This window comes from Elaeis guineensis, chromosome 1, assembly GCF_000442705.2.
Source record: "Elaeis guineensis isolate ETL-2024a chromosome 1, EG11, whole genome shotgun sequence".
Taxonomy (NCBI): domain Eukaryota; kingdom Viridiplantae; phylum Streptophyta; class Magnoliopsida; order Arecales; family Arecaceae; genus Elaeis; species Elaeis guineensis.
The window spans coordinates 171,465,804-171,537,892 of record NC_025993.2 but is presented as its reverse complement, the minus strand read 5'-3'; the positions used below and the strand labels follow the sequence as shown (position 1 = coordinate 171,537,892).

At 38.8% G+C, this 72,089-nt stretch overlaps 3 protein-coding genes across 3 annotated transcripts; all 3 read right to left on the bottom strand.

Moving 5' to 3' along the window:
• Positions 1-1,445: 1,445 nt before the first annotated feature.
• Positions 1,446-4,186, bottom strand: LOC105039567 (tetraspanin-8). Its single transcript, XM_010915758.4, has 2 exons — positions 3,708-4,186; positions 1,446-1,850 (listed from the first exon to the last, which is right to left on the bottom strand). The coding sequence occupies exons 1-2, from the start codon at positions 4,140-4,142 to the stop codon at positions 1,548-1,550; spliced, it is 738 nt and encodes a 245-aa protein (XP_010914060.1). The 5' UTR covers positions 4,143-4,186; the 3' UTR covers positions 1,446-1,547.
• Positions 4,187-35,363: 31,177 nt separating this feature from the next.
• Positions 35,364-38,462, bottom strand: LOC105039566 (tetraspanin-8). Its single transcript, XM_010915757.4, has 2 exons — positions 37,829-38,462; positions 35,364-35,900 (listed from the first exon to the last, which is right to left on the bottom strand). Exons 1-2 carry the CDS (start codon positions 38,327-38,329, stop codon positions 35,589-35,591), a joined length of 813 nt encoding a protein of 270 aa, XP_010914059.1. The 5' UTR covers positions 38,330-38,462; the 3' UTR covers positions 35,364-35,588.
• A 3,146-nt stretch (positions 38,463-41,608) lies between these two features.
• On the bottom strand, positions 41,609-59,604 carry LOC105039565 (cytochrome c oxidase subunit 6b-3). Its single transcript, XM_010915756.4, has 4 exons — positions 59,486-59,604; positions 57,930-58,018; positions 57,711-57,792; positions 41,609-41,844 (listed from the first exon to the last, which is right to left on the bottom strand). Exons 1-4 carry the CDS (start codon positions 59,492-59,494, stop codon positions 41,791-41,793), a joined length of 234 nt encoding a protein of 77 aa, XP_010914058.1. The 5' UTR covers positions 59,495-59,604; the 3' UTR covers positions 41,609-41,790.
• Positions 59,605-72,089: the final 12,485 nt, after the last annotated feature.

Genomic DNA, 72,089 nt, shown 5'->3' with positions numbered 1-72,089 from the left:
GCCACCTTTTTGGCAGGAGCTGTCAATCATAAAGGTTGAAGCAATGGTAGTAACAAAGTATCTACACCACAAATTTTGTGATTAGAAAATAAGTTTAGCCTCTTAAAGTAGTATTGTGGGTGGAGTCATAACATAAACTTTTATATCAAATTCACAACACAGTCAAATAGATGCACATATAAGTAGCAAAATTAAAAAAGAAGAAGAAGAAGAAGAAAGCATAAAGCATATTCTTTTCAATCTACTTGAATCATTTAAAGCTCCATTTAAATTTAAGATTTGACTCATGATTTAAAAGATTTTTATAAGAACACAATAGACTTGTTGAACTTTCATGAATAAAGAGTCGAATAGGATTTTTCAACAAAGGACATATTGAAAATTCCAATAGGTCCATGGGCACCAGAAAGTTTCTATAGAATGTTTAGATGGTTAAACAGACGTCTAAGAATATCATTCCATCTGATTACGCCTGTAGCATAAAGAGATTCAGATTTTAATTTTGGGTATTTGTCTGTCTTCAATCCATCTTCTAGAGTTGTACTAAGAATCTGAGTCCTTCTCTGTAGCAGCTTCTAATTTTTTAGGGTTTGCTATAACGCTAGTTATGTGTAGAAGCCTAACCATGCATAAAATCTTTTAACTATGTCATGGTGAGAAGGTACCTTGGTAAGGAAAAAATGACCTATTTCACTATCTACCTAATCCCTTCGAAACTACTATGCTCCTATGTGTTCCACAGAGCTGCCTCTCTGTGAGAAAGAAGCTTTATCATGTAGCACACATGATACAAGTTCCTTAGCTAGGCTCTCTTTCAAAATCTTAATCATATTTACATTATCTTGTTGTGCTCATAAATACTAACCTCAAACTTCTCTCAAATATGGATAGGTAGGATGATTTTAGTCTGTATTAGTGATCTGCATATGCAATGCACGTTAAGGTGCACTCAAAGGAGAGGAACTCCTGGGCTAGAGGCACACCACCCAGAGCTCATATTATAGTGGTAGGGATACACTTAGAAGATTACCACTCCAAGTCATTTACCAAGATACAAATACCATTTACCTATGCTGATTCTGAACACCAATCCCCTTCTATGTATGTTAATTGACCATAACATGGATCACTAAACACATCCCGTATGCCCCTTGCTAAAGCACTCACACTGACTGGAGCCTTCAACATCCCCTAGTATTTCTTAGAGGGAAAACGCTCGCTTACTTATGTAGCCAAACCCATAGAGCATTGCTTCTTTTTCTTTTTTTAGAAAAAAAGGAGAGTTGTCAGTAAGATCGTTGGAGTACTGGGCACTAATATCAAGCAAGAGCCTAGTGATGCTAAACAACATTGTAGAAAAGACTCCTTGCAACTGTAATATAAATGAGTAAAATTATAACAAAAAATAGTGCTCCTAGCCAACACAATGCCAAAGGCATGAAAGATCGAGCAACCAGATATAACCTAAATGGACCATCAGTCAGCAAAGGGAATGTACAATTAACGATTCAAAAACTAATATCAAAAGTCAAAAACCTGTCAGCCCTCTAATAAGAGTATTTATCCAATGCAGGGTCATCGCCCGTAAGAAAGATGAAGCCTCCAAAAGCAAATATGACAATGATGTAGATTAAAGAAATGGTGGTGCTCCTCGATGTCTCCTTCCAGTCATTTTTGATACTCGTAACAGTTTCGGCCTTGCAAGACTGGCAGTCATAACAGAGGATGGAAGGATCATTTTTCCATGTACCGCAGTCAGCATTGTTCATAGTGGAGTTGGTTGGGCTAGTCCAGAGAGTGACACTCTGGAAGACAAATCCACATTCCATGGGTGGAAGGCAGCATCCAGACTGAAGAAAGAAAAACAGAGGAGGATGCAAAAATGGAATTAAAATTAGTCTGCCTTGAGAAACTTCAACAATATAGTATGTATGAGAAACATTAAATAGCTCACCCAGAAAAACCAGAGTACTGCAAATCACAGTCAGTATACATAATTATTGATGGATCACTGAGATGATAAATTTTCTTTTTTGATAAACAGGAAAGAACACAGCTAGAGATTCTAAATAAAGAACAGAAATCTTTAAATAGATAAAATAAGGGGAAAAAAAAAGTTGATAGCTAACACGCATTATATTAAAAAAACTAAGAAAATCACCAGTTCAAGTGCTTAAGTACATGTAGGGCATGCCGTATATACTGAACTCAACTAAGCCTTCATCCCAAACTAGTTGGGATCAGCTAATGTAGGGCATATGTTATAAAATACTAAATGAAGAAGGGCATGCCCTATATTTTTAAAAACAAAGAAATGAGTGGGCCTGAGAACATAAATGTGCAGTTAACTCGGATTCTATACGATGATAAAATCATGTTCAACACCTGCTTAAAAGCAGCTGGCACTTCCATGAGCCAATAAGACCGAAGAACTCAATAGCGTGGCCAGAATGCATCGTTTCAACCATTTGGTTTAAGTCTTAAATCCATATCCTTTCCTAAAGGCACATGTCCAAATTTTCTTCCAGTTCCAGTGTTGGAACACATTAAGACACCACCATGCACATGTTTCTAAAGCTAACTCTCTGTATAGTTGTATCACATAGAATTCCAAGTACAGCTTAAAGTGGAGCTTTAGGGGTCTATTACATCAACAAAAGCAGCCAATGCTCTCAAAATAAATGCTTTGTTTATAAAGATAGTTTCATGGAGTCAATGGAAGGCTTTGAAAACCAAAGAATAGCATTCCTATATATAGGTGAAATAAAAGCACATGCTGATTGATTTCAACATACAAAGGAAGTCTAGATGTTCCAAATGCAATTTTTGTAAAACTAGCTTGTACTGCAAAGAAGAAAATAAACTATTTGTAGGACAAAGCCCCTAAGTTCTCGATAACACTTTGAAGCAATGTAGATAAGGATGCATGTTTCCAAAAAAGGACCAAAGAATTGTTAAGTAAAACCGAAAAGTGTATGCTCTATAAAGATTTTGATGACAGCAACAAAAAGACTGATATTAACATCCAGAAAGTAAGTAAGAAAGAAAGATGACTAAAAAATTGATTAAGTGAATGTTGATGAAGTATAGTAGCTACGTGAGTGCACCTCCCAAGAATTTTAGATCGATATCATCAAAAAAAAAAAAGAAAAAAAAGAGAGAAATATAAAAGGACACGAATTGCAAAATGAAAGAAACAATAAAACGATCAATTGAAACACAAAATCCATTACACAAAAGAAATTTGAAACAACCGATGATGATGATGACGACTACGACGACGACGACGATGATGATAATCATGATAATGATGACGATGATGATGATCATGATCATCATGGTGATGATGATGATGATGATAAACAAAACCCAGTCTCCCCGGAGCGGAATAGGTAGGCCCCGGTTAGCCTCCGACGGAAATGCGCCATTTGAAAACCCTAAACTCCAAGTACAAAGAAGAAAACCACTTCTTTTTTAAAAAAAAAAAAAATCTCGACGTATGGCAACCCCCTTGGGGATACCCGAAAACCCTAAACTTGCACCGCAATCCAACCTAAAACAACCTAAAACACAAACTAGACGCAACAGTTAGTTCAGAAAAATAATAAAAATAAAACAGAGGCCGTGGACAGAAAAGATGGATTTTTTCCAGGAGAAAACATCAAGATCGGATTTTTATCAATCAAAAGGAAAAAAAAAAACCGCACCTGAATGTGCGTGATCGGTAAATCGTTGAAATCGTTCAAGCTCTGCGGGTCCTGCTCCTGCAAAATCCGGCACTCGGGGCTCCTCCGGACGCAGCTCAGGGTCCTGGCCCAGTTCTTGTCGCCGGCGAGCCTGTCCTCGCGCCACTTAAAGTAGTCGTCGCCGGCGACGACGAAGCCGAAGACAGCGAGACCGCAGAGGACGAGGATGAGGACGAGCATGGCGAGGAGGGAGAGCCAGAAGAGGCGGGAGGCACGGAAGCACGCAGCGGCGGTGGCGACGAGGGAGGCGGCCATGAGGACGGCGGCGATGGCGATGATGGGACGCTGGACGAGGTTGTCGCAGTCGGAGAGGCCGATGCCGCCGACGAGGATCGAGAGGGAGAAGAGGAAGACCACGAAGTTGACGACACCCAAGAAGCGGTACCCCACAGCCATGCCTTCTGGAGAAAGAACGACGCGGGAAGGAGTGGGGTGAGGGAGGGGATCATTATTATATTATAATAACGGAGAACCTTGGAAAGTTTTGGCTGGAGCCCTATATTTTCAGAATTTTTCTCTATTTTTTTATTAAAATTTTAAATTTTGACAAAAATTATTATATTATTATAAAGAAGTTATTATTATTATAATAAAAAAGAATCTTGAGAAGTTTCGGCCTTTTATCTCTCCTCTTAATATCTTCATTATATTATAATAAATCTTTCTCTCTCCGGAACACTTCCTTCTCTATATTATTTAATTATTAATAGAATAGGCAATTAATTGTAGGGGTCTACTAATATTAGTAGAATAAAAGTTACAGTGGGCAATGAGTCGTTTGTAATTCATTTTTCTCCTTTCTTTGTGCGGAGAAAAAATCCATGTGGTTGTTTGTGCTTCACGAAGCTTCTTCTACCGCTCGATGAATAATAAGAATGAGTTGTTTTTGATTTCTGGATAAATTATGTAGTTGGGATGGTGAATTTTTTAACAAAGAATCTTGAAAAATTTTGGCCTCCTTACGTGGAGTCCTATATTTTCAGAATTTTTTTTTATTTTTTATTAAAATTTTTAAATTTTTTTGATAAAAATCATTATGTTATCATAAAAAAATTATTATTATTATAATAAAAAAATATTGAGAAGTTTTGAGCTCTTTGTCTCTCCTCTTTAATATCTTCATTATATTATAATAAATCTTACTCTCTCTGGAGCACTTCCCTCTCTATGTTATTTAATCATTGGTAGGATAGGCAATTAATTGCAGGGGTTTACTAATATTAGTAGAGTAAAAAGTTATAGTGGGCAATGAGTCATTTGTAATTCGTTTTCCCCCTTCCTTTTTGTGTGGAGGAAAAATCCATATGGTTATTTGTGCTTCACGAAGCTTCTTCCATCGCTCGACGAACGATAAAAATGAGTTGTTCCTGATTTTTGGACAAATTGTGTAGTTGGGATGGTGGATTTTCTTAAAAAAACACATGTTCAATTATATGTTTGTATTTTTTTATTGAAAATCTTTTTTCATGTACGCGGTGTGTTGCAATGTCCAGGGGAAATTAAGGTTTCCAAACTAATTTATGTTGTATTTTATTGCGGTCAATTTTTTCGTCGTCTGTCATCGATAAAGAGCACCTATAAACACAAGTCCTCACAGACTGGATTTGTATCCGACGAAGACTCTCTGACGCCTAAATCAGAGAGAGAATTGATGAACAATAGATTTAAATATTTAGAGTAGCAGAGCTTTGGTCCAAAATTGTCTTACCGATGCTACTCACTTACCCTCTTTTTATAGATAATTCTGATGTAACCGTCGAGCACGTGATTCCATTTTTTATGACACTAAATTATCGGACCATTATTATGAAGTTAGTAGGTTGTTAATTCTCACTAATTGTCGTAACACGTAGTTGATAATCATTTACAACGGTTAGGATGTGTTGGATAGATAAGCCGATTGTATGTCGGTCAGTAGCAGTAAGTCAGTAGAAGATCTGAATGATCATCAGCTGGTAACTCTGATATGTCGATGGTTTTCGATCGGAGATTGATCAAGTTGTTTGTTGTTGGTCAGTGATAGCCGACTGTCGGTCGGTTTACCGACTATGAGTCGGCGTAGTGTGCTTGTGCGGCCGATGTAGAGTCAGAGTCGGGAGTCGGCTGACTTACCCCAATAGTTGCCCCCCACTCTCAAGTTCAAGGTGGCTTGACGTGTATTTCATCACATGGCTTGTCATATTGGACGAAGGAAGTTGTCATATATCACCTCGAGCCCCGACTTGATCGTAAGTCACTTGAGTACGAGGATTCTTCGACGGTTTTGTTGTTTCTATGGCTGCAGAATCATCATTAAACTATTATATTGATATGACAGTCGTATTGGATATCCATATCGGACGTCGTTTCAGGAATATGATTTCTCATCGATTGGTACGATTCTGACAAGTAGATTTCGTCCATATGTCAGAACGACATTGGATTGGAGCTATTCATGTGGATGATGGTGAGGTAACACGATCAAGAGCAGATGCATCGAACCGTCCGACCAATGATCGGTCAGGATGCTGCCACATGTCATTATCTGATGAGACCCCGATTTGATCGCTTTCATCCTGGTCATTGAGGGATCCTATATATATAGGGTCACTTTCGGCCAGCCTTTACTTTTTATTTTATCTTCTCTGCTGCAAAAACTCTATCGGAGGATCATCCCAGCACTCGAAGACTTCTTTCCTTGTCTTCTTCTTTGAGTTTCAGGTTAAGTCTTTTTGTCTTTCTTTCTTGGATCTTTTTTGTTCTCTTTAATCTTCTTCTCTCATGGCTAGGGCTTTTTCCTCTTGGGATGGTCGGTCGGAGAATCCGACTGATGACTCTCCATCAAGTTCGAAAGTGGAGGCTTCTTCACTTTTGGAACCGAACGTTGAGCGGCTTCGGGAGCAATATCGTATCCCAGAGCAGTATCAACTCTTTGCACCTGGTGCCAACGGTCGAATGAACTCTCCTCCTTCGGACCAGATGGCCTTTTATGTTGAAGACCTTTGGACGGATCTTCAATTTTCGATTCCGAAGTTCGTCTGGAATATTTTGGATTACTATGGTCTTTGTTCTGTCCAACTGGCATCAAATTTAGTTTAGCTAATAATCAGCTTTGCTTTGTTGTGTCGGCTACTATCGACAGAACCTCGTCCTTCCTTCTTCCATGCCTTTTTTATTCTCCAACCTCATCCAAAAGTCAAGGGTTGATGGTTCTTCAACCCACAAAAAGGCTTTTGTTTCATTATCGATTTTCTATCATCCATCCATGGATGGAAGAATCAATTTTTTTTTGCTTCTTCCTCGCTTCCTTAGGACTTTCTTTCACGCTTGGGCAATCTAAGAACCGACCCCAACGATAACAGTTGGGTGGTGGTCAGCAATCGGGAGGACTTCCATTGATTGAAGGATATGGCGGTCCTATCGCATAAGGAGCATATGATCGAACAGACTCTCTACGATGCCGGCCTAAGTTCGATCACCAACTTAAGTATAGTATAGTCTGTCCCTTTCATTTTTTATTTTTCTTTTGTTTGTTTCTGAATTGTACTGATTTGTTCTGATTGCAACCATGCAGTCGAGGGTACGAGTATCGAGCACTAACATCCATCAACATACTACCAAAAAGAGGGCAGCGTCCAAGGCTGGACCTTCCCGACCATCGAAGAAAGGTCGGGCTTCTGTTTCTGCATTGGTTGGAGAATCCAATGTACCACCTGCATCGGTTCTTGAGCCGATTCTGGTGCTGTCAACCCTGACAGTGCTCCTCAACATGCCGTCAGCTGAAGAAGGGGTGACAGGTGAAGACGGAGCTGCCACAGTACCATCGACAGCTCCATCGACTGAGGTTTGGGCCGAGGTGGAGGCCGCGGTCGAACCCGAACAGTCAACGACTGTGCCAGTTACTCCTCGAGTGGGGCCTTCTCAGGTGCAGTCAAGCTCCAATTTTTTTGCATTCTCTAATGCGGGACTGTCGACAGAAGATCGGAGGAAGGCACCGACGGTTTTGGTAGAAGATGCAATGTCGGAAGGTCACACGGTCCACTTCGACATCAGGGTGCCTGGAGATGAGTCAGCTTTGGCCAATCTGACATTGGCCAGGCGGCTCATCCAAGCCGCTCTTCTCCCGACTGATTGGGAGAATAGAAGAAACTGGATAGTGGCCGAGATGTTCTCATTCTTTTACCCAACGATACTTGGGGTAAGTTTCTTTTTCATACTTCTTTTTTTTTTAGCTAACCCGACTTATCTTCTGTTGCAGTTGGTCCATGACATGTTCGATCTGGAGATTGGTTGCGGGAAGATTGCTGACTTCCATCGAGTATGGATAAATAAGGTGGTGGCCGTCAATGCCGAGAAGGTGGCTGCTCTTGAGCAGCTTCGATCGGCAGCCGAATGGGAGGTGAAGCTTCAGGAGGAAGTCTCTCACTTGTCTGATGAGCTTCAGTCTTCTAGAGCTGAGCTTGAGTCGGCTCGTCAAAATATCTTGACTCTTGAGTCAAAGATCAAAAGCAAGAATTATTTTATCCACCGACTTCGACGAAAAAGAAATGAATGTATCCTTGAGCTCGAAGCCGAATGTGGGCGACATCGGGCCAGCCTGAAAAGGTTGGCACTGGCTAATGAGGAGTCATCTTCTGTGCGAGCCAATGCAGAGTTGGCAAGTGCGGAAGCAAAGTCGGCAAGGGAGGTCTTGGATCGAGCAATCGAAGATTTCAAGAATTCGAAAGAATTCAAAAAAGAGATCCTTGAAGGCGGGTTTACCTCCTACTACGTCGGATATGAAGACGATTGAGATGCGATCAAAAAATTATATCCGGACCTCGACTTGAGCAGCATCGTCTCTCCAGTACTGGAAGATAGAGCTATTGAAGAAGAAGCCGCACCGACCGAAGCTAGAACATCGATCGTGCCAGAAGTTGTCCAAGTCTCCGATGCTATATCGGGGCAAAGAGATAAGGATGACGATGAATCATGAGCGGTGTAATCTTTTTGTTTTTCTTTTTGTAATCAGACATTTGTAATCAGACTTCAATCCAATTTTGTAATCTCTTTTTGACAATGAATAAATTTTTTTTTCTAAGTATAAACTCTTTCTTTTGTATGTCTACAATGTAGAGTAATTATTTAGCTATCGAACATCAATCGATGAACTGAACATTCGATAGTACTTGTAGGATCATCTGTTAGTCGCATATTCATTTGACGTACTTATAAGAACGATAATAAGTCGAATACCCTGCGTTCGACTTTTAGTCAGATTTGTACATCAAGTCATCTGATAATCGATGGCAAGCCAAATATCCTTCGACTGGTCGTAGCTAAATCGGTATGATTTCAATCCGACCTTGGTTGCATTGGCATAGCATTCTACTTAGTTAGAACTAAGTTGGTATAATAGTGTTTTGACTATGATCGACTTTTATTGTGGAAAGCCGAAATATGTTTGATACTGAGACATAGTCGGTATTGCAGCTTTTACAGTGAAAGCCAGTATAATTGGTGGAAAATCGAAGTAGATTTTGTACTAAGATATAGTCGGTAGTTTGGCTTTTACAGTGAAAGTTGAAATATGATCAATGGTTGATAGAAATTGACCGTTCGCTTATCAGTTCAAAATCATTTCGTAGTTGACCGAAACTCGTGATTCTAAAATTCAATATTTCATTCTGAATAATGTATATATGGATAATTTTATTGATGATATATTTTTAAATTGTCAGTATTTCATATTCAGAAAATAGCCGACCCTTTAAGAGTTTCTAATCAAAATGCGCCCGATCTGAGTATTTCAGTTATCCCATAAGATCTTTCTCAGTTCAGAGACAACTTTCTTTGGTCGAGAGGTCTTAAGACTTCTGCTTTCTTTAGGACCAAATCTTCAGGATGGAAGACCTTCGGTTTAACCTTTGCATTATAATATCGGGCCACTCTTGCCGATAGGCTGCTATCCAAATTTGAGCTTACTGTCGGACTTTTGAAAGTAGATCTAAATCGGCTCTCCGACATTCTGAATTACTCGGCTCACTATATTATTTCACCCTTACTGATGGTAATCCGATCTCGAGTGGAATCATCGCTTCTGTTCCATAAGCTAAATTAAATGGCGATTCTCCCGTTGGTATGCGAAGAGTCGTTTGGTATGCCTATAAGACCGGCTATAGCTTTTCCACCCAAAGGCTTTTAGCTTCATTCAATCTGATCTTGAGCCATATAAAATCGATCGGTTTGTTACCTCCACCTCTCCATTAGATTGTGGATGGCCGACTGATATGAGTTTGTATGTGATATGAAATTTCGTACAAAATTTTTTAAAATTCTGATTGTCGAACTACCGACCATTGTCTATGATGATGGAGTGTGGCAAACTGAATCTATATATGATTGATTTCTGAATGAAGTCTTCCATCTTACTCTCAGTAATTTGTGTCAGAGATTCAGCTTCTATCCACTTGATGAAGTAATCGATGGCGACCACTATGAACTTTCTCTGACCAGATGTCGGGGGAAAAAGACAGAGTATGTCGATTCCTCATTGTGCGAAGGGCCATAGCACAATAATTGATGTCAGCTAACTTGCCGATTGGTGTTGTATATTTGTATATCTTTGACATGGTTCACACCTTCGGATAAATTATGCTGCATCTTTCTTCATGGTGGGTCAATAGTATCCTTGTCGTAGGATCTTGTAGGCTAAAGATTTACCCCCCAAGTGATTTTTATAAATTTTTTTGTGAATTTCTCTGAGTGTATAGTCGACATCGTTGGTCTCAAATATTTCAGTAAGAAAAGAGAGAACGACCTTTTGTATTGAGAGGCCATCCATCGGAGTCGTTTGGCTTCTGAGGGATCCATAGTAAGAGTCTCATTAGTCAAGTACTGGACGATTAGATATATCCAGCTTGGTTCAACAGTGAATTGTAACACTTTCTCGATTTTGTCAACGCTCGACTGTTCGAGGCATTCGACGAATGTCCAACCCATCTAGTTGAAGGAAGTAGTTGCGAGTCATAAAAGTATGTCGGCTCGAGTATTTTCAATTCTTGGGATGTGAAAGATCTCAAAGTATTTTAGGATTGATGTAAGATCCTTCACCTTCTGAAGATACTTCATCATGATGGGGTCTCGGGCTTCAAATTCACTCATAACCTATCCAGTAATCAATTATGAGTCGGTGAAGACTTTCAGGCTATCGATGTCAAGTTCTTTGGCAATTTTTAAGCCGGCTAAGAGCACTTCATATTCGGCTTGATTATTTGATGCTTTGAAGTTGAACCGAAGGACATATTCAGTAATCACCCCTTCGAAATTTGTAAGAATGAGACCAGCTCCACTTCCTTGTGCATTAGATACTTCATCAATATGCAGCACCCAAGAAGATGTTAAGTCGGGTTCAAGAGTCGTAGCTTGCTTTATTGTGTCACCAGTTTCATCCTCAGGTTTATTATCGGATATTGTACATTCGGTGACGAAGTCGGCCAAAACTTGCACCTTCATTAATGGATGTGGGCGGTATTGTATATCAAATTTACTGAGCTTTATTGTCCACTTTGCCATTCGACCCAATATATCAGGTCGATGCAAGATCGCCTTCAGCGGCTGGTTTGTCAAGATGATAATAGGATGTACTTGAAAGAACGGATGAAGCTCTTGCGATGATATGATCAGAGCGTAGATTATTTTCTCCGCTCTTGAATATCTCACTTCGGTATTATAAAGCATCTTGCTAGTGTAGTAGATCGATCGTTGAATTCAATTTTCATCCTTTTGGACGAGTACTGAACTGACCACTTCTGTTGAAGTCGCTAAATAGAGATACAGTATTTCTTCCACCTTCGATTTTGTCAGCAGTGGTGGGGATGCAAGGTATTTCTTCAGGTCCTTAAAAGATTGTTGGCATTCATTCGATCATGAGAAATCCTTTATCTACCACAGGATCTTGAAAAAAGACAAACATCTTTTAGCTGACCTAAAAATGAATGGTTAAGTACGGCAATTTTTTTATTAAGTTACTGTATCTCTTTCATTGAGCTTAGGTGCTTCATGTTGATAATAGCCTTTATCTTCTCGAGATTGGCCTCGATTCCTCATTGTGATACAAAAAATCTAAAGAATTTCTCGAAAGTCACTCCAAACGCACACTTAGTTGGGTTCAACTTCATCTGATGTCATCAAAGTGTGCTAAAGGCTTCTTCTAGGTCTCGAACATGCTTTGAAGTTTGGGAGCTCTTCACCAGTATGTCGTCCACATATACTTTCATGTTTCACCCGATCTGTGCCTTGAAGATTTTGTTGACAAGCCATTGATAAGTGGCTCCAGCATTTTTCAAACCGAAAAGTATTACTTTATAGCAATAAATATCTTTGTCGATTACGAAGGTCGTGTGCTCCTCATCTTCGGGTGCCATCTGAATTTGATTGTATCCGACGAAGGCATCCATGAAGCTCAAGAGTCGGTAATCCGAAGTCGCATCAATCAGTTGATCAATCTTCGACAAAAAAAAACTGTCCTTCGGACAAGCTTCGTTTAAATTTGTGTAGTTGATACAGATTCTTCATTTTTTTATTGATTTTTTTCACCATTACGATATTGACGAGCCAATCGAGATAAGTAGCTTCCCTAATGAAGTCAGCTGCGAAGAGCTTGTCGACTTCTTCGTCGATGACCTTCTACCTTTCAGAAGTAAAAAGTTTTTTCTTCTGTCTCACCGATTTAATCTTTGGGCCGATGTTGAGCCGATGAGTTATTACTTCCAAAAAAATATCCGGCATGTCGGTAGCCGACCAAGCAAAAATATTGACGTTTGCTCTCTGTAGATTTATTAATTGCGGTCGTTCTGGATCAGATAACTGTGATCCAATTTGAACCATCTTCTCGGGATCTTCTTCTTTTAATGGGATGGAAACTAATTATTCAGTTGGTTCACCCCTCTCCTGATGTTCTCTTTGATCCAATTTATCGATGGACAGAAAATCTTTAGATTTATTACTTTTTGTGGAGATTAGAAGGTAGCATCGAACGAGCTATTGATCTGCACGCATCTCTCTGACTCTATTTTTTGTCAGAAATTGAACTAGTAGATGGTATGTCGAGATCACTGCTCTCAAAGCATTAAGACTAGGTCATCTGAGTATGACATTATAGGCCGAAGGAACTCGGACAATCGTGAATGTCATAAGAACAGTGCTTTGTTGTGGTTCATTTTCCATGGTTAAGGAGAGTGAGATTTCTCCTTCCACAGTAACAGTATCTCCAGTGAAATCGACTAATGGCATCGAGACTTTTCTGAGTCGATTAGTCGGTAGTCGCATTTGAAAGAAAGTCGAGTAAAATAAAATATCAATCAAACTTTCATTATCTATAAGAATTCTTTTTATATCATAATTAGCTATTGTTGTTGAAACAATAACAGCATCATCATAGAGAGTTTGAATTCTCCGAACATCTTCTTTCGAAAAAATTATTATATTGTCGAGTCGTCATCTCTTTGTCGACTCTCCTTCGAAAGTTGTCCTCTAGTTTGGTTGTTCGGAGATCATGTTGATCACCCCTGTAGTCGGCTGATTATTGATAGTCTCCTCAGTTTGTGGCTGAGGTCATCGGTCGGCAGGAGGTTGAGTCGGTTGATCCCTTCGATATTTTTCGAGATAGCCTCATCGGATCAAGACCTCTATCTCGTCTTTGAGCTAGATGCACTGTTCGGTATTGTGACCATGATCACGATGAAACTGACAGTACTTCTTTCTGTCTCAACTTCTCGATAGTGCTTTCATCGGTGGGGGTTGCAATAAATATTCTGCTCCTTCGATCTCCATCAGAATCTACGCATGAGGAGCAGAAAGAGGAGTATAGGAGTCATACCTATCATAACTCAGCTTCGAACTTCATTGTCGGGGTGAAGCTCGCTTATTGAAAGGTGGCCAACTTGATTCGGTTGGAGCTTCATTTTTTTTTTGTTTCTTCTTCTGACCTTTTTCACTTGTTTGGCGTCGGTCAAAAGCAGATTCATTTGCACGAATGTATTTGTACGTGCGCTTTAGAAGTTCAGTATAGGTTCGAAGGAGAGTTTTGTCAAGAGAATAAATAAATCTGGATCCTCTAAGATCCCTCTTTATGGTCGATATAGCCATATCTTCATTGAGGTCCCTGACTTCAAGCGTGGCCGCATTGAAACGAGCCACAAAATCTCTTAATATCTCAGTCTCTCCTTATTTGATCGAGAAGAGACTGTAAATATTCGTGACGACCTTCGGCTAGTGCTGAAGTAGACCACGAAAGAATGCTCGAGTTGCTCGAAGGAGTTGATGCTTCCTGACTGAAGTCCGAAATATCGGGCTTGAGCAGTCTTCCGAAGAGTCGCCAGGAAGTCAATGCATAAGAGAGTGTCGGTTGCCCCCAGATCATTATGAGAGCTTTATAGCTCTCCAAGTGGTCGATGGGGTTGGTAGAGCCATCATATGACTCCACCTGCGGTATCTTAAATCGAGAAAGAATCGATTCATCGAGGATGCACCGAGAGAGAGGCTGGGCAGTGTGGAGTCATAGTCGTTGGAAGATTTTTGACCTCCCATCTGAAATCAGGCTAGCTGACGATCAATTTTCTGAAACTTACATTCATAGTCGTCCAACCGTAGCTATTGAGAAACTCTGAGGGTGAAACCCCCAGAAGAGTTCGAAGAAAGAGAAATAGAAGGTGTCCGCAGTCGTTTCTCCTTCCTGATACTGTGTGTACGAGAAGGAGAGCGAGAACACTGTGAATGGTGAGTGGCATGGTGAGAGTGCCGAGAGCGTGGCTGTTCGTCTCGATGGGATCATCAAGATGGTCGCTTTGGGGAGAAGGAAGGTGATCACCATGGAGGACGAAGGCTATGCCTGGATGGCACTGACTGTGCCACTAATTGCTCCAGTAGCGACTATTGCTGCTGCTAAGTTTATTGCTGTTGGAGGCTTTTGACTACCTCCATCAAAACGTTCATCTACTGCACGAGTGCAGCGACCTGAGCATCTGTGGTGACCACAGGATGCGAGGAATTGAGCTCTACTACCGAAGGTGGAGGAGCATCTTCCTAGCAAGAAGAGTGCCTCACCGATTCGGTTGAATGTTGGGCTCTAATTTTTAGCATGGTTGACTGTAGTTTTTTCCTACCTGGCATGCCAATATGTTGCGACCAACTCCCTCATCATCTGTCGTCGATAAAGAGCACCTGTAAACACAAGTCCTCACAGACCGAATTTGTATTCGATGGGGATCCTCCGATGTCTAAGTCAGAGAAAAAATTAATGAACAGTAGATTTGAATGTTTAGAGTAACAGAGCTTTGGTCCAGAATTGTCTTATCGGTACTGCTCATTTATCCTCCTTTTATAAATAATTCTGATGTAACCATCGAGCACATGATCTCACTTTTTATGGTACTAAATTATCGTGTCATTATTGTGGAGTTAGTGGATTGTTAATTCTCACTAATTACCGTGACACGTAGTTGATAACTATTTACAACGGTTAGAATGTGTTGGACAGATAAGCCGACTGTATGTCGGTCGGTAGCAGTAAGTCGGTAGAAGATTCGAATGACCATCGGCTGGTAACTCTGATATGCCGATAGTCTTTGATCGAAGGTTGATCAAGTCGTTTGTTGTTGGTCGGTGATAGCCGACTGTCGGTTGGTTTACCGACTATGAGTCGGCATACTGTGCTTGTGTGGCTGGTGTAGAGTCAGAGTTGGAGGTTGGTTGACTTATCCCAGCATGTTTAATACTGACTCATTTGTCATTTAATGTGAGGGATAGTTGTCTGATTAAATGAGCGACTTACCTCGGATGGCTCTTGGGGTTTTTGTTTTCTGCTACATGATCTTTCATTATTTCTTGTAGTGTTTTAATCTTTTATTGAATGCCATTTAATGTGAGGGATAATTGTCTGATTAAATGAGCGATTTATTTTGGATGGCTCTTGGGCTTTTCTGCTACATAATCTTTCATTATTTGTTGTAGTGTTTTAATTTTTTATTGAAGGGAATCGTTTGCTTTGCCTTCTCATTGATTGTGAATGTTTTTTGGGATTCCTTTGCCTTCTCAGTGGTATGAATCTGTCGATTTAATTTTCAATGTATGCAATTTATTTTGGTTGTTTTATGGGCTGCAATGAGAGTCACTATATATATAGTTGATAATTGTGGTGAATGTTAAATCATGAAACTGCGTGACAGTTTCATGACAAACATGCTGACGAGTGAAGTGGCAATCAATGTCAATGTGCTTTTGTGCGTTCATGAAAAACTTCATTATGAGCAATTTGAATAGCATTTTTTGTTATCACAAAATAATAGAGTTGAGCTATCTTGAGGAACCTCCATTTTAGATACTAGCCAATGAAGCCAAACGATTTCAGAGATAATATCAGCAAGAGCTCGATATTCTGCTTTGGTGCTTGAGCAAGAGACGGTTGCTTGTTTCTTACTTCTCGATGAGATTAGAAAATCACCAAGAAGGATGCAATAGTCGGTTATAGATAGTTGATCATAAATGTTGTCGGCCCCATCTGCATCACTATAAGCATGCAACTAAAAATTAAAGGTGTGTGGTAAAAGAATGCCCTGAAAAAGATGGTCCTTTAAGTAGCAAATGATATGAAGAACTGCTGCATAGTGATCGGTGTGAGATTTGCCCATGAATTAGCTAACAACATGAACTGCATGAGTTATATCAGGACGAGTTGTGGTCAGATATACTAACCCACCGACAAGTTTTCTGTAAAGTGTAGGATTGTTAAGATGTTTTCTATCATTTGCATCAAGTTTGACATTAACTTTTAGGGTGTTGTAGTTATTTTATCATCAGTTAATCTTACACGAGTTATGAGATCAGAACCATATTTAATTTGAGAAAGAATTAGGCCGAAGGATTGAGTAGTGACTTCAAGGCCTAAAAAATAGCCAAGAGAGCCCAGATCTTTCATTTCAAATTTGCTATGTAGTGAAGCCTTCAGTCTCAAAATACCCTCAGAGTCATCTTCTATTATGACCATGTCATCAAAATAAAGAAGTAATAAGATGATACCTTTATCAGTTTTTCGAATAAACAATGCAGGATCATATGAGCTTTGAGCAAAGCCAAAAGATGAAATGGTAGAGCTAAACTTGGAAAATCATGCTCTTGGTGCTTGTTTAAGCCCATATAGTGCTCGACGAAGATGACATACTTCATTAGGTTGGTGAGATACTCCAGGTGATGGGGTCATATATACCTCTTCCTCAAGATAGCCATAAAAAAATATATTTTTAACATCCATCTGATGAAGTTTCCATTATCGTACAGAAGCTACTGCAAGAAGGGCTTGAACAGACGTCAGCCGGGCAATTGAAGCAAAAATTTCTTTATAGTCAGTGCCATATCCTTGATTGTAGCTTTTCACTACTAGACGAGCTTTGTAGTGCTCAATAGATTCATCTAAATAAATTTTGATCTTAAAGATCTACTTACATCCAATAGCTATTTTATGTGAAGATAATTCTGTAAGATCTCATATATGGTTTTGAGCAAGGGCATTCAATTCTTCCTTAATAGATTTCTGCCAAAGAGGATTAATGGATGCTTCTAGATAGGATTTAGGCTCACGATAAGAGAGTAAAGTGGAAATAAAAGAGGTGTCATACCGAGTAAGACGTACATTAGATATACGTTGTTGTTGACGATATTATCGTTCAATTATTGAAATTGGAGGTACTAGTGCCATAGTCATGAGGGTCTCAGTAGGATCAGCCGGTAATGGATCATCATCTATAAAAATATTGTTATCTACTTCAAGTATTGCAAGCTGAGATGATTGTTGAGAGTTGAAATCAAAGAACTTTATAAAAGGAATGTGTTCCCAAAATACCATATTTCATGAGATGCGCAAGCGATTGGCTTTGGGATCGAAACATCGATAATCTTTTTGTTCTATTCCATAACCTAAGAAGAGACATAAGTTGGAATGAGCAGAAAGTCTGTCTTTTTCATTTGGAGGAAGTAGAACAAAATAAGCACACCCAAAGGATCTAAGATGATTGTATGTTGGATGTTTGCTAAATAACTTAAAAAAAGGAGGATCATTCTTATACTAGCACTAGGGAGCCGATTTATAATATAAACAGCAGTTAGCATAGTTTCTCCCCAAAAATATTTAGGAAGTTTTGAAGATAAAAGAAGGGTGCAAGTGATTTCAATAATGTGTCTATGTTTTCTTTCTACTGGATCATTCTGTTGGGGGGTGTGAGGGCAAGACAATTGAGAGAGTATTCCCTTAGAAGATAGAAAGTTACGAAGCTTATTTGACAGGTATTCTCCCCAAGAATCTGAACGAAAGACTTTGATCCTTTTTGAAAATTAAGTATAGGCCATCTTTGCAAAATGTTTATATTTGAAAACTATTTTTGAATGAAATTTGAGCAAGTAGATCCATGTATAGCGAGAAAAATCATCAATAAAAATAACATAATATCTAGATCCATTCATAGTGAGATCACAAGATAGTCCTCAAATATCTGAGTGTACGAGATCAAAAAGAGCAGTGGAACTATGAATGCTATTAGTAAAAAGTAATGTAGATAATTTTTCAAGTTTACAATGGATACAATCAATATTTTTGTTCGCAATGCTACCTAACAATCTATCAGAAATGAGTTTATTCAAATAAGAGGTAGATACATGACCTAGTCTGAGATGCCAAAGATGAGAAGTCGTTACTGATGAAGTGACTATTGAAAGTTGAGGAGTGTATAGCCACACAATCTCGAAGAGTCGATCCACTTTACGGCCAATCCCAACGATCTTCTCCAACTACTGCTCCCGTATCTGACAACCATGGTTAGAAAAAATGTATTCAAAATCATTCTCAACAAGTTGACTGACAGGTAGCAAGTTCATAGATAGATTGGGAATATAATAAACATTGGGTACAAATAAGCGTGAAGGTATGTTAGCATGTCCTATATGACTAGGAGTAAGATTATTTTCACATACAGTAAGTATATTGGTGAAATGAGGAATGGGTGTTTTGGTTGAAAAACAAGTAGCATCAAATGTCATATGATTAAAAGCTCCGCTATCTAGAATCCAAGTAAAAGAGTTACCTGTGTTGGCAGATAAGACAGAAGCAGAGGAAGAATTAATATTTTCCTGACATGCAAGGGCTTTCACAAGAATATCCTCCACTTCAGTAGTCATGAATGTAGAAATGGATCCCTTATGATCAGACTCATTGTTCAATGTATCCAATGTAGTCGCTGCTGCTGCAGTTGGTCGTGGTGGAGTAAGTGGGTCTCTATTTCTCCTGGGACACTTGGTTGCAATATGTCCTAACTCATGGCAGAAGTGGCATTCAACTTTGCTCCAATTGATGGGGAAAGGAGCCAGTGCCTTTTGATGAAGGGGCATTGGTCCTATTCCTAGTAAACATCACTGCTTCTTGATGATGTTGGTTTGATGATAGAAGGATCTTACGTGTTTCTTCAGAAAGGAGTTCATTCAATGCATTAGAGAGAGACGGTAGAGAATCTTTGTGAAGTATTGAGGCATGGACAGATTCAAACTCAGGAGAAAGCACCATCAAGAGTTCAAGAAGTCTATCAGTGTCTCGATGTTTTTCATACTCTATTATGTCTTTCTTATTTTTGAGTTTTGGATCCATCTGATCCAATTGCTACCATAGTGTAGATATGCAGAAATAGAAGTCCGCTACTGATTGGCTTGTAGTTTGATGAAGAGAAAGCAAGTCTTGTTTCAATTTATATTTTTGAGCTGGGTCAGGAGCAATATACCTTGCATGAAGATGATTCCAAACTTCTTTTGCTGTTTCATATTTGCTAAATTTTATGGCAATATTGATGCTTGACGTGTTTGAGATCCACGTGATAATCTTGTGATTGTTGCTGTCCCAGTCGTCAAGTCTAGTAGCAAGGGCTTCGTCAGTTTCATCAGCTTTTCTTGTTGGTTGGGGAACGTCACTTGTGATATATCTCCATGGCTTCTTTCTCTTCAAAAGCAAGTCATTTGTTGAGATCAAAATGAATAATTGGTCCCATCAAGAACGACCTTCACAGGTTGAGAAGATTCTCTCAAATCTTCAATGGCCATTGTTGGATTGCAATAGGTGAGAAGTTGCAAGAACTCTCACAAACAAGTGATGCAAGCGCATGAAGAGAAAGTCGTGCAGACGAATCATGCCTGGATGCCGGGCTCGCGGGGTCAGCTGAGTAGCAGCTGGTGCGGGAGTCACCAAGAAGCAGCATGCACAGGGCTCGCTGGGTCGCCGATCGCAAAAAAGAGGGGTTGCGACTTGGGAAATCGCAAAAGAGGAAGATAAGAAATGATCCACGGTCAGGATAAAAAAGAGATGGATGAGAAAAAAATCCCATAACTGGGATTGAAGAAAAAAAAAGGGGTGGATGACCCAGATACCATTACAAAATATATAAGGAAAAAATAGAATTTAATTGTATTGATTGAATTGAGTTTTCTGTACATGACTAATATTGTATAAATAGATTATAGAAAAAAATAAAAAAAATAAAAAAAATAAAAAAATATTCATTGGGTCATTCCAGAAAGATTTTAATTGTGATTTGATTCCCATCAAATTAGAGATTTAGTATATGTGACAGAAAAGACATTTGACAGGATTAATTGGGATTTTCTTTTCTTTCTCTTTGAGGCCCCTGGTTTTCCTCCTAGTCCTATATGGACACTCTGGATTCATAAGCTACTTGCATCTTCTTTCATTGCTATCTTAGCAAATGGTGCACCAGAGAATTGGATTAAGTGCAGGCAAGACCTTAGACAAAGAGACCCATCGTCATCCGCTCTGTTCATTCTTATGACCGATGTGTTGAGCAAACTTCTTAAGCAGGTAGATCTTTGAGAGTTATCAAAGGGATTGGTTTAAATGAAGTTTTTGAAGGCATTAGAGGCGTTCAATTTGTGGATGATACGCTTTTATTCCGCACTTGGGAGGAGGAAAGTCTTGTTGTTGCTCAAGCTATCTTGCTTGTCTTTGAGGGAGCAACTGGCCTAAAAATCAATCTTCACAAAAGCTCAATTGTTTGTCTTAACATGAAGAAACAAGAAGCTGAAACCTCTGCTGGATCCTCCCGATTACTTATCTTGGGCTACTGCTTCATGTGAAGAATCTCCCAAAACAATGTTGGATGCCACTCATCAAGAGGGTTGAAGCGAGATTGACCTCATGGAAAGGTAATTTTCTGTCATGGGGAGGTAGATTGACACTAATCAACTCGATACTTTCCGCTCTGCCAAGTTATTACATGTCTTTGTTCGAATTACCCAAATCGGTCCTCAAGAGAACCGATCAATTGAGGGGGCTTTCCTTTGGAAAGGTAAGGCTAAGGCAAGTGGCTTTCAGTATCACTGTCTTGCTAATTGGGACCTTTTGAGCAAGGTGGAACCTTGAACAGATGAACATAGTGTTGTTTGCTAAATGGGCTTGGAAGTTTACATCCAGATCTGCTAACCCATGGTAGAACCAAATAAGACAGAATACCTACTCTCGGAGACACCTTGGTGTGAGACCTTCAAGGAACACATCTAGATTCTCCCCGGTTTAGAAAGATGTGAGTAGACATTTGAGCGCATCTTGGACTTGTCTCTCCTTCAAACTTGGTGACGGCAATGTGATCAAATTCTGGGATTATACATGGATTGGTACTTTACCACTGGCTGACTCATTCCACGACCTATACTCCGCTGCTGCCACAAGAAACTTCACAGTACACTGTCAAAGGTCATGGAACCAGTTGGAAGCTCTTTATGGCTTGCTTAGCAACATCAGGCCCTCTAGGCTCGAAGACACCCCTACGTGGAAGCTCATAGGGTCAGGGACTTACACCGTTGAATCCTTCTATAATTTCATCAATAATGGAGGTTTAGTCTGCACCTTCTATGAAGTCATTTGGAAAGCTGCAATCCCTACCAAAATTAACGTGTTTTTGTGGTTGGCTTGTTTGAAACAAAATCCATACGGGTGCCAATCCGAGGAGGAAGGGCTGGGATATAAGTTCTGGGTGTGCACTCTGTGGTGCAAGAGAGGAAACAGTCCTCCTCCTTTTCGTCAAATGCCCATTTATGAGAAGCATGTTGAATGCCATTAAAAAATCCAACTTAACATCCGAGGTTGGCCTACCTGTTTCAATGACAGCGGAGAAGAAAATTCAGAGCCTCAACGAGAAGATCTGGTGATCAACTGACAGCGGCTTTGGGACTTTGTTCATGGACACGATGCCCTGTGGAACACTTTGAAGGGGCTGCTGCCGATCAGCTCCTCTGGATCGCCTGTAAACCCCTGAAGCAGATCATTAGAGTAGAGGGACGCTGCGAAGTATGCATCGCTGAAACTCCAACATCATGTCTCCCAACTTGCAACGGGCAGCAAGAGAACATTGTCTTGCGCTCAGTAGCTTCCATTGTATGCTCTCTCTCATCTGAAAATCCTGTTGCTTCCCACTTCTCTATCTTGATTTCCTTTTGCTTGGGCCCTGCCGTCTTTCAGGAGCCCGCTTGTTCTGTTCCTTCCCCTCATCTTGTAATTATTCATCATAATAAAAGCCGGGTGGCAGCCTCTTTGCTTCCCTTATATTCCACCAAATTTTTAAAATTTATATTGTTATCCCAATCAATGGTTTTCATTCCGTTATACCATCTTACACGAGTTCTTTAGTAAAAGAATACTAATAAGAATGACAAAATCGATTCGATTCGATGGGTATACATCTTACTCAAATCGGATCAAACTCAAAAAATAGGGTTTTATCGGATTTGGATAAAACCTGAAAACTGTAGTACGGATATGGATAGGATATGGATAGTACTATTTTCTATCCGAATCCAAATCCGACCCAAACCTGCAGATATGGGTAATATCCGAACACATATCCGAATATATATATTTATAATTCTATTTTGATAATTCTATTTTGGTTGATAATATATATATAATTATTTTAATTATTTATATATTCTATGTTGAATTGTAATTCTATTTCTATGTTTGATTTTTATAAATCTAAATTTATAAATTATGTTCTACGTTGAATTGATAATTTTATTTTGATTGATAATATGCATAAAATTATTTTAATTATTTATTATTTTTTGGTATGGAATAGGCATAGGGCGGGTATAGGTTGAGTATGAAAAAATGGGTTACCCATTGGTATCCCTGAACCCATTGGGTATAGGAATGGATATCTCTTTTCTTATCCGATCGGGTATTGGGTAGGATTTGGATACAGGATATTAAGTTTGGGTTTAAGGATGGATAGTACAATACCCGACCCAAATCCTATCTATTATCATTCCTAAATATTAATTAAATTTTAAAAAAAATATTTTATTTTTTTTTAAAAGAAGACCATAAAAATCTAAAGTGCATACAAAAGAGCAGCATGAAAAATGAATTGAAAGATATTTTTTTCAAAAAAATAAATTATAAAAATTCTTCTAAAATTTGAGATAAATTATGCATCCAATAGTTTAAAAAATCTACATGTTCCTTCTAGTATTTATTTTTATCTAATATTTTAATCCATAACTTCACAAAATATTAATCAAACCATCAGAAATAATTTAAAAAATAATCAAAATAATTTTAAGTGGTACAACAGCAAACCAAGAAGATACATATTATCGGCCATTCGATTTAACTTAAATTACTCCTCTACACTCAAAGATAATTTTAACTTTTTATATAAGATAAACAATTTGATTAACACTGTTAATTTAATTAAGTATAGATTTTACAAACTATTGAAGAGGAACTCATGGGTTTAATATAGCAACAAAAGGTGAATGCTCTTCCAAGGTTATCCTGCAAAACCAATTTACCATCACAACATGGATCACCGGACAAGCCTTCCACGTTTCCAATGCTAATTCACTCGCTACATCCGACCCTCTCATCACCTTTTGCTCGTCAGTCTTCATCGATAACAGTCTTTCCACATTTGAATCGTTAAGCAAACTTAAAGAATGCATCTAAAAGGTCTCGTCATCAAGTATGCCAAAGTAAAACATTCCAAAAGGCAAGATATAGCAGTAAAGTTATTTCCAGCTATATTATATAAAACCCAAAACAAGATATAGCATACGACCAATATAATTAACGATACCAGCTAACAGAAAATGAAAAATATGAACGATGGCAGAAACCAGAAAATGTCCAAAGATAACCCCAGTGGACAAGTGGCTGACACCCAACATATACAAAGAGATGAATTGAAAACTAGTGGCAGCTGGAGGAGGGAAACCTCATCAAAACCAGCAGCCCTCAAATGGAATACTTGTGCCTCCAAGTATTTTTCCAGCTTGTTGTTACTGAAGGCATGACAAGAAAGGTGAGGGCAATGATGTTGATGATGGCAATCCTCTTCCAGTTATTCTTGATGTTGTCCAGGATGCGCCTTGCTAGAAGACTGACATGAACTCAATTCATTTTAAGATTTTACTAGATAAAAAGCCAGGTGCAAGCACTACCACTTAGATACAAATTTATAGTCAAATTCAGTGATTACAATGAAAAAGTTGGTGCCTACATTATAAAGATGGACAGATTTACTTAGGTTAGTGACCATAGTGCTTTATTTTTGTGAGTAGAGACCCTTTACTGCTTGTGTTACCACGAGCCCATGGATCCACCAAGGCATGGTCATTAACAGCAACTCGAAAAAGATACTTCCTAGGTAAGTTAATTTCGATATGTATATTGAACAATGATCAAAGTGGACTATTATAGAAGGAATTAAGTTACCAGACATATTCAGACCTGAAACACGAGTATATCCAACTAGAGAAATGCTAATTTGCTAAACATGAATCCAAAATAAAACTGAAATCTATACTGATAAAACTTAAGGATGAAATTTCATGGAAAGTTTGCACAAGCACTGCAACAAAAGCACACAAAACTAGATTTCATGCAAAACTTTACAAAGATGCCAAGTATCACATATCATCAAACCAGCCAGTGAACTAAGAAACATAGAGAATAGAAATTATCTAAACAAAAACCATAAAATCACAATTACGACCTGGTGGACGAGAATCATTCATATGATCACCAAAACTTGCAAGCTATTTTTTCTCAAAAGACATAAAAGACACTGAAATACCAAAGACCCCTAGAAAAGAATCTGGAAAAAAAAAATAATAATAAACAAATTAGCATGTATACATTCTCAAGAAAGCCTCCAAGACCAACAAAAACCTATGAAAACGTAGTCAATATATCAACAATCCATCATACACTAAATATGATTGGAAACAAAAAACTCTATTAGGATTTGACGCTCGAGATTCAGCCCACATTGAGCCCATAGCGAGGTTCGCGGTGAAAAACGAAGTCCAACGAGACCAAGATCACCCGAAACGGAGCTCGGATAGAGGAGAAATGAGCTTTTAAAGTCGGTACGAGATTCGAGGCGGCGGAGGACCGCCGGCGGGCGGCAGCGATGCGGCCGCAAACGGCGGCGTGCGGGACGCGCGACCCAGGCCTGCGCGGGACGCACGACCCAGGCGGGTGCGCGGCCCAGTCCGCGTGCAGGCCCGCGTGGGCGGGTCGGCCCCGGCCCAGCGGCCTGTTGGCCCTTTGCCCCGGTCCACCGTGGATCGGGCGGTCCACGGCTGGACTTGTAGACCGCGCGGGCGTTCCCACGTGTTTCGCACGGTCCATGGCACTATTTTGTGGACCGGTCACGATCGGAGGGCGTGGGTTGATCTATTTTTTGATCCGACGGTTCAGAATCTGATTTGGGTTGATTAAGGACTCTTAAACCTAATCTAATTGGGTTTTAACCCTTTAAAAGGACCTGTGCGTGAAACAGAGAGGAGAGGGTTCGGTTTTTACGCCGTACGAAAGCCCGTACGGAACCCAAGAGAAGAGAGAGGCGGAAGCGCTGCGAGAGAAAGAGCAGGAGGCTCCTGGACAGCGGTCGTCAGGCACTTCAGGGGTTCAGAGGGTCTTCCAAGAGAGAGAGCTTTTGTGAGGGAAACTTCAGATGAGAGAGAATTGGATGTACAAGGATTGAGGGTGAGGTCTCCCCTTGTAAATTTTTTTTTTCATAGTGAAGTTTGCATGCTCTGTGGAGGCGAGCCCTTTTGTGGCTGATCCACGTATTTTGATTGTTTTTCCTTTTGTTTTGTTTCTTCTTTCTTCCTGCTGCATCGTGTGGTATTGAAAAGGTCTTGGAAGGTGGTGTCCAGGCCAGACATCCACCCAACAAGTGGTATCAGAGCAAGGCGGTACAAGGATGCAGATTGCAGCGGTGGTGAGCAAGACTGAAGATGGAGAAGATAGGAACAATCAAGATGAAGATCAACAAGTTCGATGGTAAGAGCAATTTCTCTTTGTGGCAGGCAAGGGTGAAGGATGTGCTCATCCAACAGGGGTTGATCGATGCTCTCTTGTGCGATGAGAAGCCGACCACCATGGAGGTGCGGGATTGGAAACGGCTACAGATGCAGGCGGTGAGTACCACCGCATGTACCTGACGGATAAGGTGGTGATCCATGTGCTGAGCGAGACTTCTCCAATGGTACTGTGGTCGAAGCTCGAGGAGTTGTACATGGCGAAGTCTCTCACCAACACTCTTTTCCTCTGGAGGCAGTTCTACCAACTGCGGATGACTGAGGGACAGAGCGTGCAGGAGCATCTAAGCCACTTCTAGAAGATCCTCACCGACCTCCTCAGCGTTGGTGAGAATGTTGAGGAGAAGACCAGGGCGCTGGTTTTGCTGGCGTCGCTTCTCCCTTCGTACGAGTCCTTGGTGACTGCTCTTCTAGTGGGGAAGAGCACCATCAAGATGGATGAGGTCACCGCGGCGATACTCCAGAATGAGGTTCTCAGGAGGGAGAACCCAGCTTCGAGCTCAGGTGGCAGTAGCTCAGCTTTGGTGGCTTCTGGAAGAGCAGGAGGCGGTACACAGAGCGACAGGAGATCGCAATGAGGGTGGTCCAAGTCCAGGAGGGACTTGAGCAAAATCAGGTGTTACCGGTGTGAGGAGTTAGGGCATCTAGCCAGAGATTGCCCTCAACTCAAAAATCGGACGGTGGCTGATGTAGCGACGGCCGGCAGCGATTCAGATGGAGATGTCCTAGAGATATCTGACGAGGTATCTACTTCTTCCCAGTAGTGGATATTAGATTTTGCATGCCCCTATCATGTATGTTGCAGAGAGGAGCAGCTTGACTCCCTGGAGAACAGTGAGGGTACTGTATATCTATCGGATGGATCGAGCTGTGCGATCAGAGGCATTGGGACGGTCAGCTGGAGGACACATGACGGTGCAGTGAGGAGATTGGAAAATGTCCGATACATACCCGATTTCAGACAGAATCTTATCTCACTTAGCAGACTGGATTCGAGAGGCTACAGGATGGTAGCTGGTGGAAGAATTCTGAGGGTGCTATGCGGCGATAGGATTGTGTTGGAGGGGAAGAAGGGAAGCAGAGGATATTATTATCTGGCAGGGAGCCCAGTGCGAGGTGGAGCTTCGGGAGCCAGGCGGAGCCCAGAGTGAGGTGGAGCTCCAGGAGGCGGATCGGGCACGAGACAGGAGACTCGGGAGGACGAGAGGCGACGTCGCAAGGTAAGATTCCTATTGCCGCAGGATGATGCCCCGAGCAGGTCCCAGATCAGGAGGAGCACAGCATACGACGGAGATGGGATCGAGCAGCCTGGCTCGACTTCCATGTTTGTCCATCCATGATCAGCAGGCGATTGCCCCAAGGCATGGGGGTGAAGAGATCCCGAAGCTCTCGGAGTTTGGAGGAGACCGAATATCGAGTCGAGGTGAAGATTATTAGGATTTGATGCCTTGAGATTCAGCCCACATTAAGCCCATAGCGAGGTTCGCGGTGAAAAATGGAGTCCAACGAGACCAAGATCATCCGAAACGGAGCTCGAATGGAGGGATACGAGCTTTTGAAGTCGGCACGAGATTCAAGGCAGTGGAGGACCGCCGGCGGCCGGCGGCGGGCGGCAGCGGTGTGGCTGCAGGCGGCAGCGTGCGGGACGCGCGACCCAGGCCTGTGTGGGACACCCGACCCACGCGGGCGGGTGGCCCAGGCGGGCGCGCGGGCCGGCCCAGGCCCAGCGGCCTGCTGGCCCTTTGCCCCGGTCCACCGTGGATCAGGTGGTCCACGATTGGGCCTGTAGACCACGCGGGCGTTTCCCACGCGTTTCGTGCGGTCCACGGCACTATTCCGTGGACCGGTCGCGATCGGAGGGCGTGGGTTGATCTGTTTTTTGATCCGACGGTTCAGAATCTGATTTGGGTTGATTAAGGACTCTTAAACCTAATCTAATTGGGTTTTAACCCTTTAAAAGGGCCTGTGTGTGAAACAGAGAGGAGAGGGTTCAGTTTTTACGCCGTACGAAAGCCCGTACGGAACCCAAGAGAAGAGAGAGGCAGAAGCGCTGAGAGAGAAGGAGCAGGAGGCTTCTGGAAAGCGGTCGCCAGGCATTTCAGGGGTTCAGAGGGTCTTCCAAGAGAGAGAGCTTTTGTGAGGGAAACTTCAGGTGAGAGAGAATTGGATGTACAAGGGTTGAGGGTGAGGTCTCCTCTTATAAAATTTCTTTTTCATAGTGAAGTTTGCATGCTTCGTGGAGGCGAGTCTTTTTGTGGCTGATCCACGTATTTTGATTGTTTTTCTTTTTATTTTATTTCTTCTTTCTTCCTGCTGCATCGCGTGGTATTAAAAAGGTCTTGGAAGGTGGTGTCCAGGCCAGATATCCATCCAACAAACTCAAAATTAAGGGCAAAAACAAACAAGAAATGGTTTCCGAGGAGAAAAATTTCAACCACTATCTAAAATTCCATCACAACAAAAACACAGTGCAAAATTCCAAATCCACTAGGTAAAACACATTAATATAAATTGATGTTGTAGCCAGCAAGTCCCATGGGCATCTCCTGACCTAGATTAGATATGAGCTTAGTGCACCATTAAGGTTAAAGGAATATATGAGGTCTGAAACAGTTTTGTAAGCATCTCCATTACAATGTCCAGTGAATTTTGGGATTTGTGTTTCATCTATCATGTTTCTTAGTACATTGTAAAGAGATAATAAAGCCATACAGAAATATCAAAGTCTACCATGTAATAGACTCATGAACACAAAAATATATATTCAGTTTCCAGTTGACAAGCATTTACATCATACCTACAACAGTGCACATCATGTACTGCAATCTGACATATATTATTCTCCCTCCGACAGGCAATAATTGGGCACACTCTCATTCATACATGTGAAACTTGCTCCTCTTCAATATATGCATAGATGTAGCAAGTCTAGCTTTCATACGCATGAAGATTTACTAAGAAGAAGACAATGTCATTCCCCAGTCACAAGACAACTCTTCTGATGTCATATGCCAACAATTAATCCTCTTCTACAAACGCCAATTAAACATCACAATTCAGAATACGGATCTGCCCAAAATTAGTTCACTCACGTTATCTGGAGCAGTGCAAATTATCATTATTCACGATCACATAATGAATAACTGAAGCAATGTATTGTTTTCTTGGACATCAGATAAGAGAATACCTTTGGATACCGAATAAAGAATAACATGCTCCGATTAGATAAGGAAAGGAACAGCAGGAATGATAAAAATATCAGCATGGGAGAACCCAGGCACATGAAGAGCAGATGTTGCGGAATACTAATTTACTAACAAAAAAGCCGTCTATTCAATATACAAAAGAGGAAAAAAAAAAAAAAGGCACATAAGCACCACCACTATGATTTAAAAGACATTTATAGAATCAGACGAAGTCGATGCACTAAAGAAGTTGGTGCTTATATGATAGAGCCGGAAAAAAACTAGACATGTCTCCCTTGTGCCCAATGCAAACAGTAACCTGACTTTCCAACACCGGGTGATTGGAGTAGTGGAGATCAAAAGCAATTAACCAAGTGACAGCAAGCAAAATCAGTAGAAGAAAGGTTATTTAAAACTGCATTATATATATATATATATATATATATATATATATATATATATATATATATATATATATATATATATATATATATATATATCTCCAAAGCAGCTTAAACTACAACCAACATAGCTAATATAACATTTTAGACACAAAAGATGCCAGTAACCAGGTATGTCCTCTAAGGCTTGCTAAAATGAATGAGAAATCAGCATCTAGACTGTACAGTTAATTATGAGAAATAGTACAGATGAGGAAGAGGGATCTGTCAGAAGTCAAAAGCTGTCAGTGCACTAAGGATGAGCATTCTCCCGCAAGGCATCAAGTAAAAAAGAGTAGATGACAGTGAGGTGGACGAGGAACATGGTGGTGTCGTTGCCGACCTCCTCCCAGTCATTCCTGATGCTGGCAACGGTGCTGTCCTTGCAAGACGGGCGGCTGTAGCAGAGGACGTAAGGGTCGTTTTGCCCAGTATTACAGGCAGTATTTTTTGAAGCCAAGGTGGTGGGCTAGTCCAGACGGTGGCACTCTGGAAGGAGAAACCACATTCTGCAGGTGGAACGCACCATCCTGACTGAATACAAATTCCGAGGATGACACAATTTTTTAAGTTGAAAAGGAAATAAAAAATTGTCTGGCATGGGAGTTGCTGGAGAAAATTTTTAATCACATACGGATACGACTGAAATATATCACAGATCATCGAAATGTTATTCCAACAAAATAAATTTCGATCGAAGTTGATTCCCACGAGGATCCTTCAAAGATCAAATCAAAAATCTGACACAATAAAGAAGAAAGAGAGAAAGAAATTGTAAAAGAGCATAAGATGTATTGAGCATACGTGGGAGCATACCTAGGAGTCTCTTTTTTCGTTCTATTTATGAAGAGATTAATAATGATGAGCCGTATAGATTATGTCAGTTGGTAAGTCAAAAGGCGTCTGACGTACAGCCGGTAAAGAAGACAATATGACATGGGCTTAGTAGGCACATAGGTGGCAACTGGAATGGCGATGATATATCCTAACTTGACATATTTAGACAAAAGTCATTATTAACTATTGGGCCTGATCGTGGGGTGGTTGTCTGCTGTCCAGTGCCCGATCTCTCTTTGGACGTCGAAGTTGGGGGACCAATAGAAGTTTCCACTATTAAATGGGGGGCATCGGCCAAAGAGAGGGATTAGTCGATTGGCTTAAGTTCGTCCATCCGCTGATTGGTAAGGATCGGGATCGGCAATGGGGATACGGACACCAAGAGGCTTCCCGCAGGGTCCTGTTCAGAGGGTCAAAATTATTGAGGCTAATCTCCTAGAAATGATTAGTTGTAATAGTAAAAGACCCTTGGTCTGATCAGAAGTAAGGATTGGCCAAGAATCTCAAAGAACAGTTACGTCTTTTCTGGTTTAATACTTGGTGTCCGGAGGTTACTCTGGAGGAGGGTCGGTCACCTTGTGGTTTGATGAGGCATGGAAATATGTGGCTGGATTGGGAGATCGGTGCCGCCACTTTAGCCAAAGTCTCTCCAAAAGAGGATTGAGGTCAAAGGTGAAAAGATAAAGGATCATCGTGACTATACTTTCTCACATAGAGTCGTGTGAGGTATTTAAATATCTCTTATAGCAGTCATAAATTGGCTCGGCATACGATTAGTTGTGAAAGAGGCGGTGATAAGACATTGTGTGCGACAGATGAGCAGAGTGACACAATTGGATGACAGAGCCTTTCAGGTTAATAGGAGGGATTGTCAAGCATTCTTCTGCTTGAATTCTGGATAGAGATCGGAGAGGATATGGTGGTGCCGAACCCCTATAAAGGGGATTGATTTTATCTAGCGATCGACGAAGATGGGTCCCGTTGCCGAATTCCTTTGGGAAGATCGGTTCTACCCCTTCCAACAATGTGTGGTGTCATTTTCTTGTGGGCGCTCCTCAAGGATACTTAGTCGGCGGTTCTTTCAGGCCAACCGCTAACGAAATCTCGAGACGCATCTTATGAAGCAGAGTTGAGGGCCTTAACCGTCTCTATTAATCTGTAGCGGTTAACATATTATCTCTCCCAACAGGAGTAATAAACAATGCATATGTTTAACACTTTAACTAAATATAGAATTGTACAAATTACAAATGGATCATCTGGACAATACGTTGTTATATTTGATATATAAAATGAACGTAACTCTAAAAAAATAAACCGCATACATTGTGAAGGACTACATTAAAAATAATATGCCTCTATTCAATAAACTAAGAAACTGCATAAGAGAGAGCGAGCACACGAAGGTGCAGAAACACATTGATACAATATTGCAACAAAATCAAGCTCAATAGCTACCTGAAGCTCAATAAGAAAAAAAATTTGAAAGACTACATTAAAACTAATATGCCTCTGTTCGATAAACTAAGAAACAGCATAAGAGAAACTGCGCACGTGAAGGTGCAGAAACACTTGGATACAATATTATAACAAAATCAAGCTCAACAACTACCTAAGACTCTGTTTGGTTGCCAAGAAAATTAAATAAGGAAAAAAAAATCAACCAAGGGAAGAAAAGGAAAATTTGATTTATTTCTCATGTTCAGATGAAAACAGAAAATTGCGAAGAAAGTAATTAAGATGGTTTAGCTTGTCTCAAACTTTTTCTTTTTTGCTCTCTCTCCCCAAAATCACTACTTTTCATGGAAGCAAAATTTCGGATTTATTGAAGAAAATTTTGGTCCATTATTTTCTCTGTCTTTTTCTGCCTAGATTTTCTTTTTCAGGTATCAAACAATGAAAAAGAAATTTTTGTCTAATCAACTTTTAATTTCACTTTCTTAGCAACCAAGTAGTGTCTAAATAATACAGCCACAATGCATCTTTTTTCACTCATTTGTCACACTTTTACATCCATATTTTGATGTAGAAGTATCTACAAAAACTTATAATACCAAAACTTAATTTGCACAATTTGCACAAAGCTAACTAGCATAATTTGCACAAAGCATAAATTGGGTCTATAACGTTTACGTGCAAATATTAGTCATTAAACAAAATTCTTCATTTATAAAGATAATTTCTTATGGAGGCCGATGAAAGGCTTTGAAAATCATGAATAACACAAATATATTTAAGACAAACAAATTACACATTGCTTTTAAAATGAAAGAAAAAAATAAAATTATTACTATGACTCTTAGAAAATTAGGTTGGATTAGGGGGAAAAACATGAGAAGAGCATTTTTCTTAGGGCAAAAGGCCCCCAGTCCTATGTAAAATTTTATTGAAGCAAGATAAACAAGCATGCATGTTTTCAGCAAAAAGTGTCTATACGAAGGAATAAAAACTTGTTAAGACCTAAACATATGTCTCAACCATAAAGATCTTCAGGATGACAATAAAAGACTCGCATTAAGTTGGACCGATCAGGCCAGGCAAAAGGGAAGAGAAGAAAGAAAAACAAGGAAATATTAGTCCAGGAAAATTAAATTCCAGACTTTTGTTTTGATGCATTAGTTGGTGGTCAACTAAGAATGGCCTCAATTACATCTTCTGTGGGTTGTACCCCCCAAGAGGTCAAGATACAAAAATACAGAACTTGGAATCATGTTGATGAAGCATAGAAGGCACGTGAAGCTTCCTCTATTTTTTCTTCTTTTTTGAAAATTTCAATATTCATATTAGGCCTTTTTTTTAATGTAAAAGATGGTTATTCCATTGGGAAGACAACAAAAGAAGTTCCATCAAAATGAGAACTACCATGATTCATGCAGTTTGACAAACCAATACTGGAACCAATAAATAAAGTAAAGAACCCAACATGAACGCTAAAAACCAGCAAATTAAATCAAGTTGACAGTAGAAAGAAACAACCATAGTCTCTCATCTCTATCCTCAATTTTTTGTCATATATAATAGGTTTCACTTTTGCCTGAATGAAATCCACACCTATCATTATAAGGGAATGAAGAGCCAATACACATTAAACAGCCAAGACACTATTTCACCAGTTGGGATGGGTGAACCAGTCAAACTTTCACATTGACAAACCCTAAGCATGCGTAAGCAGCATAAAAAGCAAACTATCAAGAATCTCTTTTTTTTTTTTCTTGACAAAACTATCAAGAGTCTCACCGAGAAGAAAACTAGTTTCTCTAACAAATACCGACCAGTTGAAACCACCAAGCAAAATGCTCTAAAACAACTGAATTTGCCCTAGGTAGCACCAAATGGTCCTAATAAGATGCGAAACCAGCTGCCCTGGACTTATAAAAATAAAGGCATAAACCCAAATCAAAAATCATGAGGCATAAAAAAAGATGAACTGGGAGAAATACATGAAACTGGGATTTCTATCAATCAATGGAACACATGATTATGAACCTGAATGGGCGTCAGCGTTGAAGTCGTTCAAGGTCGACGGGTCCTCGCGCAGAACGCAAGTCAGAATCTTGGCCCAGTTCTCAGAGCCGGTGATCCTGAGAGCCATCTCTGTCTCGAGGGCCCCCGGCAGGCATCCACAACCACGAGAAATTCTTGGTACACACAACCACACATGAACCAACCATAAACTAGTGATCGTAAGGTGGAGTGAGTCTGTCCTCTTTCGCCCCCTTGTTGGGCAGGATTGGATCATTGGACGGAGATTTGTGTCAGGATTTCTTCTCTTCTGCAATCCTTTTTAAACTCCCTTCATGCCCATTTCCGTTTCAGATATCCTTTATTATTATGATGTTACAGAAGCACGCAAAGAGAACCATCCTCTGAAGTGGAATTTTTCTCCCTTCCATGCCTGGAAAAGCGAAAGAAAAGGAACTCATTCCCGATGCTCCGCGACCCACCCACTGTCCCTCACCCTCTCCCGCCCTCCAGCTGCATCATCATATTGGGGATCTCGGTAGATCTAGCAAAAGCTTCCCGCACAGGCCATCGATGTGTCAAATTTTTCTCGAGATATATTTTCTCAACAAACGAAGGCTAGAAAAATTCTTTCCCCAACCAAAAAAAAAAAACTAGAAAGAATTCAAATATTTTAACATGTCATACAAAAATATCACCATTGAGATGGGAAAATATCAACCAGAAAATAAAGTATAGATCAATTACCATGTCGCAACAGTTGTAAAGGAAAGAAACATTTCGACCGACACATTGATATTGTCAATATACCATGTAGGCTGATATCTTGCGACATGTCAATCCATACTTACTGAAATAATTAGAATTGAAATTTTAAAAAAAAAATAGCAATGGATAACGAATATCAGAACAAATCAATAAATTTTGATAAAATCAAAGCCCTTGATGGTAAGGCAGTATCATAATCTCACCAATTACTACATTTTGTTCCACATCTTGCTTGAAACTTCTTCAATATATGGTGTAGAGGTAGGAGGCCTAGCCTTTGCACAGATTCAATATCAAGCAAATAACGTCGTTCCTCGGTCACACGATAACCTTTACCAAAGTCATAAGCTGATCCCCTTCTCCGAACAACAATTTAGCAATCACCATGCGGATGCACCAAATACTATTTCAATCGCAACAGCCAGACTCTCAATTCTTCCGGTCACACTTCATTGATAATATCAATATTTCCCTTTCTTGCAAGAACCAAATTATTTAAGAGTGTATGAAAGAAAGCATCAAGAATAATAGAGTTTTGTGCACCAAAAGCAGCTGGTCCTAACTGCTTATTTATTAGATAACCAACAACCCAACATGACCTAAAAAAGATGAAAGATCATAGGAACTGAAGATGTCCTAAGCAAATCCCACTGGAGAAGTAGCCAACATCCAGAATGTACAGCGGAAAAAAGAAAAAAAAAATAATGGAAAACTAGTAGCAGCTGGGGGAAGAGGTGTCATCGAATCCTGCTGGCCCTCTATGGGTGTCCTTTCCATCCGCCATAAGCATCGTCCCGTCTGTTGTTTCTGAAGGCACAGCATCCGATGGAGTAGACAACGATAAGGAAGACAAGGACTATGATGTTGATGATCGCAACCTTCTTCCAGTCATTCTTGATGTTGGCCAGCACACCAGCCTTGCAAGATTGGCAGTTGTAGCAAAGGATGGAAGGATTATTATCCCAGGCATTGCAGTCTGGGTTGCTTGAGTTTGAGATGGTGGATTTAGCCCAGGAAGTTTCACTCTGATAGGTGAAGTTACATTCCGTGGGCGGCTTGCAGCATCCAGACTGAATAAAGAAACGCATATAGAGGTCATAAGGTTAATTAAGTAGACCAAGAATCAAGAATTATCAAAAAAAAAAAAAAAAAAATGTAGAACAAGATCGTCAGGAGATTCATCAGAAAAACATGAAGCAGTGCAAAATTCAATCGTGATTCATGATGGTAATGGATCACTAAAACGATACATTGTTTTATCAGGCATTGAGAAAAAGCACCTTTGGAATATTAAAATGAAGACCATGGTGCTCTTATAAGATACATGCTTTCTGTTACGTAAAGCAGCAAAAAGACTATCATGAGAGGGCCCAGGCACATGAAGAGCAAATGTTCTAGAGTCGTAAATTACTAATTAAAAGATTAACATGTTTTCTATTCAATATACAAAACAAAAACAGGACAAAAGCACCACCATCTGGATACAAAATATATAAAATCACACTATGTGATTGATTCAAAAAGATTCGTGCTTACATTATAAAGCTAGACCAAAATTAAAGGTGTAGTAACCATAATGCATTATTTTCAAATCCCCACATGTATGTATTGAATCACCCACCACTTATGCTTCAATCAAGGGTAGATGATCGATCATAACTCGGAATCACACACATTTTTCCAGTGCAACCTAATATCTTATATAAAAGAAGGTTTGAAAAGCAATTAACTAGACCATGATAAAAGGTATGTTGCTAAGTCGCATACTTGAAACACGTAAAACATGAAGATACTATAAAAAGGGGAAAAAAATCAGATCAGGAAGAACAAATCCACATGGAATAGAGATGCATCTGGATATATTAAAGAACTCGAGCAAGAAACTTCATGGAAAGTTTACAAAAGCAGTGAATGGTAAGCCAGCCCATGATTGACCACACATAGTCAAACAAACCAGAATCCAAGGTATTGGAATTTGGAACCAATCAACAAAGAAAGGTGGCAAAGAAACCCAGCAAATTTAGTCACAAGTAAAGATTGGAAGCAAACAGGAAAATTTCTCTGCAAGAAAGAGGTAATAATTCTGTGCAATCTCTATAAGAGATATTTGGATTTACTAAAAACCCTAAATCAAGAAACCACAGATGACGATTGGACCAAAAGACAGGTTAACAGATTCAAGAAAACAGATAAACCCGACAATTCAAAAGGAGTTGATGGTGAAAAGGCACCTACTTCTCAATCCGGTCAGCATCATCTATATTTTATCTTTCGGGTGGAAAAGAAAAAAAAATTAATATCATGAAAACTAACAGACAGATTAATTGCCCGGAAAACCTTTCCTATAAAAACCAGTTTTTCATTTGTTTCTTCCAATAGAAAGTTGACAAATTCGAAACTTTCATTCCGAATTTGATTAAATTTTTTTTTTCTATGTAATAGTGGTAGTTTCCATTTACCTTTTCCCTAGGTCTAATTGCTACAGACCAAACCCTTACAAAAAAATAAAATAATTGCGCTTCCCGAAAGAAAGGGGAAAAGCGCCTCTTTCCAACCGTCTGAAACGATACAGAGATAAGAAGACTTCCTGCAGTTACTGATTGTCTAAAAGACGAATTAAATTAATGAAAGCCAGACATGGAGCCTCAACGGACATGAATCACCTGATATAATAACCAAAATTCGAATTTTTTTTGTGTCTTCAAGAAAGAAAGCTCGAAAAATGAAGGATCCCAAGAAAAGTATTCAAAAATCTCGGAAACCAGCGTGAAAAATATCATCAAGAGAACCCCAAACCAGCGAACCCCTAATAATGGGGCAAACAGATTAAAGAAACAGTAACCATATTCTCCGAGAAAACCACTGAATAAGATCTTATACCAAGCGAGACCTAAGATTTCATCACGATCCAACCAAGAAGCCCAAAACCACCAGAGAAAACCAATTAGTCTTTAAAGAAAGAGAAGGAGAAGGAAATTTAATGTTCGAATTGGAATACCTGAATGGGGGAGAGGTTGTCGTTGGCGAACTGCTGGAAGGTCTGGTTCTTCTCCTGCAAACTCTGGCAGACCTTGCTGTCCTGGATGCAGCTGTGGATCCTGGCCCAGGTTTTGCTGTTGTTGACCCTCTTCTGAAGCCAGTTGGAGTAGTCCCCCAGGCGGTACTCCTTGTAACCCCGGTTGGAGACGACCTCACCGGCGCCCTTATTGGTCACGACGAAGGCAAAGACGGTGAAGCAGAAGAGGAGGACGATGAGGAGGAACATGACGAAGAGGTAGACCCAGAGGAGCCAGGTGACGCGGCAGCAGGCACCGACGAGCCCCGCGAGAGAGACGACCATCAAGAACACGCCGACGGCAATCACCGGCCCCTGGAGGAACTTCTCGCAGTCGGTGCTCCCCCTCGTCGCCAGCCATATCCCCCCGCCGACGATCGGGATCGACAGGAGGAACGTCAAAAAGTTGAGGATCCCGATCAGGTTGTTGCTCACACGAAACATCTTCTTGATTTCTTCTTCACCTTGCGCCTATACCCACGGCGGAGGACCAGAACTCAGAGTGAGGAGTTGGGGGCGGGGGCGTGAGAGAAGGGATAGGGAGCGGCAGAGAGAAAGGTGGGTGAAAGGGCAAGAGAAGGGTGGGGTATAAATAGGGAAGTAGACAGCGTGAGTGTTATTAGAGTTAAAACGCGTAAGCGGTTTTAGGATTTTACCGTCCATCACTAAACAGGAAACAGCCATCCGCGTGACGCAGCGCATTTATCGGTTTCCGGGCAGGGTGTCCTTGTCGAACGGATGTGTTAAACGCTCGGATGACTTTGTAGTGTCGCGGACCATGCTATTCGAATCGGATAGCGATGGCCACGGGCTAGTGGTAAAATAAATTTTTGCAGCTAGTTTCAATGGACGAAGGGGACATTAAATGAATGAAAGGAACAAGTACAAGGATAGTTTGATTAATTAATTGAGCGGGTTCGGATACATGATGGATTTTTTTCTTTTTCGATGAGATAGATTAAAGCTTTTTAGTTAAATTTTTAATCAAATTTGGAAGGTATTCACATGGTATAATTTTAAATGAATTGGGATACGAATACGACAGATTCTAGAGATATTCTATCTGTTGCCAGTCGTTATCAACAGCGCGTATACACAGGGAGGAAATCAGTGTAGAGCAATAATACAAACTACCATGTGACGTCATTCTCCCGTTCTCAAATTGTCCAGCGTATTTAAATCCAATAAATTAGGTGAGAATGAAAGGTACATGATTACACATTTGGAACGTGACTTATACGCGATCGCGGACAACCCAAACACCGATCCCTCGTTCGTTCGAAGAAAAAGCCTTTCGCCTTTTCGAGGAAGGAAGGAAGGAAGAAATGGGAAGGGCACTCCTCGCCGCGTGCCGTTAGGTTGCCGTTTTGGTCGTCGAAGTTAACGCGTGGCATGGCGATCCCCAACTCCGTTCCGTGTTCAGCAATCATGGGCCTGTCCGTTGACTCACAAATTAAACCATGGATGGCGAGGCGGCGAGACTAAGAAGTTTCCGACCTCGCTTGCTATTTCGGTTGAACGCGATCAATTATTTACGAGCCAGAAAAGAGAGGGCCGGCGATTAACAAAGTAGATAAGAAAGATAAAATATGGAAATAAGGAACCGCGACGAAAATGCTAGGAGGAAAATCTTTACCAAAAAAAAAAAAAATCCCCAAAAAAAAAGCTAGGAGGGAAACGCGGACGGCAGACGCGGTTCAAGCAGGCCAAGTTTGCCCCCACGCGCCGCGAGTTAATGCGCCTCTTAATTTTGGATGTATAATTACAAAGCTGTTGTACGGAAATTTGAATGCAGGAGACTAGGAAAGCTCCTCTTAGCTTGCCCACCAGCGCCAGGTGCAACGCAAAAAGCTGACACATGTGTAATATGAATGTACGATTCTATTTCTATTTCATTCTATTTTTTATAATAAAATAAATATTTGAAAACGAAATAATTTTGAATAATAAATTATTATTCTGAAAAAAAAATAAAAATAGGTATAAAAATGAGTGGTTTATTATGTCTTCCTTTCAAAAAAGTTATATTTGTCGTATACAAGATTTTTTAAGGAATGTTAGAAAAAATTCTCAACTGATATTTTAGAGGATATCAAAGAAATTTTTGATTAATATATCATATTAGAAAATATGAGAAAGTATCAAAAGATATAGTAAAAAATTTCAACAAATGTACCATATTAAGAAATATCAAAAAAATTCTACAATATATATCATTTACGTTAAAATCATGGAATCCTAATTATATTTATTTCTTATACTATTCTTATTTTGATGAATGAAATATCATAATAAAATTTTCGATTTAATTTCAATAAAATTGATGGGTATACTATTTCTTGATTAGACCTCCTTTTCTGATACAAGCTGAAGCTTTATTTATACCCCTTGCCCTTGACAAACAAACAAAACCCTTCTGAATAAACAAAATTTTACATATTTATTATGCACTACTCGAGAATTAAACCTTCTCTATTGCACATGTCATGAGGTCCTGAATGAAAGAGTATTTGCACAGACGCATCATAATAATCCTCATTACACAATCAAGGCCCTAGTTAGTTTTCTCATTCTCATTCTCACTCTTCCATCGTCAGCTACCCTCTCCTCACGGTGTTTTAAAAGTCAATCTTGATAAATCTGTATGTGATGATAATAAAATTGCAATAGGTTTGTTGATGCGACACGACCAAAAGCATCCATTGAAGATCGTAGGATAGCAAATTATATCCTGTGGCATGCCATATGCGGAGTTGGTAGAGACATGCACCGTCACCCTAATTCTTTCATTCTAAATACAATGTCACATCGTTATAAAGGGCCACCATTGAAATCATTGTTGACTATTATAACAACTATTACCTGCTTCATAAAATATCATTTTTTATTTTTATATTTAAATAACTATTACCATAATAATATTATGACAGATAATAATAGAATAAAATTATTTTTTTATTAACTTTTGACTGGTGATGACTTGATACACCTTTCTTCACCCGAAGCTTATTGAGGATCCACCCAATCTGGGCCAACTAAAATTGGACACGGTAGGATCATGGCAAACCTCCCCAATGAAATTTCTATCCATAGGGCATGTCTCACTTCGTCGTTCATCAATTATACAAGGGGCTAAGGTTCAACAGGAAAGACTCCCATGATGCAAGGATCTAGATAAGCTGGCCTTGCGTTGACACTACGTCACACACATTACGTCACACGGCAGGCCATACCAGCAAACAAAAAGAAGTGATCAGCAACCACATGATTCGCATGTTGTACTCCCAGAGCAGGAGAAAAATGACCACCTCTATAAGTTCTTATAAAAATCTTGCCGTGTCGATCGCCCTCTACCCCCAATGTCCCTGTCATCTTTCTCTATAATGGCAGAATGCATCCCACCACCTACATGATTGCGGAATCCCTTTACCTCAATGGAAATTCTCTCCAGTGTGTTTCTCGCCATTAATGGTGGGCCTCTTTTCATGTTTCAATAATGCAGCAGATCAGTGACTTTTCAAAAGAATTCACGAACAGATATTTGGTGGGTAGACTTATTTCGGATGGGCCAGACTTGTTTCCATCATATGGAGGAAAGATGAAATGGTAACGCCCATAATTTCACTGCAGGTATTTCCTGAAGCTAAACATAGCAAAGTGTATGCGGGATAACCAACACAAAAACCAACACGAAGACTACAGAGTTGGTTTGCATGTAAATAATTTGCAGATAAACTTGTACCTTCCTTTTATTCAAGCAAATGTTAAAAAACATAACAAATAAAAGTTGTCATGCAATCAGCAGCAAGAATTCTGTAACAGCAAAGCAAACCACAGGTCCGGACCAGCACCAGGCATCGAGGAAAACAGTGGTCAAGAGCAGCATAATTCTAGGCATTGGTCGCTTAGAGGGGGCCTGGAAAAGTGCCATTCTCCCTTTGCTCATTCCATTTCTCAATCTGGATCAGTGAAGAAACCAAAAAGGGTCAATAGAAAGGGGAGAGACAAATCAAACATTACAGTTAGCAATAAATAAAGGGCAAAAAGGCTGGGAGTCAGATGAGAAGGTTGGATGGGCCTAACACCACTAACAGAGGCATAAGCAATGATAATAAAATGAAGTAAATATAAGAAGAAAGGTAAGTTCCAACAAGCATAAGAAAGAGATCAGAAAACAGAAAGGACCCACAACATGGTTCCATCGACAATACACAGCTCGTGAATTGGAATGAGAGAGTGAAACCTAATCGAAAGTGGTTTGCCCCACCTCATCTTCCAGCTTCTTGCTTATTGAACCTGTTCTAAATTTAAAGACAATCTATTCCTGTTCAACTTTGTAAGGAAATTTGCTCCTGGCTCTTGATGGTAGCCGCTTAAAGGCATAATGGTGTCCTGAAGATCTTTTACAATTACATTGCATCTTAGCTGGACCAGTGACACATCAAATGAACCCACCAGCAGGCCACTAAGATCACCAGATTAAAGCTCCAAACAGCCATCATGGACCACCGTATTATCAAACGATCAAGGCACCTGCAACCAAAGTTTTTTAAATACCAGTTTTGGTACCCACACTAGCACACAGCTGGTACGGTACCATTATGGTACAGATTTTGCAAAGGGCATAGCCGGTGTCAGTTCCTTAGCAATAAAGTATGGTAGGCCCAGTACAAACCAGCTGATGAAATGCATCCACAAAGAACAACATACTGAACAACATTTTTACAATATTTAACAAGATCTTAATCATAATCAAGAAAGAGCATGTGCAAAAGGAAAAATAACAACACTTTGTGGCCTTTACTTCTTCCATTCAAGCATGTCAACTTCAAGATGCCAAGTTCCCAACCATATTGGACTCATTTGGTTTGCAAAAAGAGGAAGGGGAAAAGCATGGTCAATAGAAAAAAGAAAAGATGCTTATGTTGGTTTGAGTTTTCAAAGAAGAGAGATGAAAAAATAGCTTTCCTATGAAAATAATTTTCCCATACTTCATGCGAAAAAAAAAACATGTGGAACGTAGGAAAGTCACCTTCCCACAAGCTGGGAATTGTGGTAATTTTTTTTCCAAAAAAACCCTTAAACCATTATGATATTTTTACTACCTATTTTAATAGTCAATCTTAAACTATTAAAAACATACAATTAAAAATTAGCACAACATAAAGAAGTCACAGAAATTTTAATATAAAAACATATTAATGATTATTAAAAATTACCACAATATAAAGAAGTTGTTTAACTATTAACTAAAAACTCAACCAATAAAAATTTTTAATAGCTATTTTAAATATTTAAAAATATTTACAAGTATATAATGCATTATGGTAGTTAGACAAGTAATCCAAATATATTAAAAATTTTGGTAATTTTAATAGTTAAAATATTTGCAAATAGCTATTAAAAATATATTCAATTTTTTTGATGTTGCACCTTCAAAACCTCCGGACCTTGGTGTCCCAAGTATTTGATTCTAAAAATTAAGCATGTGATATTTTTCTTACTTTTATTAAAGGAATAATATATATTTTACACAACTTTCTTGAGAATGTAGATGCTCAACGAAATATAAGTCACTATAGAAAATATGTTCTCTATTCCGCTTTCTTATGGTCAACCAAACAAGCCAAAACTACTTCCCTAGGTATCATACACCAAAGCATTGATTTTCTAAATATTCAAATAAGGTAAAATTCTTCTAGCAAACTAAACGAGTCCATGAAGGTTCAACTTGTTCATAATCTCTTAAACAACAAATGTCATAAATTATCAACATTAGTATAAACATTGTGCATATTTGAATGAACAGTGGTATGTTTATAGACAATGGAAAGGAAATAGTCACTCTCTTCAAAAAATATGGTGTTCATAGTTTTCATGCATCTAATAAGCAATGCTTCCCTATGATGATTTGATTTTATATTATCCTTCAACATTTAGGATCACAATCAAATTTAGATAAAGCATCGTCAATTTCCTCATACATGGATGATAACCATACTATTGACAAATTAAGAGATGTGATTATAGCTCAAATGCTAAAAGCTGAATTATGATGGCATCCTCGGCATTAGCTCAACTCAATGGTCCATCATGCATTTGGAGCTTCATCCACCTTGAGCAATAGGTTGATTAACAACTCCCAAAGTAAGCTTCTTGAGGTTGTCAATCCAATGGTTGAAAGTATTCAGCCACAACCAGTCCTTCCCTTCAGTTGTTTCTTTACCTCTGACAGCAGTCTTATATAAATGTTAGATGTATGTCCTAGAAGCCAATATGCCTGACACATTATAATAGAACTAGAACACAATTTTGTACTTAATATATTGATTTGATCAATAAAAAGGCAAGTTTATTTTTCATTCAAACGTGATGCGTCCTTGAATCATCCATAGAATTAACCTTTCGATACATATTCTCAAAGTGTTGAGAATTAAAGACATGTATTTAATTTCTAAATACTCCTGATCATAGTATCATCATGAGAATAGTGATCGATCCAGATAAACCAGCGCACAGATCGCTTTCTTCGGGATAGATGAGTCTCTGATCTACAATACAGAGACACTGAACGATGAGTGTGGGTAGTTGTTAGAGAATAACTAGTACTGAACGTAACTATACAAAAGATCACTTGAATTTTTACTCGATCATCAGTAACTATCTCGATGCCGTAGTTGTGTGAATAATCTTTTGATCTATGATGGTACGACTGCTCTCAATGAGGCTGCTGGATTTTGACTAACGCATAAACATGATCTCAATGAGCCCTTGTAATGGATGTTGGTGATAGTTGGTCTACTGTAGGAGTAGGATGCGCATCAAGATAGAATCTATCGACCTTGATAGAAAGGAGTAATCCTATGGGATTTGAGAGACTAAGTTCAAGAGTCTGTGGCCACAGTAGTTTGATTGATGGAAAAGGATTTCCATAAGCATCACAATTGGACTTGAGCTGATCGAATCTATCATATGACTAATGATGAGGTTTAACGATTTATCCATGACCTGCCATCTAGTCGGGACTCACAATAGAGGGACTGAATCACACGTTAACTACACCTTGAGGTTCATTTTCGATTCTACTGGATTGCCACTACATACTGTTAGGTGTCACTAGTGGATTGTGAGAGCTCACTAGGATTGCTCACGATCGATAACCCTTGATGAGTTAGAGTGAAATTGTTTAGATCCATTGAAAAGAGTTTCAATGATACTATGATAAAGATCATTGTATATCTCACTACCAGATAGAATTGAACCTATGAGGTTACACAACAAAAAGATTAGATCTGGAATAAGCAATTGAGCTTATAAAGTCTCAATTGGGTTTAGAGAAACCCTATTGGGTTCAGGGTAACTTTGCTAGCACATGGTTGAACTCAATTTTCTCTTTAGCGTTTGAATTTTTTATTTAATAAGATTAATTCAAACTTAATTACCTGCTAATAATCTAAATGAATTAGATTCATTGGGCTCCAATTGTTGGATGCCTAAGATTTTGGATCAAATGAATTAAGGATGCAAGTTCTTAATTAATTTCCTTGATAGTTTTCTTTGGGCGCCACTTGATTTGATCAAGTTAGGCGTGTCCATCAATTGATGGGCGTGTGGGACCAGCTTTAGGCGTCCCATGGGTGCAAAGTGGGGTATGTTTTTATGGGTGCAAGGGCTCCAATAGTTGGCGTCTAATTGATTTTCTAAAGGAAGTCAAATAACTAAAGATATAAGAAAACCTAATACAAGTAGGACTTGTATTAAGTGGTTGTTTGGTTTTAAATAGGATTCAAAACTTATGCCTATTTAAAGGGGCCTCCCCTAAGATCCTTAGGCACTTCAACCAGCAGCCCATGCCCCCTCTTGGAGAGTCCCACGCCCCCTTTTCTCTTCTCCCTTGGAGGTCCAACGTCCCATACCTTGGACGTCCTCCATCTTCACGCCCAAAGGGGGTTTGGGCGTTCCAATTGTTTGCTGGTTTCTAGTCCCTGGTTACTTCATGATCTAGGGAAGAAAAGTAAGAGAAGAAGAGAAGAAGAAAGATCAAGGAAAAGATCAAGAAATTGATCACGATCCAGGCTTCGTTCAGATTTACAGACTGATTTTTCTTGAAGAAAAAAAAATCAATATTAAGAGAGCTGTTCCAGACTGATCCTGAATAGATACCCATAGAGGTCAGACACTTGCGCGACTAAGAGAGAACCTCTTCTCTTCCAGATCTAAATTTGAAGAAAGAAATTGCGAAACACGTATGTGATTCAATCACATGATCAATTTCAGCATATATTCAATTTCAACATATGAAATAGATCTTAGTGATTTATGTTTTATGCATGCATGATATAAATTAAAAAGAATTTTAATCTTCTATTTTGCTGCTATATTTAGAAAAAAAAAATTTTGAAACATACATACATGCTCCGACATAGAAATTCCAATAGTGGTATCAGAGCCATGATTTTCATATGCATGAAATTAATATACATGTTTTGAAAAGAGTTTCAAAATCTAATTTTTTCTTGATACATGAGATGTATAGATGAATATTTTAAATCTGAAATTTATTTTAAATTTAATTTTAGAACATATAGTTGATATGTCAAAGCATGCATAGCTCTGAATTTTGTTCTAGAACAGTTTCTAGTTCATAATTATGTGATATATAGAAGCATGCATAAATCTAAAATTTTATTTGACCTAATTCATGATTCATATATGAGATATATGATTGCATATTTAGATCTTCAATATGATTCATGATTTGTATATGAGATATAAGATATCATGTATTGATCTAAATTTTTGCTTAGATCTGAATTTTACATATATATATATATATATATATATAAGATATATGTTTGTATGTTAAATCTTAAAATTATTTTCATAATTTAAAACTTACCTTCCATGCAAAGAATTTAGATCTGAAATTTAATTTTGGAATCTAAAATTTATGTTTATGCATGAAAATTTTGGTTATGAAAAAATCAAAAATTAGATCATGTAATTAGGTTGCATCTAGGATTTTTGATTTGAATGATATGGATTTAATCCGATTAAGTAATTGATCAAATCAAGTCAAGTGTTGATTGGGGTTAGATCAATTAAGTTATATGATCCTGCAATTATTGTTGATCAAATCGATTGAATCCCATATGTAGAATCGATTAACTTAAGGACCTAATTCGGCTCAATGGCCTGAGTCTGATTCGCTTGAGTTAACCTATTTGGATCAATTGACCTATTGCTGTCTAAGACAAGTAAGTTAGAGGTGGTTATTTAATTCATTCCGTTAGCTGACCTAACCAATTTATTGGTGTCTAAGAAAAGCAACGAGGGGACCCCCACCGATCTCGACTTATCTGACCAATTTAGAAGATTGAGTCCTGAATAAGATTGCTTGGCGTTTTGATTTAGCCCATACCAATTGGATCAGTCATACGATGATTGATTAGATGAGACCTAAACCTAAACCTCCCCACAAATATTGTCTATAGATCTTCCACCATTGTAGATGTGCAGGTGTGTTACTGGTGTTGATTGTTCTCGACTGGTTACAGTGGTTCAGCTGCACCAGAAACACGGAACCACTCTATCAGCAAAGAGTTGCTCCAGAGTGAGGATGGGGTTGGGTCCAATAACTGCTAGGTGAGGGACTCAATGACGGCCTTGTACCTGCTTATGAACGGTGGGTCGGGCTTAACTAAGGAGTGTGGTCAATAACTGTTTGGTGAGCTCGCATGACTTAGAGACCTAATCGCTACAACATGCTTAAAGAAGCATCTGGACAAAGAGTTATACATGCATCGGTGTGCATGCTACCAATAACTGTTAGATGAGGTACATGACATCGGTGGGACCGCAGCACTCACTAAAAATCTATTTGTCGCATTAGGATTTCCGTTTACCACCCGAGTGAAGGGATCCGAAAATTTAGTGGGAGTCATTATTTGCATCTTACAGTTCCTAGAAGCAAATATAATTTTAAAATACAAAAGTCTAACTTGAATCTCTACTCTCGCAGTTAAACAATGTCAGTCTCAAACCCTCTAACCCGCATCCTTAAGTCCAATCGTTTGACCGGAACAAATTATAAAAACTGACTAAGAAACCTCAGGATTGTCCTAATCTTAGAAAAACTAGGTCATATCTTGACCAGAAACCCATAGTGTTACCAAACTATTCTACTGCTGAGCAAAGAACTGCTTATGAAAAGTGGATGGATGAAGACAGTCAACTCAAGTGCTATGTGCTGGCATCTATGTCAAATGAGTTGCAAAGTCAGCATGAGCATATATGCCCACTGCCAGGGCTATGATAACTCACCTACAAGAGTTGTATGGTAAGCAGAGCCGTACAGCGCGCTTCGAAACGTCTAAGAGACTTCAATTTGAAGATGCATAAAGGGCAATCAGTCCATGAGCACTATATGACAGTGATCAAGGACATTGATGAGCTTAGAAAGCTTGGGCTTGATATGAAAAAAAATTGCAGATGGATTTGATCATTCAATCTCTTACGAGTTCATATAGTCAATTTATTATAAATTTTTATATGAACAAACTTGATTGCATTATACCCGAACTGGTCAATATGTTGGTCACTACGGAAGGAACTTTGAAGAGTTCAAAGGGCACTATTCTCGCTGTGGAGTGGACTTCTTCCAAGAGAAAGTCTAGTTGGAAGAAGAATAAATCCGCTAAAAAGCAGAAGAAAGAGAGCAAGCCAAAAAAGGACGTTCCAAAGAAGGCTGAAGCAAAAAAAAAAATATTTCCACTGTGATGCTGAAGGCCACTAAAAGAGGAACTGTCCGCTCTACCTGAAGAGCCTAAAGACTAAGAAGGATGATAAACCTTTAGAAGATATGCTCGTAATTGAATCTAACGTTACGATTTTTCTTCTACTTCTAGTTGGGTATTAAGCTCTGATTCGACTACTCATATGTGTACTTTAATGCAGGGTCTAATAGAAAGTAGGAGATTGAGAGAAGGTGACATGATCCTTCGGATCGGCAATGGAGCAAAAATTGCTACAGAAGCTATTGGTACTTATCCTCTTCGATTACCGTTGAGATTTAGATTAGATTTAAAAAACTGTTATTTTGTTCCTGTAGCTAGTCAGAATTTGATTTCCGTGTCTGTGCCAGCACAGGATGATTTTGAATTTAATTTTAATAAAAATTTTTATTTCATTTATTTACAAAATAAATTGATTGCACGAGATCTTTTAATTAACAATCTATATCACTTGCATGTTGATGCGAATTTAAACGAGCAAATAATGAGTGCCGTAGGCCACAAGAGATGCAGAGATGAAATTAACCAAAAGTACCTGTGGCATCATAGACTATATCATATTGGAGAGGACAGCATAAACAAACTAGAAAAGAATGGGATCCTTAGCTTTCTTCATCCAGAGTCGTATCCAGCTTGCGAATCTTGCCTTCGAGAAAAAATGACCAAGTTATCCTTTTTAAGATATAGGAAAAAGGCCACTGAGTTACTTGCCCTAGTACACATCGATGTGTGTGGGCCATTTGATGTGCAGACCAGGAATGGTTATAGCTACTTCATTATCTTTACCGATGATCTGTCTAGGTATGAGTATGTGTATCTGATGAAACACAAGTCTGAAGCCTTTGAAAGGTTCAAAGAATTTAAAAATGAGATAGAAAAACAAACTGATAAACCCATTAAGATTCTTCGATCTGATCGAGAAGATGAATACCTTAGTCAAAAATTTTTGGAATATCTTAAAAAGAGCGATATAGTCTCTCAATGAACTTCTCCAGGAACATCTCAGCTCAACGAGATATCCAAAAGAAGAAATAGGACCCTATTAGATATAGTCAGATCCATGATGAGCTTCACTAATCTACCCTTATATTTTTGGGAACATGCCTTATTAACTGCATTCATTTGTTGAACAGAGTTCCATCAAAATCCATTCCTACCACACCGTATGAGATATGGTGCGATAAGAAACCGAGTCTAGGTTATCTAAAGACTTGGGGATATCCGACCTATGTCAAGAGACAGATGACTGATAAATTAAAGGATAGATCTATAATAACTCGTTTTATAGGATATCCAAAAGAATCAATGGGATACTACTATTTTCTACAAGATCACAATATAATTGAGTCGGAACGCCATATTTCTAGAAAAACAGTTTATCCAGGATGATAGCAGTGGGAGGTTAGTTGAGCTCGAAGAGGTCTCTGAAGAGCAAAGAGCTATAGATCCTCAAGAACCCATTATTCATAAGCCAGTAGTTGACATTCCTCTAACACCTCGTAGATTTAGCAAGATCTCCAGACCTCCTGAAAGGTATATGGGTATACTTATGGAGGAAATAAAAAAAATATTTCTTATGGGAGATAAGAGCCATAGTGATGATCCTAATACCTTTGACGATGTGATGTTTGACATCGATTTCGATACATAGTTAAATGCAATGAAGTCAGAAATTGACTCGATGCACTTGAACCAAGTATGAACATTAGTAGATCCACCTGAGGGTATAGTATCCATTGGGTGTAAATAGATTTACAAAAGAAAAATAGATGCCGATGGTAAGGTAGAGACCTATAAAGCAAAGTTTGTGACAAAAGGTTATAGCCAGCGCAAGGGCATTGACTATCAAGAAACTTTTTCACCGATAGCCATGCTGAAATCCATCCATACTCTGCTTGTTGTCGCAGCTTATTATGATTATGAAATCTGACAAATGGATATGAAAACTGCTTTCCTGAATGGACATCTTAAGAAAAATATCTATATGGAGCAGCCTTTAGGTTTCACATCTGATGATGGTGATCACAGGATCTGTAAGCTGCAAAAGTCCATATACGGATTAAAGCAAGCTTCTCGGAGTTGGAATCGTCATTTTGATGATACGATCAAATCGTTTGATTTCATCAAGAACGAAGAGAAATCTTGTGTGTACAAAAAGATCAGTGAAAGCGCAATAACATTTCTCGTAGTGTACATGGATGATATTCTCCTCGTTGGGAATAATATTCCCATGTTGACCACGATCAAAAGATGGTTGTCCACGGAATTCTCCATGAAAGAAGGGGTGGAACTAGGCCGGGCCCTACCCCTACCCGAGCCCGACTCGAAAATAATTTTCGGGGTTCGGGCCGGGCTTAAGCCCGATGAATATATAAAAATCCCGACCCGACCCCGGCCCGAAGACCTTTGTGCCAGCCCGAGTGTTATTCAGCCTAAAGCCCATGCCCGCCCACTCCCTCCCCTTCTTTGTCTTGTCCTCTGGTGCCGTGGCTGAGACCACGTTCAAGACCCTCTCCGACGGCGACACCTCTGCCAACTCCGCCCCCTCCCAGTCTATGAAGGCTCCGCCACCGTCGCCGCCCGATCACAGGCCGCCATCGACATTCGATCACAGGTCGCCGTGTTCTGGAGCTCTGGACCCTTCTTCGCCATCCTCCTATAGCTCTCGATGGCGATGAGGGCCGTGTCGGGACCGCTCGATGGGGGTTTCGTCCTCTTCGAGCCGATCGAGCAGTGGGTGCTCTCGGGCCTGCTCGATGTCTTGCCTTTCTCCAATCGCTCACGAAGAAGAAGAACTGGATATCTCGAGGAGGCTCCGGAGGCCATCCCTCTTCCGATGAAGCCTCTCGGAGAAAAACCACCACCCTGGGTGCCTTTCTCTAGCCCACCGTGCTTTTCTCGATTCTCCTCCGCTGTTTCACTGCCCGATGGATCAAGCCCGGCAACGCCTCTCCTCCGAAGGAAACAAAGAATGGTGACGGTGGCACCACCACCTACAACTCCCATGTTCAAGAGGCCGAGCAATGCGGCGAGAGAGGAGGTGGCGGAGCGACGAAGGTCGGAGCAGATCAAGAGATGGGGGCTTGGGGGAGGTGGTCGAGGGAGACGGGAGCTTGCCGGCTTAGGAACGGCCAATGGGCTCCTTTGATGATCAAGTAGGGGCAGGGCAAATCTGAGAGCATATCTACATATGGGCTGTTTTGATCGGGCTTTGATTAGCCCAAATTCGGGCTTGGAACCGGGCCGGGCCAAAAGTCTGTCTGAGCCCCGCCCAAAAATAAAACGGGCCCTATTTTTTGATCCGAACCCGGCCTGAATGATTTCGAGCTGAGCCCAAAGCCCGATCCAAAGACAGCCCGGCCCGATGGGCCTCGAACCGGCCCGAGCCCACTTCCAGCCCTAATAAAAGACCTAGGGGAAGCATCCTATATTTTTAGAATAAAGATCTATATGGATAGATCTAAAAGGATACTATGTCTGTCACAAAAGCTGTATATAGAGAAAATGCTGAAGAAGTTCAACATGAAAAACTCTAAAAAAAAGACTTTTACCTCTTAGGCATGGTATTAATCTTTCCAAGACGATGTGTCCGACTACATCTGAAGAAGTTCAACACATAAGTAGGATTCCTTATGCCTCAGCCATAAGGAGCCTCATGTACGTCATGCTGTGTATTCGACCTGATATTACCCTTGCTGTGAGTGTCACGAGCAGATATCCGTCGAATCCAGACGAGGAGCACTGGATAGCTGTGAAGAAATCCTTAAGTACTTAAGAAAAACTAAAGATTTGTTCTTGATCTTTGGAGGAAGTTCTAAGTTGCGAGTCGAAAGGTATACTAATTCAGACTTCAAGTCTAATCCTGATGATAGAAAATCTACGTCAGGATATGTGTTCGTTTGCAATAGTAGCGCAGTCAGCTGGAAGAGTTCCAAGCAATCCATCATAGCGGATTCAACCACAAAGGTTGAATATATTGCCGCTTCGGATGCTACAAAAGAAGACTTCTGATTCAAAAAATTTATCGCGAAACTTGAGATTATGACATCAGATGCCATATCACTTTATTGCGACAACAATGAAATCATAGCACTTGCTAAGGAGCCGAAGTCTCATTAGAAATCAAAGTACATCGAACGACGGTATCATATCATACGCGACTACCTCGAAAAGAAATATGTCGAGGTGCGAAGAGTAGACTCTATGGACAATGTGACAGACCCGCTGACAAAGCAATTGAGCCAGCCGAAAATGAAAGTCCACCTTGAGAAGATAGGACTTAAATTAGTGGCTAATTGACTTTAGTCTAAGTGGGAGATTATTAGATGTATGTCCCAGAAGCCAATATGGCTGACACATTATAATAAAGTTAGGATAATTTTGTACTTAATATATTGATTTGATCAATAAAAGGACAAGTTTATTTTTCATTCAAGTGTGATGCGTCCTTGAATTGTCCATGGAATTAACCTTTCAATACATATTCTCAAAGTGTTGAGAATTACAGACATGTATTTAATTCCTAAATGCTCCCGATCATAGTATCATCATGAGAACGATGATCGATCCAGATAGACCGACGCACAGATCGCTTCCTTCAAGATAGATGTGTCTCTGATCTATTGTGTAAAGACACTGAGCGACAAGTGCGGATAATTGTTAGAGAACAACTAGTACTGAACGTGACCATACGAGAGATCATTTGAATTTCTACTCGATCGTCAGTGATTATCTTGATACTGTACTTGTGTGAATGGTCCTTTGACCTGCGATGGTATGACTGCTCGCAGTGAGGCTGCTGGAATTTGACTGACACATAAACATGATCTCAATGAGCTCTCATAGTGGATGTTGGTGATAGTTGGTCCACTGTAGGAATAGGATGCGCATCAAAATGAAATCTATCGATCTTGATAGAAAAGAGTAATCTTATGAGATTTGAAAGGCTAAGTCCGAGAGTCTGTGACCACAGTAGTGTGATTGATGAAAAAAATTTTCATAAACATCATAATTGGACTTGAGCTGATCGAATCTATCATATGACTGATGATGAAGTTTGACGATTTATCCATGATTTGCCATCTAGTCGGGACTCACAATAGAGAGACTGAATCACACATTAACTACACCTTGAGGTTCATTTTCGGTTCTACTGAGTTGCCACTACATACTGCTAGGTGTCACTGATGGATTGTGAAAGCTCACTAGGATTGCTCAGGATCGATAACCCTTGATGAGTTAGAGTGGAATTGTTCTAACCCATTGAAAAGAGTTTCAATGATACTATGATAGAGATCATTGTATATCTCACCACTAGATAGAATTGAATCTATGGAGTCACACAACAAAAGGATTAGACCTGAAATAAACAATTGGACTTATGAAATCTCAATTGGGTTTAGAGAAATCCTATTGAATTCAGGATAACCTTGCTAGCACATGGTTGAACCCAATTTTCTCTTTACGTTTGAATTTCTAATAAGATTAATTCAAACTTAATTACCTGCTAATAACCTAAATGAATTAGATTCATTGGGTTCCAATTGTTGGGGGCCTAAAGTTTTGGATCAAATGAATTAAGGGTGCAAGTTCTTAATTAATTCCCTTGATAGTTTTCTTTGGGCGCCACTTGATTTGATCAAGTTGGACGTGTCCATCAATTGGTGGGCGTGTGGGACCAGCTTTGGGCGTCCCATGGGTGCAAAATGGGGTATGTTTTTATAGGTGCAAGAGCTCCAATAGTTGGTGCCTAATTGATTTCCTAAATGAAGTCAAATAACTAAAAGTATAAGAAAACCTAATACAAGTAGGAATTGTATTAAGTGGTTGTTTGATTTTGAATAGAATTCAAACCTTATGCCTATTTAAAAAGACCTCCCCAAAGGTCCCTAGGCACTTCAACCAGCAGCCCACGCCCCCTCTTGGAGTGTCCCACGCCCCCTTTTCTCTTCTCCCTCTCTTCTCCCTTAAAGGTCCAACGTTCCACACCTTGGATGTCCTCCATCTTCACGCCTAAAACGGGTTTGGGCGTTCCACTTGTTTGCTGGTTTCTAGTCCCTGATTATTTCATGATTTAATGAAGAAAAGCAAGAAAAAAAGAGAAGAAGAAATATTAAGAAAAAGATCAAAAAGTTGATCGCGATCTAGACTTCATTCAGATTTGCAAGCTGATTTTTTTTGGAGAAGAAAAATCAATATTAAGAGAACTATTCCAGATTGATCCTGAGTGGATATCCGTAGAGGACGGACACTTGTGCGGCTAAGAGAGAGCCTCTTCTCTTTCAGATCTAGATTTGAAGAAAAAAATTGCGAAACAGGTATGTGATTCGATCACATGATCAATTTCAGCATATATTCAATTTCAGCATATGAAGTAGATCCTAGTGGTTTATATTTTATGCATACATGATATAGATTAAAAAGAGTTTTAATTTTCTATTCCACTGTTGTGTTTAGAAAAAAAAAATTTTTGAAACATACATACATACCCCGACATAAAAATTCCAACAATAAATTTATGTCTAACCAAGATGCAACTAGACGGAACCAAACCCGCATCCAAAACATGCAAATATATCAAGCTACAATTTGCTCCTCTAGATCCTGTGCCCCTCATTGCATCAAGAGATCTAGTTCTTCAATGTCGTCCTTAAATCTAATTTCTTGCTGGAGTTTACATTTGGAGAGGATAAAATAGAGATGGTATTTATCAGGTAGGAATATAATTCCCAAAAGCTCCATTTTCTCTGGTGAAGTTAAAATTTAAATTTTCTTGTCTTCCCCCTATACGTCTTTTGTTGCTCATAGGTCCAAGCAAACCAAGCATGCTTGTGCTTATTTTAGCAAAATCTCAAATCTACAATGAACTGAAATGATGACACTTAGTTGTCATCAGCCCTCTTGCACACAAGTAGTACTAGATTCAATTTCCTCTTAATTGACCATTTTCATTCAGCTTTCAATGCAAAAAATGGATATAAAAGGTGTAAACATCATGGTCACAAATAATGTGACAGATATGATGTCCTTCAGTTCCAACATGTGGAGGACTTTATTACCTGGTTTACATCTAAAACAAGAACCATAATAATCTTTCCGTGCCATAAAATATCTATATAAAAAATTGCAGATCTAAACCATAATTGATATAATATGTCTTTCTCATAAGGGATAGAATAAGAAGACTACTCAGAACTAGCAAGACAACAGAGGAAAACAAAATCCAATTTTGCACACAAAATTAGCATAGGCCCAACATGATCTCAACATAACAAAAATGTTATGATCTTATTGGTCCAACAAGATCATATAGTTTAATATAACTTTCTCCAAGCCCAGCTTGTGAAGCTAGGCAACTATTTTTCAGCTTAAAACACTAAAACAAACATATATAACATGCTAATTAGTGAATTTGAACATGATGCCATGGACTGAACCAACAACCGAAATAATTCCAGATTAGATCAAAACTCTTACTAAGAATATGCTAATACAGGGAAAACTTATAAAAAATACAAGTTTAAGATGTTTATTCAACATAGGATTGCTAAAAAAAGAATGACCAAAAAGAAGGCAATGAGATCACATGGAAGTGACAAAATTAGTTGCTTACTGAATGTTAAAGACAGTAAAACCTTATTCTTGACCAAAGTTTGAAAATAAACAAATGGCAAAAGACTAGAGTTAATTGTCCATGTATACAGTAAGTTAACAAGAAATTCAAAACAAAGCACGGAGAAAAATTGGTTCAGACTGAAACTGAAAAGTTTCAACTATGCTGTCAGGGTTTGAGAAACTTCAAGACATCTTTCTCATTATCTTGAGTTAAGTGAGGAAAATGGCCATCAATCTCTGGTCACAGACTTATCTCTTAGGTCATGTTCTCAAGGTTCTCTTTCATATTCTCAACTACTATCTCAATATCCATAAATGCAGAAATCTAATACGCACCACTTACGAGCATATCCTCCTATCTAGTTCTCCCAAAAAGAAAAGAGCTTGCCCAACCAATCTTTATTTACACTTTCTACCGAACATATTTATAGTGCACTAACAACTATAAGGTGAACACGCCCTTAATTCATATGTTCCTTCCTTATGCCTCTCATGCATATCACAATGTTCACTTATCCACACCTATGCAAGTACCAGTTATAATACTCTTCTTTCCTAGGATTTTTCAGATGCCCAGTGGTCCAATTCTGACAATGCAAGTTTGCAAACCCCTTTTTCTACACAATGTCAGCCAGCAATGATCATCAAGTAACACCACTCTCCACTAAATATGCTTACCTTCTCTTGATATGCAATCCATTTTCTTTTTTGCCGTCACCTAGCAGTGAATTCACATCAATTTGCTAACAAATTTGAATTATCTGGAAAATGTAATCTACATAACCACAAAAATTTAACTTAACAAACTTGAAACATATAAAACTTGTAATTCATTTTAATCCAATTGCTGAGAAAATGAACAAAAAATAACATAAACAGACAAAAAGAAAAGAAAAGAAAATCAAGAACTTTCTTATGTTTGATTGGAATAAAAAAAATTGCGGCGGAAGTTGTAGGCAAAATAGTTAATATATAATTGTCTCCTCCTGGTCTACTTGCCTATATGTTATTTTCCCTTCAAAATAGTTACTTTTGGAGAGAAAAATTCTAGGCTTCTTAAAGAAAATATGAGGACATTACTTTCTACTAATTTTTTATCTTACAATTTTATTTTGAACCACTAAAGAATGGTATAGATTGCTCTCCTTCTTTCTTCTCTCTTAATTTCTTAGCAAACAAGTAGGACCCTATATTTCATATTAACCAAACAAGGGAATGGCTATGAAATTTATATTCCATATTAAGTTGCACCAAAAAATTTCTCAAAGGACTTCCCCCAAGGATAAAATTTGAAGATCAAGGAATCTCTCCTGAAATATGGAAATAATGGTTCTGCAAGGCTGACAATAAATATTAAAGTTATAAGCACAAATGAGACTGAATATAAATGGGATAGAATAGGAGGCATAAGCACTCACCCATTCCCCTGGGCACAGAGATCTATAGTATCTGGCAAACTTTTGACACTCAGCAGCATCTTCACCTTTAGCATTCAAACACCTGTATTTGCAGTTATACGTCTAGCTCATTACTTTTACAATATGAAATGGGCATTGTCAATAGAAGATGAACCAAACAGGCTGTAAGCAGTCAGCATGCTAAATTGCATATTAAATATAGATATAAAACAATCATACTTGTGATATTCGATGAAGCGAGTGAAACAATGCCTTGTTTGATTTGTCGTGGGAAAGCGAAAATCAGCTGGTGCAGTTTTCAACTCAATCTAATAAACAAGACACAACAATATGAAAGATTAATATGAAATATTCTCCACAGGTGTTCTCATACCAAAAAAGAGGAAAAATGTTAAGATAAAGCTATCAAGCAATGTAACAGGAAACTTATATTTAAGCACAAAAAATCAAATGAAAAAACTAGATGCAACAAAACTTTAGAACAACGTGATTAGGCATGAGTTATGTGACCATTCAAAAATAGTAAATAAGCATCTAAGAAATTTTAGAGGGACATGCAACTTAGAACATATGACTAATTAACTATAGCTAGAGTTATGCAATTCTAAGACTATATTCACAACTCTGGGGTTTTAGAGAGCAACTTCATAAAAATATACACAAATGGAGAATTCAATATACCACAGATAAGTTGCTTATGGCAACTAGAACTATTTCTACTCATGGAATTAGATGGAAGAGATTGTGTATTTGTAGATGCCAAATTGCAATTTATTTATACAGTCTAGTTCTTTTATTCTTCCGTGTGCCAAAAAGGATCATGCTAAGTTGATGTTACATATGTCAAAGACAGTTGATCTATAATTGCAAGCACCGCATGTCTGTTCATATATAATTTCTGAACAAGCGGTACTTCATCTCAATAATCACTGCCCTGAACCTTCTACAATACCCTGACATCAAAACCATGCTTCGGATATGGTTCCAAAATTGGAACTTTATCATAACCTACTTGTAACTCAATCTCAAAATAGTTATCGAACCATTTAAAAGCAAAGGTTAGAGGGTCCATGAAATAGAACCTCCATGTACTACCATATATACTATAACTCATCCAACACAAAAACTCGTTGTCTCTGTTAGATAATCTTGCAATGATCGAGAAGCGCAGCACAGTATGCCCTAAATACAGCATAGCATTTTCTTCCGTGGGAGGCGGCCAAAAAAACGAATTCGGCGTCATTTGTGACCAAAATTTTCCAAAACAACCAAAAGGGGGGCTTTCTTTCATCGGGCAGCATAAAAAAGAAAAAGAAAATGACAAAAAAAACATGGGAACAAAAGGAAAACAAATAAAACTACAAATACATGAAAAGTATTGTGGATGATCCCTCAAAAAAAAAAAAATAAAAAAAAAAAAAAAATAAACATTGAAATCATAAAACAACATCGAGAACCCCTGGTCAACGGGTTACCCCATATATGTTACAGTTAAAAAATAATAAAGAAAACGTACTGTAAGAAGCGCTGAAAAATTGGTCTCGTAAAAGATAAAAGAAAAATAAATGGAAGATCATCTAAGAAGCTCCGGGCGAAAACTTTAGAGACGATCCCGTATAGTATCAAATCTAAAGAAAGATTAGCAGAGCCGTAAACGATCTAATAGATAAAAATAAACAGAGGGGAAATAGGAGAAAGATCGGGTAAGCTAGGGTTAAATCGAGCGACCGTGAGATCGATTGATCGATAAACAGAAAGTGATCAAGGTCGTTTACCTCCGCCATCCGTAGCTTCTCGGCTGCAGGAAACGAAGCTCTGGAATGCGGCTCACCACGGCAGCCGGACGCCCTTGTTCAAACTATAATGGGTCCCTGTTGTCTCCGTAGATTTTCGACCGTTGGATCAAAAGCCCAGGGCTGACCGTCCAGAGATTGAAAGCCGCAACTTGGGCCAGGCTGTATTCCCGTTACGGCCCAACCCAATTCCCCCATACTCCCCCTCATGTTTCGCTCGCATCCGTCAATGTGAAAGCTTCGAGTAACCTGCTGATCCCGCCTGCCAGATTTGTATTATTCCTTCTTCTTAACTATGTGCCCAATACAAATGTCATGTTACAAATGCTATTGGCAGTATTTTGGTTACCACCCAAATTATAGGAAATTGCTGCAATCTATGGAACTCTAACGAATTATCTACAACTCAAACCTTTGATTTCTTGCAGTGTTCGGTGACTGCCATAGTAAAGAGGCATTTGGTTCCGATCAAAATTAAAATTAAAATCGAAATGAATTGGAATAAAAATTAAAATAGACATATTTTTTACAATGTCCAATGATTCTACTATAGTAAAGATGAATTTGATGTCTGATCAAAATCAAAATTAGAATCGAAATAGATTGGAATAGAAATTGGAATAATCATATTCTCCAATAAATTTGTTTCACGATTGAAATTAGAATTGAAGCCAGAATGGTATTTGAATATTATATATTAGTAGTTCAGATTAAATTTTAGAGAATTGAAGTATTCTCGTTCATCCTTAAAATTGAAATAGTAATGAAACTCCTTCCAACCAAACAATTGAAATAGAAGTCACTCACCCTCATTTCAATTCCAGAACCCAAATCTTCTCAATCAAACATACCCTAAGTTTATTGATACATAAGCCAAGCCCTTGTTTTCACCCTAATCTTTCATAATATTAAAGCTTGAGCCTAGTCTTTCAAGAGTTTTACTTGCCGTCACAATCTTGAGGAGCCAAGCAACCGATCATCTCGTTTCCATGGTAAGGGCAGCTCAGGAGGCGTTTACTTGGCAGTCCAGTTTTCCTTCTTCATATTTCACTTTGTAATAGCTTATAACTGGTCTTCGGCCCAAGCTTTTTACAATGACACCCAAAAAAAAAAGGAAAAAAAATAAAAATCATCAATTTTTCTCATTTAAAAGCAATCACCATGTATCACATTGCAGAGTTGTCTGATATTTTCTGCATACCCTAACTGTAGAAATTATTTGTAGAAATTAATGAGTGCATTAGTTTTCTACCCAAGCTAGCTACGTTGCAAGCATTGGCGCATGGCTTCAAACATCAGTAGAAAGATACTACGAGGAGATTGTTGCCTGCTCATTTATATGGTTCATATACGTACCATTAAATTTTATGACCATCACCATACAAACGATCAAAATAATAGTAAAGATCATTCATCTAAAAAATTATCTTATAATCGGACGCTGTTTGACCTTTTGATCACTCATTTTTCATTTAACAGTCCAAATCATTCCGTACTAAAATGATCATGATAATAATATCCGATTGAAATGAAATTTTGATAGTGTGCTATAAATTTACCGAGATCATCGTTGTCAGATTTTGAACCCATCAATGGTCTCTATTTATCAGATCATCATACAGACGTTCGAGACCATTGAAAATCGAATTTTATTGATCGATATAGCTAGGGCTTCCTGATCGAGACAATTTTTTGTAACGATACTCTAACAATAATTATTTAGATGATGAATGGTGAAGATGGGCTTTAAATTCTAAAATTATATCATATTCAGAAAAAAAAATAAAAAAAAATCATATTCGGTTGCAAAATACATTTGTGATCAATTTTTCAGTTGTAAAATATTAAAAAATTTTATGATCAAAAATCGATCACAAAATTTTTGAATTATTTTTTAATCTATAAATAAGTTTGTGACTAATTTTTTGATCATAAAATATTAATTTTGTGAATAAAAAATCGATTATAAAATTATTTATAGATCAAAAAAATAATTCAAGTATTTTGCGATCGATTTTTCGATCATAAACTTTTTAATATTTTACAACCAAAAAATCGATCATAAATATATTTAAATTAAAAAAATAATTAAAATATTTTATGATCAATTTTTCAGTCACAAAATATTAAAAAAAATTTACGATCGAAAAATCGTTCATAAACTTATCTATAGATTAAAAAACAAGTCAAGAATTTTGCGACCAATTTTTTTATCATAAAATTTTTAATAAAAATAAAAAAATGAAAAGCTTGCAACTGATTTTTTTGACTGTAAAATAATAAATCCATTTTGCAATCAAAAAATTGATCGCTAAATTATTTAAAAATCAAATTAAATAATTGAAAATTATTGTGATCAAATTTGTGGTTGCAAATTCATAAAATATTAATATTTTATAAATATATTTTTATATTTAACTTTTTAGTTGTAAAATCATTCGTAAAATTTTAATTTTGCAACTGATTTTTTCAGTTGCTATATTAATTTTTTTATTATCGATTGTAAAATTGATCACAAAATTTTAAATTTTACGATCAATATTTTTTGGTTGCTCTATTAATTTTTTTTAATAATCAGTCATAAAATCGATTGTAAAAAATTTTGATTGTAAAATCGATGACAAACTTCAACCGCAAAATTCAATTGCAAAATTGATCGCAAAATCATTGTTTTTTTGTAGTGACTTCACAGGATACAAAAAATAAATAAATAGGAACTAAAAAATAGATTGCAAAATTAGAAAGCAATTCATAGCTCAGATTTCCAATCTAATAATAAAAACTGAAATCGAAAAAGTATCCAAGATGAATAAAATATAATAATGATTTAATAAATACCTTATACTGGATTCAAATTTGAGAAATAAAATCTGAAATCCAAACCAACCTACAAATAGTAAAAAAATTGAGATGTTTAGCAAATTTTCATTATAAAGTTAAAGATTGGTCTAACAAAAGATATCATATTTAACAATATCATATTAATAGTATACAAAAATATATCTGGATTTCTTAATAAAATAAAAATTGATTCTTCATATAGATAATTTCAACATATTAATAGTGCAATTCATAAAAAGTGACACAATAAGTCAAATAAAAAACATACAATCGAAATTAGCATCATTTTCATTCATTGCCAAAATATGATTAAATTTCATCGAACAAACCAAAGCATGATATAATCATTCTTTAGATATAAAGAAAAGAAGATAAAGTTAGCCCTCATAAATCCCAAAATACAAAATATTGAGCCACACACTAGTATCCTTCTAAAACATACCTATACATAGTCCAAGATAGTATTCTCACCAATCGATGATTCAGAATCTGATCAGAATATTTTTTTATATTTTTTAACTTCCTTGAACAAATTACTATAGTCATTCAACAACCTCTTATATCTATTGACCGTCAGTTCATGCTCCCAATGCAATTGCTATGCTCGTACTCAAGTTGTTCATGATTGTTTTTAATTCTTTGGTACATACACTCATAATATTCCTGTCTTTAAAGTTAAAATCTTCAAGTTCAAATTTAAATCTTTGCTGCAATCTATTTATGGTGAATTATGTAGCAGATTCTTCCAATTTATATCGACATGCATGAAATGTCTTTGGATCTTAAAAATTTTAAGTGACTCATCGTTCTGCTTAAGTACAATCTTCACATACGACCTCATCATGCCATCATCTCGGACCTTTAATCCATAAATCGGTCTAGATAAGCCTAATTTATCGATTGTTTTTTAGAGCATGATCTTTGATAAAATTTTGATTCTTTTCATTTCTACAATTATAATTAGCTAAAAATTAGTGAACTAATCAGAAAAATATAAAATTTTATAATTATTTTTAAAATCTAACAAAGCAATATATGACGGTATTCTCTTACACTAGATAATCTACTAAATTTAAAATATCCAATATACAATTCATTCATAAATCCCACAAAATATAATTACAATAACCTAAAAAAAGTTATGTTAATTATTACATTGTATTAGCCAAATTATATGCTAATTTATAATTAGCCATATTGTATTTCATAAATTATAATTTTATTATCATATTATATTACCCAAATTATATACTAATCTATATCAAATTACATATTGTGTCTTACAAAATATACAATAAATTTTCCATCAATATTAATTTTTGTCATATTATATTACCCAAAATATTTTTTTTTTAATCTACAACATCATATATCATTTTCTATCAATACTGTTAAGTTATATTTTCAGTATAAATATAAAAAAAATAAATATAACAAAAATTCTGATAATTTTTGGTTGGATGTCACCTCTATGTCTCCTCTAGCAAGTAACCCATGCTATGCAGTAGGCGTAAAGCAATCCAAGAAAAAATATAATGATAATTAAAAATAAATAATAATTTTTAAATAAATAATTTTTAAATATAATGATAATTTAAAATAAATAATAATGATATTTGTTTATCCAAAAAAATTTATTTCAATTCTATTTCGCCTTTCTAGAAAAATATAGTCATAAACCATATTAAATAAATCATATTAATAAAATATCATATTCAATAAAAAAAGATTATTTTATCAACTAAATCATAGATCATTAAAATTCTTAATGATTTTTTTATTAGGAAGGTGATTTTTCCCACCAATGTATGTAGGATTTTTTTATCTTTTTTATTTTTATTAAATTATTTTTTCAATGTCTAAACAAAAAAAAGAATCAAATATTATAAAATTCTAATATTTTTCACATAAACTGTTTTATAGGGATGCCTACATAATCCTTTATGCAGCCAGCATTTTATGTGTTTAGAACGCATAAAATTCTTATGCGGCCAGGGACTTAAATAATCATCCCCTCCCCCAAACCATCTATTTTCCTTCCCGACCCTTCCATTCTCGCTGGCCTCCCTCCACCCCCCTCTTCGATCTCCTCCCTCTCCAGCCAACCCCCTCTTCGACCAACCCTCCTCTCTCCATGGCTAAATCCATCCCCTATTGTAGCGGTCTTGCCATCCGACAACTCGCATGGAACGGTGATGCCCATACCGATGGATCCACCACTTCTTCGAGCAGACGGACTGGCGAAGGCCATGCATGATCGGCACCATTCCTCTCATCTTTTCTTCTTTTTCTGAAAATAGGAGGCCGTTGGTTGCTACGAGAGCCTCTCCTCTCCATTCTCAACTTGGATCAGTCCGTCTCTAGTATCATCTCCTTCTCCGTTCTCTTTTCCTTCTTTCTCCAATCGCTCGCCTATTTTTTTTCTTCTTATATCCTTCAACCACTCTTCCTCTCTGAAATCCTAGTCCCAATCAAAACCATAACGCCCCTCCACCACCATCCCCACCTTCAAACCCTAGCCCTAACCCTCCCCACCACCAACGCTTTCTCTTGCCCACTTTTGAAATTCTACCCTGACCTATGGGTCTCTTTCCAATCGAAAACTCTAGCTCTCTCTATGACCATCCCCACCTTCGAAGCCTAATCCTAACCCTAACCCAAACCCTAACCTAACAAAACCCTAACCCTAATTCAAATTGCCACCCTAACCCCTATCCACAATCAACCCATCCCAAATCCTTATCCTAACCCTACTCTTCTCTCCTCCACCCAAGTAACCCTAACCCTAATCCTCACCACCACCGTCCCTTCCTCTCACCCACCACTGAAACCCGAACCCCACCTCCACCGAAAACCTGAACCCCACCAACCCCACCATTCTCACTTCCGAACCCTAACCCTGGCCCTAGCCGTGACCCTAACCCTGGCCCTAGCCGTGACCCTAGCACCCATCTCAACCCTAATTGGACTCAAGCTCATTCACAATTGACCTAACCTAATTACTCATTCTAACCCTAACTCGAAACTGAACCCTAACCCTAATTTTGGCCCACCCAAACCACCTTTCAACAATCAATAACCCGCAACCTGAAACCCAACACCCAAATAACCTAAAACCCGATAACCCACTACTCAAAACCTGAATCCGATAAATCAATACATCAGTAACCTGATAACCTGTATCTATATATCCGAATCTGTGGATTCGAAGCTTTTAATACCCAAAGAATGCCTGAACTCGAATCCTATAGCCCAAAACCCAATAACTCAAACCTGTAACATGAACCTACATCCACGTACATCTGTGCACAGAAGCTGTTGAACTTTAGCAGCACCATTGACTGTGGAAGGCTCCATGATGATTTTCAAGAATGGATGGCTGCTCTACGTAGCAACCTGCCAAAAAACCCCACGACGATCAACAATGTTGATCGGATATGAACCCTCTCTCTTTCATATGATGCAATAAGGGAAGATGAAGGCTGCCACAATAACCCCCCATTGCTCTGATGGTATTTAAAAAAAATAAAAAATGAATATACTGAATCCTTTTTCTTCCTCAGATGATGCAGTAAGGGGTTCGGATGGCTGCAGCACACCTGCAGCAACCACCCCAATCAAGATTTGATGAGATTGTAAAATGGGAATGGAAGGATATACATCTACTGTAAGTTAAAAAAAAATGCCTCATCACAGAAAATCTTCTTCCATGCACGGTCTCCGCCTATCATATGGAGGAGAATATATATATAGATCCTTTCTTCCATCCTCTGCTAACTAATCCCCTCCATCATCACCCTCTGTGAGACTCTGCAACTCTCTATCTAAATCACTATCATCTCAACCTACCAAATCCATCGATTGTTCTCTCCAACTATCTATTATCCAGTAGTCTAGATACATAATTCAGATGGAATGATCAGAAGATCCGCTCTCCCTCTTAAATCAGTCTCTGTCACCCAGCAAATGGGTCCTGCCATCTAGCAGGTCATCCAATAGGTAGATTTTAAGCACGTGATTCTTTTTTTCTTTTAAATATAAAATATATCAGATATTGGTGGGATCAGACGGTAGACTGGATCGACAAGTGGCTTCTGCCACTAGCATGTAGATTCGACTGACATTTTATTGTGTGATATTTTAAATTTTAGGCTCATTTATTATGTGATATTTTAAATATTATCCTCATTCTCTAACATCTGATATTTGAAATATGAACAAATGAGGCATTAGATGGCTGACACATGGCAGATGGATAGGACCGCATGTGAAATGCTGGATGTGCGACACTTGTCACATTGAGAAAGCACTGACTTCTCCTTTAATATAATGAACAAATGAGCCATTAGATAGTTGACACATGGTAGATGGATAGGACCACATATGTAATGCTGGATGTGCGATACTTGTCGCACTGGAAAAGCATTGGCTTCCCCATTAATGTAATATATAGATATCACACTCTGTTTAGATAATTATATATATATATATATATATATATATATATATATATATATATATATATATATATATATATATATATATATATATATATTGTCTTGATTGTTGAGTTTCGATGGTATGACACGTATTCCAACAAGAGCTATGGCTTGTATTCATCACACTACAGTTCAAATAATTCAATAAAAATATGGCCTAGGTCCCTATATAAATATACCCTTTTTCCCTTTTTTTCATAGCCCTTGGAACTTTTAACCCACTCAAAAAGAAAAGAAAATCAAAATTTGTATGGCCTGTAGCTTGTTTTTATCCATACATGCACGCAGGCACAATATCATCAATACTCATATCTTCTAGAGTAGAAAAGAATTGTCTAACCCGGTGATCCTTTAACTGTCTTCAATTACAGACTTGTTTAACAACACTGTTGCTGTTGTCATGTTTTTGTTAATTGCAATACAAATTAGTAATTACGTCAAGTTTGCGTTTGCACAGAATTTTTGTGATCCTTTGCTTATTTCTGATTTATTTTCAAAGCAACAAAATTCGCTTTCAAAAATATGACCAATAATTTGAAACATAAAAAGGTTTTCAACATACATGTGCATTCTTAATCATATTTTTTGTTATTTTTTGCGTATTGAGGAAAAAAAAAGGAAAAGAAAAGAAGAGTGATACCAAACAGGCCCTGCACCATTTGCGCCAAAAAAAAAAAAAAAAAAAAAAAACACAACAGGACAAAGAAACAAATTAAAGACAAAGGCAGAAGGGAGATAACATTCACTTATCATGTAAAAGAGCCCAAAACAACTTCTACACAGCTGACCACACTGGAAGAGAGACAGACTTTTGTTTATATACTAAAGACATGCATGGGCTACTACCAAAAAAAAAAAAAACAAGAAAAAGACATGCATGGTTTCAGAGACCAGGGAATCAAATGCCCAAAGCTAGACCAATAGTCTCGCCATCAGTGATGCCCACCACCCGAACCAGAGCCGGAACCATAACCATATCCCTCACCATACCCCGAACCGGACCCGGCACCATTACCGGAACCACCCCCATAACCTCGACCCTCCCCATAACCAGACCCTGAGCCAGACCCACGCCCACTTCCCTGACCTGAACCTTGACCCACACCAGAACCGGCGCCAGAACCTGCCGACGAACCGGCACCGGAACCACCCGACCCAGCGTAAGACCCGGCGTTGGAGCCAGCGTACGAACCTCCCCCAGAGGCAGAGCCCGAGCCGGACCCCGAGCCCGACGCCGAACCAGAACCAGACGCCGAACCTGAACCAGACCCCGAGCCAGATGCCGATCCCCCGCCGCCCAGGCCGAGCCCAAGACCAAGCCCGAGCCCGAGGCCAAGCCCAAGATCCAGGTCCTTCCGGATAGGGCGACTCTCCGTGGTGAATAAAGCGAAGGCAAAGGAGAAGAGAAGCAAGGCTACCGCAGAAGTCTTCTTAGTTGCCATATCTACTCTCTCCAGGCTGCTATTAAGGAATTCTTGGGGAGGTCCGGTGGACTAGAAGGGTTATTTATAGGCCAATCTGCAACTAGGACGCCGACATCACACGTGAAATGGGACGGAGAGGTTGGAATTATCTTTAAGAGGAAGCAACGAAAGTCCATGACTTGTGGAGAAATTATTAGATAGATCAGGCCAAATGGACACTCGCCACGCGCACCATGAAAATTATCACCCCAGCGTCCCAAACCTGTGGCTGAAAGGAATGCCACAAAAGAGAGTGGGGGATAGCATGAATCCACTTAGTTTGTGAGGACGACAGAAAAAAAAAAAAAAGGAGTGCCACTTCCCCGCGCACTAGTGTCTGAGAATAACACGTAGGCTAGCACGTGTGAAGTACAGGACTAGCCTTCGAGTAGTCAATAGATATTGATCTCGGTCGACCTAATATCTTTAGACTTTCTGCATGGCTGCGTGCACACAAGAGAATAGTTGGAGGTTTAATATATGGGAACCGCAAACAAGATACAAACCAGCTAGGTCACGACGAGTCTAAAACCTGGAGCCCTCACCCCTCGTTTGGATGGGACCCATCGGTATTGGTGCGTGAAGCTATTATAAGGTGACGATGGATCCATACGTGGATATTAATAGTGCTCGAGGGAATTCTAGACGGTTCCTGGAATCTGAACGAGAAATTATTAGGTGGATCAAATTCATCATGGACCTAAGATGAATTTAATCATTTTTTCCTCATCTTGCTTCTTTTTAAATGTAATAGCAATACATTATGGGATGAATTTATCCCAGGTCCACGGGACCACGGTGGACATGATCCACCTAATAATTCCTCCAGGTATGAAGCAATGCAAAGTGCAGGGACTTCTAAAGGAACATTTCTGCTATGCCATTGTTGTCAGGTCCACTGGCGAGGACTTAGTGGCTGTAGCTTTACAGCAGTGTCACGTTAAAATGGTCTATTGTTACGTGCCGGCCTTTGCAGCCACTTTATCAAGTTGCTTTAACCTGGAGGTCCCAGACCACGTCACATTAAATTTGTTCGCATGGAACAGAGGCAAAAGGAAGAGCGGGCTAAGCTGCAAGCTTTGAATCCAACGCATGGCTCAAATCTCTATGTGTGGGACGTTTCAATTGACCTGTTCTGGTGTTCTAGGAGCTAGAAGATGATGAGATTTTCATATGGATGGAGAGTGCAACATTGCCAATTGTCCGAAGGGTAACGTTATTGCTGTTTGTTTTATTGCAAAGGCTTGTTGGACTCTGGAACAAGTGACATTTCATATAATCTTGTGATTATTGTTGTTTCAAGTGCACATTGTTATACTCTTGATCGGCTTTGATGGTATATGGATGATGAGCATCAAAGAGTAACAAAAGGTACTTGTCAATATAACATCAAAAAGTTTGTCATTTGAAGTGAGGCTTGGGATCGTCACTGGTAATGTTAAGAGGGATGGAAGCATTACTTTTCACATAGTTGAATAAAATTAAGCGGACCAACATGACCTGTTTATGTTGGCGGACCTAGCATGACTAGAAAAGCCGTCTTGTAGTGCCCAAAAATAAGGCTACAATTTTGTGATAAAGAAGATGATAACATTTTCTAACTCCGAAAGAGAACTGGGTTTGACATGCATTTTACAAGTAAACCAACTTTAGAATTCAAGGGGCTGCCATGTGGTGATCTCTTCTAAACGTGCCAGAACAAGATGCAGATTATCCCTTGTAGAAAGAACAAATCTTCATGGCATGTTTGACAATTGCATCATTCTATTGTAACAACTATCAATTTCCAAACACGGGAATGAATCTTGAATGTTAATTCAAGCCGATGGCGCCCTAATCCAAAACTGTATATATTAATCCTGCATTTTTTTTTTTTTTTTTTGGTGCGTCCTTTTAATCTTCGCAACTTGTTCACATTCATTAGTTAGTATAGGGCTTCTAGCATCGCAAGTCAATTAGGCCAGATGAGCTCACAGTAAGGGCTTACCAATTCTGACTATTTGTTATCTTGCAGATCCAAAATTATATTGAACCAGGCCAGCTTTAAAAGATTTTGACCTTACTAGAATTTCTTTTAGATGTCTCTCATTATGATAAAAAATTACTTTTGAATCCATGCCCTTGCAAAATTGCCAAAACATCATCACTTATCTACGGTAATTGGTAAAGTGCTATATGCACATTCTTTTTTTTTTTTTTTTTTGAAGAAAAGAATATCACCACTTATCAACTTAGTTAATACGACTATTACTTAAAAGCACATAAGATAAAAGTGAGATGCATAAAAGGGAGCTGTCATGCTGCTTGTGTACTTCACTGGCCTAGCAATTAGGCTAATAATCTAGGATTCATGATGAGTAGAGCTAATTGGGATCAAATATTAAAATATTGTGATCTAGACCCAGTTTATGATAGATGAATTGGAAACGCTTCTTAAGCACTCAAGTATTTCACATAAGGTTTCTTTCCAAATGCATGACCAAAATCCATTAGTCAGCTTAGATTCTCAAACATCAGGAAGACGGACGGCTTTGATTACTCCCACAGCTTCAGAACCAAACAGTAAAATGACTGCGTCGACCGTTGGCAAGCAATGACGCGCAGGGCGGATTCAGAATATTCCGTGGCGCGTGACGAGAAACAAAAGCGGAGCCGATCTCGCCCTCCATCCACTATTTTCTTTTTTTTAAAAAAAAATGCGTACGGCCAAGATTCTTTCTCCAAACCACTATCCGTTACCCGCCGCACATCCGATCCGACCCTAATGCTATCCCATCTAACTATACTTTGACTCTTTCTTAAACCAAAGATTCCATCAAGATATAGCACTAACAACCCCTTAATATCTCTCACCTAGCTCAGCTCGCTCCCTCACTTCTACAGTCCTACTACTATCTTTTTCTCTTTGTTCACCGAGAAGCCTTCACTCCTTGATGGCCTCTGAGACTTCTGCACCCAAAGCGCTCCCTCCTCCCCCTTCTTCCCCCGCGAAAATCGTCGGCCTGCTTGCCATCTTCGTCTACTTTCTCTCCCTCCCAATTCTCGGCTTCGGCATCTGGCTCCTCGCCACCCGGGAGTACGAGTGCGAGAATCTCCTGCAAATGCCGGCAATGCGGATCGGCATCGGTGTCGGGCTACTGTTCCTCTTTGTGATCAGTAATCTTGTGGTGTACCATGGGAGAGGGGTGCTGATCCCGGGGCACACGATACTGAGCATAGCACTGGTGGTGATGCTGATGGTGGGGCTGTCGCTGGTTGGCATGTACAGAATGGAGGCTCGAGGAGTGCCGGCATCGCCGATGTGGCTGCGGGAGAGGGTGGCGAGAGGCGATACATGGAACAACATCAAGACGTGCCTGTATGATAACAGCGTATGCGCCGAATTGACATACAAGACCATCCAACTCACCTCTTACGAATTCAGCATGAAGAAGCTTTCTGCAATCGAGGTAAGATGAGATATAGTGTAGGCTATTAATTAAAAGTAATTCAGGACTTTCATCTTATACGCTAGGAAATTAATAGTTTAGATGGAACGAGAGTGCTTGATACCAATTTCATGCACCTTTGGATTATTAACAACTTCCACGTACAAAAACAGTAGGATATATATATATATATATATATATCAATGCAATTCCTTTACCAAGGTTAATAGGAACCCGATCACAATATGGAAGTTTTTTAACGTTGGTTTTTCTAATGATGATAGCAGCCAATTCACTCAGAAGATCGGTTTTAAATGAAATAGTATCTCATGATTCAAGATCTTCTTTAATTTCT

Excerpts from the sequence above, each read along its gene's own strand:
- LOC105039567 (XM_010915758.4), bottom strand. The coding sequence starts at position 4,142 with ATGGCTGTGGGGTACCGCTTCTTGGGTGTCGTCAACTTCGTGGTCTTC. Across the intron at positions 1,851-3,707 it reads TACCGATCACGCACATTCAG|TCTGGATGCTGCCTTCCACC; the intron begins GTGCGGTTTTTT and ends TTCTTTCTTCAG.
- LOC105039566 (XM_010915757.4), bottom strand. The coding sequence starts at position 38,329 with ATGTTTCGTGTGAGCAACAACCTGATCGGGATCCTCAACTTTTTGACG. Across the intron at positions 35,901-37,828 it reads ACAACCTCTCCCCCATTCAG|TCTGGATGCTGCAAGCCGCC; the intron begins GTATTCCAATTC and ends TTCTTTATTCAG.
- LOC105039565 (XM_010915756.4), bottom strand. Across the intron at positions 57,793-57,929 it reads CGCTTCATCGAATATCACAA|GTGTTTGAATGCTAAAGGTG; the intron begins GTATGATTGTTT and ends CTGCAAATACAG. Across the intron at positions 41,845-57,710 it reads CTCTGTGCCCAGGGGAATGG|ATTGAGAAATGGAATGAGCA; the intron begins GTGAGTGCTTAT and ends TCACTGATCCAG.